General features: G+C 38.3%; 1 protein-coding gene and 1 long non-coding RNA gene across 2 annotated transcripts; one reads left to right on the top strand and one right to left on the bottom strand.

Moving 5' to 3' along the window:
- Positions 1–39,182: 39,182 nt before the first annotated feature.
- On the bottom strand, positions 39,183–40,794 carry LOC132310209 (uncharacterized). Its single transcript, XR_009482576.1, has 2 exons — positions 40,443–40,794; positions 39,183–39,446 (listed from the first exon to the last, which is right to left on the bottom strand). It is a non-coding gene; the product is annotated as an uncharacterized LOC132310209 (long non-coding RNA).
- Positions 40,795–41,562: 768 nt separating this feature from the next.
- Positions 41,563–45,890, top strand: LOC132309447 (disease resistance protein RUN1-like). Its single transcript, XM_059807757.1, has 6 exons — positions 41,563–42,080; positions 42,419–43,535; positions 43,716–43,991; positions 44,079–44,927; positions 45,033–45,153; positions 45,199–45,890. Exons 1-6 carry the CDS (start codon positions 41,563–41,565, stop codon positions 45,888–45,890), a joined length of 3,573 nt encoding a protein of 1,190 aa, XP_059663740.1.
- The last annotated feature ends 26,199 nt before the right edge of the window (positions 45,891–72,089 follow it).

Raw genomic sequence — 72,089 nt, 5'->3', positions numbered from 1 at the left:
GGCCATCGCAGTCGGCTACAGTTTAGTCAGGTTTCAGACCACTGCCACCACTACAGCTTACCATGTATTTACAAGGATCACGACCAGCTAGGAGGGATACTCCTGCTGCATCGGTGTAGCAGTCAGGTGTTCAGGTTGGTAGTTCTCAGGCACAGGCACCACAGGGTCGTATCTTTGCTCTTGCACCGGCTGATTCATCTTCTGGACTATCAGTTCTCCAAGGTATCTTTCCAGTATTTGGTTCTTGGGCTCGTGTTCTCTTTGACTCTAGTGTATCTCATTCTTTCATTTCATCATCATTTGTATTTGTATCAGGGTTAAAGGTCAGTATCATGGATCGGGCGTTATGTATTGATACGCCAGTTGGGGTTTCAATGTCTTTGGGCCAAGTTGTGAGATTGTTCCATTGTGATAGCCAGGCAGAATTTTTTGTTTGACCTTATCTTCCTGGAGATGACTAGCTTTGACATTATTCTCAGGATGGATTGGTTAGCCTCATTCCGTGCTACAATCGACTGTTTCAGAGGAAGAGTCACGGTTTGCACTTCTGAGGGAGATTGCTTCTTTTTTATGGGAGATCAGAGTGATTCCTAACCTTTATCATTGTATGGAATTCGTGGAAGGAGTCGTAGGGATTTCTTTTTGGTTAGTCTTTTAACTAAAGAAGATGGTGTTGCAGAAAGGGATTATCCAACAGTTGTTCGTGATTTCTTGGATGTTTGTTTGGAAGACTTGACAAAGTTGCCTCCATACCGAGAAGTAGAGTTCACTATTGATTTGATGCCTGGTACCACGCCGATTTCTATGGCACTATATCATATGACACCAGTTGAATTGGAAGAATTGAAGAAGTAGCTTAATGACTTGAGGATGAAAGGTTTCATTTGACCGAGTGTGTCACCGTGGGGCGCACTGGTCTTGTTTGCTAAGAAGAAAGATGGTTCTTTGAGGTTGTGAATTGATTATCAGAAGTTGAATCATGTCACCATCAAGAACAAGTATCCTTTGCCATGGATAGATGATTTGTTTGATCAGTTGAGAGGAGCCAGTTGTTTCTCGAAGGTTAACTTAAGGTCTGGCTACTATCAGTTATGGGTTAGGGATGAGGATATCCTGAAGGCAACATTCCATACATGGTATGGACACTATGAGTTCCTTATTATGCCTTTTGGCTTGACTAATGTGCCAGCGACATTCATGGATTTGATGAACCGCGTCTTTCACGATTACTTGGACCAGTTTGTGGTAGTTTTAATGATGTCATTCTTGTGTACTCACGGACTCGGGAGGAGCACGAGATCTATTTGAGTATTGTATTACAAATCTTGCGGGAGCACCGATTGTATACTAAATATGAGAAGTGTGAGTTTTGGCTACAGGAGGTGAAGTTTTTGGGGCACATTGTCTCAGAAGGTGGAGTGTCAGTAGATATATCAAAGATAGAAGTGGTTTTGACTTTGGAGTTACCCAAGAATGTTTTTGACATCTGGAGTTTTTAGGGCACATTGTCTCAGAAGATGGAGTGTCAGTAGATATATCAAAGATAGAAGTGGTTTTAACTTTGGAGTAACCCAAGAATGTTTTTGATATCTGGAGTTTTCGTAGCCTAGCAGTTACTATCGGAGATTTGTGAAAGATTTCTCCCGTTTGATAGTGCCTATGACTCGCTTGACCCAGAAGGGGATCAAGTTTGTGTAGAATTAAGCCTGTGAGTCATCCTTTCAGGAATTGAAGACAAGGTTGACTACGGCTCCAGTGTTGGTGATACCCGAGTATGGCTTGGGTTATGTGATCTATTGTGATGTTTCATGTGATGGTTTGGGATGTGTGCTAATACAGGATAGTAGAGTAGTGGCTTATGGGTCTCGATAGTTGAAGACTTATAAGTACAACTACCCTACTCATGATCTAGAATTGGCTTTGAAATGCTGGAGACACTACTTGTATGGTGAAAGATTCAAGGTGTTCTCGGATCACAAGAGTCTCAAGTACCTTTTATCCTAAAAGGACTTGAACAACAAACAGAGGCGATGGGTTAAGTTCTTATAGGATTATAATTTTGATTTGCAGCATCTTTCGGGCAAGAAAAATGTGGTAGCTGATGTTTTAAGCAGGAAATCTCGTGGAACTTTAGCCAGTTTAGCCATTCGGAAATAGAAGATCCTTGAGGATCTGCCAGAGATGGGATCGTAGTGTTTTGATGACGATGTTTGTAGTGAGTCGGCATTCTTGTTTAGTCTTGTGGCTCAGCCTACTCTTGTCGGACGGGTGATTAAGTCACAGAGCCAAGATCCAGATTTGGATGCCATTTATACTTTGATTTCGAATGGTGAGACAGTGAAGGATTGGACCTTGCATGTAGATGGAGGTCTCTGATTCAGAAATTTGTTGGTAGTTCCCACAGTTTGTTGTGAGGACGTTCTACGGGGAGTTTCACACTTCCCGTTTTGCAGTTCATCCAGGTGGTACAAAAATGTATCACAATCTGAGATGCTAATATTGGTGGAATAGAATGAAGAAAGATGTTGCACAGTTTGTGGCTAAGTGCCTTACCTGTTAATAGGTGAAGGCCAAGCATCAGAGACCAGCCGATTTGTTACAACCATTGCCTGTGGCGTAGTGGAAATGGGAGCAGATTACTATGGATTTTGTGACAGGTCTTCCTAAGTCTCGGAGAGGCAATAAAGCTGTGTGCATCATCATTGACAGACTGACCAAGACGGCTCAAGGGCATTTTTTTATTTTTTCGGAAGTTTTGTCGTTGCAAGGGCATTTTCATCTTTTGTCGTTTTGCGTGCTGAACACTGTGGAGTGTGCCAGTTGTTTTCGAGAGGACTCTTTGAAATGTAAGGGCGATCATATGGGCATTTTTCATTTTTTCGGGCCAGACAGTTCTGTGTGGAACCCACTATCGGAATTGTTGCATTCGAGAATTTTAGTTGGATCCATTTGCATCATATTTATTTTATTTAATGTGTTTAATGTGATTATGAATTAAATGTATATTTATATGTGGTGTAAAATGAAAACAAAAGAAAAAGGAAAAAATAAAAGAAATTAGTGGGACCCACATGTTTCTTTTTAGAAAAAGGCCAAGAGGCTAAATTGTGGCCTCACTCTTTCTTTTTTCCTCTCTCTTCCTGATGGTCTCTCTCACCCCTCTAAATTCTTGTTTTTCTTTCTCTTTTTATCAAGGCTTTAAAGCTTGATTTCTCTCTTAATATTTGGTATTTTTAAGTGCCGTTTGCGGCAAATTGAAGCTCACGGCGAGATCTACAAGTTGATCAGAGCAATTTCTAGTTTGGTGCACTCTAGGAAATTTGAAATCTAGGGCACACATTTGGGGGTTTTGTATAATTTTGTGGTAGGGGTCTCTAATTCATGTTTTCTTGTTCCTTTGTGAGTCAATTTCTTGTTAATTCATGCTAACATGTTTAATTGAAGTTAATTATCCCTAGAATGATTTTATTGTGGGTATAAAGTTCATAATCATATATGCATATTTTGATTTGTTTGAAAAATATGACTAAGTATTGATTTTCTATGTTTATTATGTTGTTAATTTGCTAGAAATAATGTTTGTAAACATGTATTATTTTCCTCAAAATTTTTGGTAAAGAATGCCTAATTGTGCTATATGAAAATCTCTTATTTACGTAGTAATGAAGGCATGAGACATACATGCATGTCATTGGGCATGAAAAAGGGTAAAGTGATTTGAAGTGAATGAAAAATGGGTTTTTGGGAAAAATATTTTGAGAAAATGATTTTGTGAAAACCCGGACGCTAAGGGGGCACCGAGGGTCCGTGGCGTTAGTGTAGCCTAAAGGGAACTAGGGAGAATTACCTAGCGTAGTTGAGTTATCTGGCCCCAAATGACGCCGCAGGGTTACCAAGGGTCAGGGACAGTAACCAATCATTCTCTCGTGTCGCCAAGGGGGGTACCGAGGGATGGTTTACATTAATGGTTTGAAAATTGAAAAATGGAAGTGATTTTAAACATGGGGAGCGACATACACGGCATCATACTTCATGGCGTGGCATTGTTTATTTTTTAGTTGGAATTAAATGTCGTAATCTCTCTCTCTCTCTCTCTAAAGCATGAGCCCTAATTCTCTATCCCTATTCATTATTTGGATTCACGGGGCCACAAGAGGTGTGTCTTAGGCACCACCTACTGAGCAAATCGCTCACCCCATTATTTAACATTTCTCAGGGCTGGACAAACAAGTAATGGATGCCGACCTTCCACAAGTATGAAGAGGATTAGAAATTTATCTTGATACCTTTTGTATATTTCCCATTCTTTTGTAAAGTCTCAAGTTCTAGAAAAGAGTATTTATTTTGCAAATCATGGCCATGTAATATAAGATACTTGACTATATTTTGATGAAAATTGAGACTATGTAATTGCTTGTGTTGAATGGGAGGACGATGACGAATTTTGGCGAATTAATATCATCTATTCCTGTGTAATGTTGTATATTTTTGCTGTGAATTCAGAAATTGGTTGTAAGATAGGTCCAGGGTGAGTTGGGATTTATTGAGCACAGATAGGGATTCTTCTAGTGAGTTTTGGGGTTAAGGGCCTAGTTTCGATCGGCTGATCTTCACCATCAGCTGACCGAAACCCTAGGTTCGACCGACCGAACCCCCTCCTTCAGCCGACCGACAAGTTTACAGTAGAAGTCCTAAGAACTTGTATTTTTCCCCACCGTTTCAACTGGTTGACACTGTAGGTCAGCCGACTGAACTTGCTTTGTCAGTCGGTCAATGAAGGGCCATCAGCTGGCTGATCTTTCCTTTTCCACCTGTACCACTTAGAATTCCCTGTAGGGCTGTTTCCTAAAGTATTCAGAGACTAGGATTGGCTAGTAGGACGGCCATAGACACAGGAAATGGAGGTTATGACCTAGTTGACCTCGGGTCAGGACAAGGACCCGGTTAACGGTCCAGACCCACGGGTTTGGGTCGTTACAAAGTTGGTATCAGAGCGATGGTTTGAAAACCATTAGGACAATGGGTAGAGGCCTACATAGGGTTGCATGGGAAGTTGTTGTATTATTTATGTGATTATTTGCTACCTGTTTTATTACTTGAAGAAGCATGCTTAACTGTTTAATTGTTGACGTGCCTACATATTAATGCTAAAGTGTTTCTTGCATAGTTTTGCATGCTAAGTGTTGGTGTGGCATCATTTCATGTTGAGTCATCCACAGTGGACTTTAGTGTCATGTCATTGAACCGTTTTCTCATTTTATAGCACGATGCCACCACGAAGGGAACCGAGGGGTGTTGACTCTAGGCCGACAAGAAGAGATGTTGGTGAAAGCTCTAGCTTTAATCCGGCAAAGCAAAATGAGAAAGATACACTTCTTAGGGATTTGGTTTCCCCTAGAGGTATTTCCACCAGAAAGGATGATGTTGAAGCACCCGTTGAGGAGGGTAAAGGTTCCGCGGAACTGGCATTGAACCGCTTGTTGCAGAATGCCTTGAGGGCAACAATTGTTACTCTTCTATAACTGGTACCACAACCGGTAGTTCAAGTTGAGGAGACGCTAGCACAGAAGCATCCTAAGTTGATTTCAGGGTTTTCTAAGTTAATACAGGTGATGTGTGAAAGTGGTGCAAATCCCATGGTAGCGGATAACTAAATGGATCAAGTAAAAACTCAAATGACCTCTATGGATGGGATAGATGATTATGTAAAAATCATCCTAGGCACTTATAAGTTTTCTAAGCATGCCAAGCTTTGGTGGAAGTCAGTCACCAACCGGCATAAAGTGGAAGAGATGAGTTGGGATATGTTCAAGGAGCTATCTACGAGAAGTATTTTCCGATCACCAAAAGATGGGAGCTAAGGGATCGGTTCAATGGCCTTATCCAAGGCAATATGTCAGTTACCGAGTATGAGAACAAGTTCACCTCACTTTCCCGCTTTGCTCCAGAGATGGTAAGCAACGAAGTTGACAAGACTCAGAAGTTTGTCTCCGGGCTTAACTACAAAATGAGGCCATTGATAACGGCATAGTACATAAAAGTTTATTCGAAGGCAATGGAAAGGGCATTGATGCTTAAGGCGGTAGCCAAAGATATGAATACAGGAAAGGAATTGTAGAGACAAAAAAGGAATATAAGGTCATCTTCCGAGGGACCTTCATGGAAGAGGAATATGGGTGGTTCATTTCAGTTTTAGGGGCAGCATTCTGCACGATCTGCTCCTACCACTCCTATGCCAACTGGGCCTAATAAGAGTGGAGTTGTTTGTTATCAGTGTCAGCAGCCTGGACATTACAAGTCCAGATGTCCTATGAATTCGATCACAGTTTCTGCGCCATCGAGAGCTTATTATGGGTATGGCCAATAAGGTCATTTGATTTGAGATTGTCCGAATCAGGGAGCAGGTGCCAGTAGTGGTAGGGAGTCATGGTAGAGGCCGTCATAGTCGGCTACAGTTTAGTCTGGTTTCAGACCACTGCCACCACCACAGCCTGCCATGTCTTCATAGAGTTCACGACCAGCTAGGAGGGATATTCCCACTGTGTCGGCGCAGCAATCCAGTGTTCAAGTTGGTAATTCTCAGGCACAGGCACCGTAGAGACGTGTCTTTGCACTAGCACCGACTGATGCATCTTCTGAACCATCAGTTCTCTGAGGTATCTTTCTAGTGTTTGGTTCTTGGGCTCGTATTCTCTTTGACTCTGGTGCATCTCATTCATTCATTTCATCATCATTTGCACTTACATCGGGGTTAGAGGTCAGTTTCATGGATCGGGCGTTATGTGTTAATACGCCAGTTGGGGTTTCAATGTTATTGAAGAGAGTTATGAGGGATTATTCCATTGTGATAGCCGAGCGGACTTTTGTGTTTGACCTTATCCTCCTAGGGATAACTAGTTTTGATGTCATTCTAGGGATGGATTAGTTAGTTTCATTCCGTTCTACGATCGACTGTTTTAGAGGTAGAGTTACAGTTTGCACTCCCGAGGGAGATTGTTTCTTTTTCATGGGAGATCAAAGTGATTCCCAGCCTTCATCATTGTATGGAATTCACGGAAGAGGTCGTGGTGATTATTTCTTGGCTAGTCTTTTAGCCGAAGAAGATGATGTTATGGAAGAGGATTATCTGGCAGTTGTTCGTGATTTTCTGAATGTGTTTCCGAAAGATTTGACGGAGTTGCCTCCATACCGAGAAATCGAGTTCACTATTGATTTGATGCCCGGTACTGTACTGATTTCTATGGCACCAGTTGAATTGGAAGAATTGAAGAAGCAGCTTAATGATTTGAGGATGAAAAGTTTCATCCGACCGAGTGTGTCACCGTGGGGTGCACTGGTCTTATTTGCTAAGAAGAAATATGGTTCTTTGAGGTTATGCATTGATTACCAGAAGTTGAATCCGGCTACCATCATGAACAATTGTCCATTGCTAAGGACAGATGATTTGTTTAATCAATTGAGAGGAACCAGTTGTTTCCCAAAGATTGACTTGAGGTCTGACTATTATCAGTTGCGGGTTAGGGATGAGGATATCCCAAAGACAGCGTTCTGTACATGGTATGGACACTATGAGTTCCTTGTTATACCTTTTAGGTTGACTAATGCGCCAGCGGCATCATAGACTTGATGAACTGTGTCTTTCACGATTACTTGGACTAGTTTGTGGTAGTTTTCGTGGATGACATTCTTGTGTATTCACGGACTCGGGAGTAGCACGAGGTCCATTTGAGTATTGTATTGCAGATCTTGCGGGAGTACCAATTGTATGCCAAATATGAGAAGTGTGAATTTTAGCTACAAGAGGTGAAGTTTCTGGGACACATTGTCTCGGAAGGTGGAGTGTTAATGGATCTATCGAAGATTGAAGTGGTTTTGACTTGGGAGTAACCCAAGAATGTTTTTGAGATTCAGAGTTTTCTTGGCCTAGCAGGTTACTATCAGAGAATTGTGAAAGATTTCTCCCATTTGGCAGCGCCTATGACCCGTTTGACTCAGAAAGGGATCAAGTTTATGTAGAACGAAGCATGTGAGTCATCCTTTCAAGAATTGAAGATAAGGTTGACTACGGCTCCAGTGTTGGTGATACCTGAGCATGGCTTAGGTTATGTGATCTATTGTGATGCTTCACGTGATAGTTTAGGATGTATACTGATGCAGGATGGTAGAGTAGTGGCTTATGGGTCTTGACAGTTAAAGACTCATGAGTATAACTACCCTACCCGTGATTTGGAATTAGCGGCAGTTGTGTTTACTTTGAAGTATTGGAGACACTACTTATATGGTGAAAGATTTGAGGTGTTCTCGGATCACAAGAGTCTCAAGTACCTTTTCTCCCAAAAGGACTTGAATAACAGACAGAGGCGATGGGTTGAATTCTTGGAGGACTACAACTTTGATTTGTAGTATCATCTGGGCAAGGCAAACGTGGTAGCAGATGCCTTAAGCCAGAAATCTCGTGGAACTTTGGCCAGTTTAGCCATTCGAAAGTGGAAGATGCTTGAGGATCTAGCAGAAATAGGATTGCAGTGTTTTAATGATGAGGTTTGCAGTGAATCGGCATTCTTATTTAGTCTAATGGGTCAGCCTAATCTTATCGGATGAGTGATTGAGTTACAGAGACAGGATTTGGATTTAGATGCCATTCACACTTTGATCTCCAGTGGTGAGACCGTTAAGGATTGGACCTTGCATGCAGATGGAGGTCTACGGTTCAGAGATTTGTTGGTTGTTCCTACAGGTTGTCGTGAGGACGTTTTACAAGAATTTCACATTTCCCATTTTGCAGTTCATCCAGGTGGTACAAAAATGTATCACAATTAGAGACATCAGTATTGGTAGAACGGGATGAAGAATGATGTTGCACAGTTTGTGGCTAAGTGCCTTACCTGTCAACAAGTGAAGGCCGAGCATCATAGACCAGTAGGTTTGTTGCAACCATTGCCTATAACGCAGTAGAAATAGGAGCAGATTGCTATGGATTTTGGGACTGGTCTTCCAAGGTCCCGAAGGGGCAATGAGGCCGTATAGGTCATCATTGATAGGCTGACCAAGGCGGCTCACTTTTTGCCTATTAAGGCAACAGATGATGCAGAGGAACTTGGTATGCTATATGTGAAGGAAATTGTAAGGTTGCATGGAGTTCCAGTAACCGTTGTTTCAGATAGGGATGCCAAGTTCACTTCGAAGTTCTGGGAAGGACTTCAAGCAGTGTTTGGCTCAGTGTTGCACCTTAATACGACATTCCATCCACAGACAGATGGCCAGTCGAAGCGTACCATCTAGATCTTGGAAGATATGCTTCGGGCATGCGTGCTTGACTTGGGTGGTAGCTGGGAAAATCATCTACCACTTATTAAGTTTGCCTACAACAACAGTTACCAAACGAGTATTGAGATGGCTCCATTTGAGGCGTTGTATGGCAGACCTTGTAGGTCTCCAGTCTGCTGGATTGAGGTGGGCAAGACAGCCGCCTTAGGACCCAACATAGTACTAGAGACTACCGAGAAGATTAAGTTGATCATACAGAGGTTGGTCACAGCTTAGAGCCGACAGAAGAGCTATATGGATAGGCAGAGACGACCGCTATCTTTTAAGGTGGGAGACCACGTTTTTCTACGGGTTTCTCCACGGAAATGATTGATGAGATTCGGGAAAAGTGGCAAGTTATCGCCAAGATTCATTGGATCATTTGAGATCTAGGACTGCGTATGAGAGGTTGCCTACAGACTTGCTCTGCCACCATAGATGGACAGAGTTCATAATGTGTTTCATGTATCGATGTTACAGAAGTATGAGCCGGATCCATCTCACGTTTTTGGTTGGGTTAATGTGGACATTCATGAGGATGTCTCTTACGAAGAGGGACCAGTTTAGATCCTTGACAAACGGCAGAAGGTGTTAAGAGATAAGATGATTCCATTAGTAAAGGTTCTTTAGAGACACCACGGAGTCGAGGAAGCTACTTGGGAGCTTGAGCAGGAGGTTCGCTTCAAGTATCCAACGTTGTTTTCTTCCCCAGGCATTGCTTGATTTCAGGGACAAAATCCTTTTAAGTTGGGGAGATTGTGATGTTTCCGCTTTTTATCATTTTTTCATTGTTTCGGAAGTTTTGTTGTTACAAGGGCAATTTCGTCTTTTGTCGTTTTGTGTACAGGATACTGCAAAGTGTGCCAGTTGTGTTCAAGAATTGTTTAGACCATTTCATTAAGTTCGGGACTCATTGAAATGCAATGACGATCATTTAGGCATTTTTTCAGTTTTTCGGGCCGGACAATGCTGTGTGGGACCTACTACCAAAATTATTGCATACAAGGATTCTACTTGAATCCATTTGTATTATATTTATTTCATTTAATGTGTTTAAAGTGATTGTGAATTAAATGTATATTTATATATGATGTAAAATGAAAACAAAAGAAAAAGGAAAAAATAAAAGAAATTGGTGGGACCTACATGTTTTTTTTTTAGAAAAAGGCCAAGAGGCCAAATTGTGGCCTCACTCTTTCTTCTTTCCTCTCTCTCCCCGCTGGACTCTCTCACCCCTCTAAATTCTTTTTTTTTTCTTTCTCTTTTTATCAAGGCTTTAAACCTTGTTTTCTTTCTCAATACGTGGTGTTTTTAAGTGCCGTTTGCGGCAAATTGAAGCTCACGGTGAGATCTACAAGTTGATCAGAGCAATTTCTAGTTTGGTGCACTCTAGGAAATTTGAAATCTAGGGCACACATTTGGGGGTTATGCATAATTTTGAGGTAGAGGTCTCTAATTCATATTTTCTTGTTCCTTTGTGAGTCAATTTCTTGTTAATTGATGCTAACATGTTTAATTGAAGTTAATTATCCCTAGAATGATTTTATTGTGGGTATAAAGTTCATGATCATACATATATATATTGATTTGTTTGAAAAGTATGCCTAAGTGTTGATTTTCTATGTTTATTATGTTGTTAATTTGCTAAAAAATGATATATGTAAACATGTATTATTTTCCTTGAAATTTTTGGTAAAGAATTCCTAATTGTGTTATATGAAAATCTCTTATTTCCATAGTAATGAAGGCATGAGATATACACCCATGTCATTAGGCATGAAAAAGGGTAAAGTGATTTAAATTGAATGAAAAATGGGTTTTTGGGAAAAATATTTTGAGAAAAGGATTTTGTGAAAACCCAGACTCCAAAAGGGTACTGAGGGTCCATGGCGTTAGTGTAGCCTAGAGGGAACTATGGAGATCGCCCTAGTGTGGTTGAGCTATCTGGCCCCAAATGATGCCGCGGAGTTACCAAGGGTCAGGGACAGTAGCCAATCCTTCTCTCGTGTTGTCAAGAGGGTACCGAGGGACGGGTTACATTAACAATTTGAAAATTGAAGAATGGAAGTGAGTTTAAGCATGGGGAGCGACATACATGGCATCATACTTCATGGCATGGTATTGTTTATTTTTGAGTTGGAATTAAATATCGTACTTTTTCTCTCTCGGTAAAGTATGACCCCTAATTCTTCATCCCTATTCATTATTTGGATTCACGAGGCCACAAGAGGTGTGTCTTAGGCACCACCTACTGAGCAAATCGCTCACCCCATTATTTAACATTTTTCAGGGCCGGGAAAAGAAATAGTGGATGCTGACCTTCCACAAGCATGAAGAGGATTAAAAATCTATCTTGATACCTTTTGTATATTTCCCATTCTTTTGTAAAGTCTTAAGTTCTAGAAAAGAGTATTTATTTTGCAAATCATGGCCATGTAATATAACTAAGATACTTGACTATATTTTGATATAAATTAAGACTATGTAATTGCTTGTGTTTAATGGGAGGATGATGATGAATTTTGGCAAATTAATATCATCAATTCCTGTGTAATGTTGTATATTTTTGCCGTGAATTCAGAAATTGGTTGCAAGACAGGTCCTAGGTGAGTTGGGATTATAATGAGCACATACAGGGATCCTTCCAGTGAGTTTTGGGGTCAGGGGCTTAGTTTCGACCGGCTGATCCTCACCATCAACCGACCAAAACCCCAGGTTCGGTCGACCGAACCCCCTCTTTAGCTGACCGAAAAGTCTATAGTAGAAGTCCCGAGAGCTTGCATTTTTCTCCATCATTTCAGCAGGGTGACCCTGTAGGTCAACCGACTAAACTTGCTTTGTCAACCGGCCGATGGAGGGCCATTAGCCGGCTTATCCTTCCTTTTCCACCTGTACCACTTAGACCTCCTTATAGGGCTATTTCCTAAAGTATTCGGAGACTAGGATTGGCTAGTAGGACGGCCATAGACACAAGAAATGGAGGTTATGACCTAGTTGACCTCGGGTTAGGGCAAGGACCCGGTTAATGGTCCGGACCTATGGGTTCGGGTCGTTACACAAGGTAACAGATGACGCAGAAGCACTTGTTGAACTACATGTGAAGGAGATTATAAGGTTGCATGGAGTCCCAGTAACCATTGTTTCAGATAGGGATGCCAAGTTCACTTTGAAGTTCTGGGAAGGACTTTAAGCAGCGTTTGGCTCAGCATTGCATCTTAGCACGGCATTCCATCCATAGACCGACGGCCATTTGGAGCGTACCATCCAGATTTTGGATGATATGCTTCAAGCATGTGTGCTTGACTTGGGTGGTAGTTGGGAAGATCATCTACCACTTATTGAGTTTGCCTACAACAACAGTTATCAGGCGAGCATTGAAATGGTTCAATTTGAGGCATTGTACGAAAGACCTTGTAGGTCTCCCGTTTATTGGATTAAGGTAGGCGAGATAGCCGCCTTAGGACCCGACATAGTACTAGAGACTACCGACGAGATTAAACTGATCAGACAGAGGTTGCTTACAGCTCAGAGCCGATAGAAGAGTTATGCGGATAGGCGGAGACGATCGCTACATTTTGAGGTAGGAGACCACGTTTTCCTACAGGTTTCTCCACGGAATGGATTGATGAGATTTCTGGAAAAGTGACAAGTTGTCGCCATAATTCATTGGACCGTATGATAACTCAGATTTTTAAGAGTTTAATTTATTTTTATTTTTATTAGTTTTAGTCATCAAGATTGACAGTTTGGAAATTTTGGGTTTTGTATTTGGAGGATTTGTAAATCTTTATTTAGTGGAAGTATATAATTTTTATTATATATATATATATATATATATATATATATATATATATATATATAGTATGTTGTCATCTAATGAGATAAGAAGGGAGCAGCTGAAATGGTGATAGGAAGAAAATGGGTGGTTGGCCGAAGGAAAAGAGAGAAAAATTGGAAATGGTGATGATGGAATTTTTGCAGGTCCCATTTGATATTTTAATTGGTTGGTTGATTTTATTACATTATATATGTATAGATATTAAGTCTCATATGGGATAGGTGAGGTAGCGAAGTGATGAGGAATAAAAGAACAAAGAAATTAAAATGGTATAAGTGGCAGGTCCTAGAGGTTTAATAGGCTTTTGTTTTTGTTTCATTTATATATATATATATATATATATATATATATATATATATATATTGTCATATGAGGAAGCAAGTGGTGGCAACCCAAAGTGGAATGGAGTGGGTTGGTTACGTGGGCTAATTTATTCTATAATGATTATGTTGATATTTTGATATTTGTTTGGTGAGCAGTTGGTGGGTTGGGTCGGTGAAATTGCTTATTTAAATGAGTGTTTATGCTTTGAGTTTATAAAGCAAACAGAGAGGGAAGTCAAATAAATTGAGAACAGAGAAAAGAAATTAGAGGACAGAAAGAGTGAGTGAGCTAAGAGAAGAAAGCGAGAGGTGAGAGTTGCAGTGGAGGCTAAGAGTTGCAGTGGAGGTCGGAAGCTTGGTGACTTGGTGATCCAGTGAGAAAATAATTCTTTTTTAGTGTAGGGTTCTCTATACCTTGAATGGCTTGGAGTGGTTTTGCTTCAATGGTTTTTATTAAATGTTTTAATTAAATGCATATGTATTTTGTTTATAAACTCACATGAATACGTATATTTTGTGAAGCTGTTTTGCTAAACCTCCATGAAATTCTTGTTATGCTTTTTCCTACTGGGACTTTTTGTCTCACCAGCCTCTAGTTTCAGGTACCGAAGATGAACGGGGATTGCTAGATTCGGGCTTAGGTTGAAGAGTCGGTGTTGCAGGATTTATTTATTTTTTATTTGGAGAATTTTGTTTATTTGAGGAAATTGACTTTGTATAAAAAAGGGCATTTTTTTTTTATAATCATAGGTGTATTTTGATGTTTTTGGATTTGTATAAATCGAGAATTTTATTGGAATTTTCGGGGCGTGACAGACCGTTTGAGATCTTGGACCGTGTAGGAGAGGTTGCCTACAGACTTACTTTGCCACCGCAGATAGACAGAGTTCATAATATTTTTCATGTGTCGATGCTACGGAAGTATGAACCTAATCCATCTCATGTTTTGGATTGGGTTGATGTGGAAATTGATGAGGATGTCTCTTATGAAGAAGGGCCAGTTTAGATCCTTGACATACGGTAGAAGGTGTTAAGGGACAAGACGAAACCGCTAGTGAAGGTTCTTTGGAGACACCATGGAGTCGAGGAGGCTACTTGGGAGCTCGAGCAGGAGGTTCGCTCCAAATACCCTGCATTGTTTTCTTCCCTAGGTATGGTTTGATTTGGGTGACGAAATCCTTTTAAGTTGGGGAGATTGTGATGTTTCCAATTTTCGTCATTTTTCATTTTTTTTCATAATTTTTATCGCTGCAAGGGCATTTTCGTCTTCGTACTGGACACCGTGAAGTGTGCCGATTGTGTCCGAGAGTTGTTTGGGGCATTTCATTGAGTTCAGAACTCTTCGAAATGCAAGGGTGGTCATTTTGGCAGTTTTCAATTTTTCGGGCTAGGCAGTCCTGTTTGTGACCCGCTACCGGAATTTTGGCATACGAGTATTTTAGTTGGATCCATTTGCATTATATTTATTTTATTTTATGTGTTTTAGATGATTGTGAATTAAATGTGTATAAATATATATATATATATATGTGTGTGGTGTAAAAAGGAAATGAAAATAAAAGAAAAAGAAAATTATTTTGGGGGGGACCCACATTTTGATAAAAAATGGTCAAAGAGACATTTTTGGGCCTCATTTCCTCCTCCCTTTTCTCTCACTCCCGCTGCACTCTCTCTCTCCCATTCTAGATTTTTCTTTTTCCTTTCTTTTGGGTTTTAAACTTCAAATCTTAATTTATCCCACAACTTTTGGTATTTTTAGATGCCGTTTACAGCAATTCAAAGATCACGACGAGATCTACAAGTTGATCGGAGCAATTTCTAGTTTGGTGCACTCTAGGAGATTCAAGATCTAGGGCAAATTTGAGGGTTTTGCATAATTTTGGGGTAGGGGTTCCTAATTCATGTTTTTCTTATTCCTTTGTGAGTTATCTCTCATTAATTGTTGTAAAACATGTTTAATTTTGAGTTATTTGCCTCGAGGATGATGTAAATGTTGTATGTGAGGTTGATGATCATATGTGTTACGTGAATTATATGAAAAACATGCTTCTGTGCTAATTTCCTTGTCTAAGTGTTGATTATCTAAGCCTATTATGTTGTAAACTTGCTAGAAGTGATATATGGAAGCATGTGTAATTTTCTTAGAATTCTTGTAAAACATGCTTATTTGTGTTGTATAAAATCCCTTATTGCCATAGCATTGAAAGCATGAGACATACATGCATACTAAGGGGCATGAATGGAGGAAAATGATTTAGAATAAATGAAAATGGATTTTTGGGGAAATTTTTTGATTAAAGTGATTTTATGAAAACTCGGTTGCCGCGGAGTCTGTAACGACCCGAAAAGATACCAAAATAATAATAAAATCTATAAAAATTTTGGCATGACTTCCGCAGAAAATGTCCCTTTACAACCTGTTGAAATAACTAAGTAGATGCAATAACCTCCCTGGGCCTCAAAAATAACTTATCATGTCCCAACGCACAATACAAATATTATATCACATTTCCAAAATGACTACATACGTACAAAATCCCGTTCCTCCATATCATCCAAACAAGGAACATACTTTGGTTACATCAAGTTACAATCCAAAAAGTGTAGCTAAAATTTAAAAGTCCATAACTTACAACATTATACTAATTAAACTAAAGTTTCACAAGTTAGTTAATATTACATTTATAAAATATTAGAGTTCTAATACAAAAGATAGCAAAAATAAAATAGATCTTCGTGCTCGTCTAAAATCATGGCGGATCGTCGTCTGCCACATCTTTTTCGTGTCCTGAAAAATGTTAAAAAATAATGGGCTGAGCATAAGCTCAGTAGGAAGTGTCTAAAACACACTTCTTATGACCCTATGAATTCACATAAGGAAGAGGTAAAAAGAAATGGGGTCATACCATGAGGAATACATATTCTCAACCACAACAACAAATATGTAACAAATGTCAGCCAATTACAGTTTTACTAAAATTCCATGAAGTGCAATGTCATGCATATGTCGCTCCCTATTTCCGAAACAATTCTGTTTTAACTACCAAACCGTTAATGTAATCTGACCCCAGACACCTCCAAGGCATCACGAATGGAGAGTTAACTAACTATCCACGACCACAAGGCACCTCCAAGGCGTCGCATCCGGCCTAGTTAGTTCAACCATACTCCCCTTTAGACTACACTAACAACACGGACCACTAGGCGCCTCCTAGGCGTCCGGTTTTCTCAAACTCTTTTTTGTAACAAAAAATATTTTTCCCAAGAACAATTTCATTTATTTTAAAACATTTTTCCCCCTATTTTCCTTCCCAATGGATGCATGAATGCTTCATGCTTCATTTCATCAATTCAACCATAAAGTTTCCACATATTTTTTTTCAAACAAATTAATAAATTACTAAAAATACACAACTCATATTCTCATCCCATATTTTGATAGCAATTTAAATATACAACTCACAAATTCATTTCCATAATTATAACATAAATTTTCCTAGTAATTGAAATCATGAAAACAAACCAACACTAAGCATGCTTCTTTACAAGTTAACAATTTTCATACTAATGAGCCCAATTAACACATAACACATATTTATCACCATCAATATAAATAACCCTAACAAACATAATCACAAAAATTTAAGATTGAGCATGTTTAAGGTCAAATTAAAGAGGAAATTCACAAGAAATCCAAGAATTAGTGGATTAGAGCACCCCTACCTCAAATGAGTGAAAAAAAAAAACCCCAAAATGGGTCTCAAATTCGAAATCCCTAGAAAGCACTAAAGCTGAAATTACTGGTACCGACGCGTAGATCTCGCCGTGCTCTCCAACTTTGCTTCACAAGTTTCTACCAAATTCCAATTGGTGAGAATGAGATCAAAGCTTGAAATTGTAAAAAGAGAAAAAAAAAAAAAAAATGGAAATGCCGAGAGAAGGCTGGACGCAACAGAGAGAGGAATAAAGGGGTGTGGTGGTTAAAATATTGGTGGGGCCCACTGGCTTTTAAAAATCTAATAACTTAACATATATACATATATATATATATATATGTATATATATATATATGTAAAAACTCAAAACATTATAGAGTCACCAAAGGGCCGGTGTGTTAATGTAACCTAGAGGGAACTAGGGAGATCGCCCTAGCGTGGTTGAGCTATCTGGGCCCTAAATGACGCCGCGAGGGTACCAAGGGTTAGGGACAGTAGCCAATCCTTCTCTCATATCTCTGCAGAGTCACCAAAGGATGGGTTATATTATTAGTTTGTGAAGCAATGGATGTTTTTGGAAAATGGGAAGTGACATACATGGCACTACATTCATGGCACGACATGTAACGACCTGAACCCGAAGGTCCGAATCGCTAACCAGATCCTTACGCGAACCCGAGGTCAACAAAAGAAGTTACCATTCATTCCTATGGCAATACATAATATACGTGTCATCCCAGGGTTTATAAATAATAATAATAATAATATGGATCATAGCTATAAAATAGGTCAAAGTGTCCACGAACCCATCAAAACCTGTGGAGGAATGTCATCCGCCACTTCATTTCCCAAACCTGAAAAATGTTAAAATAATGGGGTGAGCTTAAGCTCAGTAGAAGGTGTCTAAGACACACCTCTTATGACGCCGTGAATCCACATATAGAATAAAAATTAAGAGAACGGGATCATACTATACCGGGGAAGTAATCCATATCCACAACGTCAAATATAAACACAATGTTATCCAAGTCACAAATACACCATATATACCAGTGAAGTGCAATGCCATGCCCAAGTCGCTCACCATTTCCGAAACAATTTCGTTTCAACTTCCAAACCGTTAGTATAATCCGACCTAAGGCACCTCTAAGGCGTCTGATGTGTTTCTCCCACAATCGTACGATATCGTGTAGGATATAGCTCTATGCAAAGAAGATGTCAAACCCACAGAGAGATGGAATTTGTATTAGCCTTTAAATTAGTTTAATGGTTTACAGAAAACTGGGTTATAGAGTTTGTCGGTTGTCACGATTTAACAAACTTGAATTAAACAAATTATGAAATAAAAGCAAATTAAACTAAAGTGAATGATCAGAGAGGGAAAATCTTAGGGCTTTAACTGCACAACAATCATTATACTATGGTCCATTGAATTAACTCTGGGATTTTAACTAATTTTGTTTTCAAATGAGCTGAACTCAATAACATTTGTTCAGTTCGAAGTTTAAAGAAAGATGTTTTACAAATTTAGCTAACTATAACCTATATACGGTTAGCATGGACTATTCACCTACCTACTCTACCTACTTTAACTATTGTGTGAATGAACCACCTTTCCTAAGCATAGATTATGAAAACGTTCTTTTGCAAAATATGTTGGAACACCATTATATGACCTCTATCCTTGTGTCCGGCAGTGCTCCGCCAAATACCGTACAACAAGGTAGGTTTAGAATAGAACATAAATTATTATATCTAAGACAAGGTAATAACAATTTTTATTCTACTAAAGCATGAAAAACCAATTTAGTTGTCTCAAGTGCTCATAGTCATATAATCAAGAAAACATTGTGTATTAAAATAAACCCAGAGCCAAAACAATTAAACCACAATATAACGTTGGGTTACATCAGTGCCCTAAGAAAGGGATTTGCTACTCATGACAAGATTGGATAGCATCTGTGTTGAGTTCACCTCCATCGTCACGGACTATACCTTTCTTCTCAGGATCTACACTTCTAAGTAGGAACCCTAAAAGCCACCACACCTTCAGCCTTCTGAATAGCACCATAAAAGAGATTGAAATTTTGGACCTCTTCTATCAAGGCTTACGCCTTCTTTTATAGAAGAAAATATGTATTTGGTAGGCTTTTAGGTCTTCTGGCCCAACTGGGATGAGATACAGCTGGTAAAGAGAGGAATCCCACAGCTTTTAGTCGGACATGACATGCATTACTTGAGCTTCAGGAAGGAATGCTCGAGCTTTAAGGCTTATGCTCAAGCTTCAGGAACAAATGCTCGAGCATCTCTAAATGGATGCTTGAGCTTCAGTGAATGGTGCTCGATCATCATATTAACACTTAGCCAAATTTCTTTAACTATTTTCTGGAGCGTCTTTTTCCTTTAATATTGCTCGATCCAAGCTTTACAAGCTTGAGCACTAGGTACCTTGCTCGAGCATCTGGGGCTCATTGCTCGAGCATCAAGAGATGATGCTCGATCCACTGTTGATAGTGCTCGATCATGGAAGTGATGCACGAGACTAGAAGTATAGCCTTCAATTCAAAATCAACTCATTAATTTCTAACGCATCATGCTCAAGCTTCAGGGTCAAGGCTCGAGCACCTTTGGTTAAGGCTCGAGCACCCTTGCAGTATGGCTCGAGCATCTTTGCAGTAAGGCTCGAACATCAAGGTACTGATGCTCGAGCATTTTGGCCTTGTTGACTTTTCTTTTTTCGTTGTTATAGTGCTCGAATCTTAACACTTGGGCTCGAGCTCTAAGGCTTCAATTGCTTCAAACTTCACTAATGTAGCTCTCGGCTTGCTCTGAATGACCGGCAACGACTCGGTAAGCTTTGATATCAGCATAAAATCCCGGTTTTAATCATTTATCTAGGAAAGTACCTGAAATACACATTAAGCATAAATTAGTCTAATAATGGATAGAAGTATCCCTTTACGCCTTAAAATATACATACTTAGGGGCTCGAATATGCATATATTCAGCGCTCATCACACCCCCAAACTTACATATTGCTAGTCCCTTAGCAATACAGAACTAAAAAGCCGTTTTCGTGGGAATCACGGTTGCATTTAGCCTATGCAACAAGCCTTTAAACCCCTAGGTTACCCCTAGTGGACGAGTTATAGTCTCGTAAGGGTTTCCAGTGAAAATACCCATAAACTTCTCACATCAGTGCCTTTAATGCACAGTAGGCTTACTCAAGTCTGTTTTCAAATCATATCATCCCTGTAATTCATTCATCAATCAAATACAACAAGCTTACCAATCATGTAATCAGAAGAACTTTCAACTTCCAATCTCAATTAAACAACCATAATCTCCACATATCAATTCAATCATTTATTCAACAATTTCAATCTTTAAAGATGTTTTTTGAAAGTGATCCTGCAATTTATCGTGTGGCTTACTGTCCATACTTGCATTTATTCCTTATCATTCCTCAATTCACAAGCAGACTCTTCAAATTCCAACTCCCAAGGCATTTTTATTATTTTTTTCTTTTTGGTATGCATTTTTTCAAAAAGGATACTTATGCAATGTCCAAGTTTATTAAGCTTTCTAAATTACCCTTGTAGCGAACTTTTAGCCAATGACTCCCAGACCAGATGATCTTAGGGCATTAAGTGTGAAAACACCCCTAATGACTTAATTGTTCAAGTAATCTAGGCAACCTAAACCCTTTATGTAACAAGCTTTCAACCAATGACTCCCAGACCAGACGATCTTAGGGCATTAGGTGTCAGAACACACCTCTAAGGACTTAATCACTCAAGCAATTGAAGTACAAACCTGAACTTGATCCTTTTCTACTTTTCTTTCCTTTTCTTTTTTTTCATATATTTTTTGTTTTTCATTCACATTGGTGAACATTTTTTTTTTTCTTTTTGGTGCATACATACCAAATTTTCCTTATTTTTTGTATTTTATGCCTTAGTTATCAAAACTATCAAATCTACCTGATCATTTCAGTCTAACTCAAAACAAAACAAGACTTTTAATTTCTACCCCACAGACTTCATGCAAGTGTGAATATTGTGCAAAGTGTAGCATCTCAGAGATCAACATCATTAAACAATAATTATTCTAACAGAGTGAACCACAAGCTACCAACTGATTTCAAAAAATTTCAATGACTCATTTTCACAATAATTTAGCATACAAACCATTTCTAACCAACTTCAGACTGCAAACAGATAACTATCAACAGACTCAAACACATGCTTATATCTTCAAATAGTAAACTATATCCTTGTGTAAATTTTTCCAAATTTTTCCAAGTTTTCCAAGCCAACCTTACCCCCAAACTTATCATGCACATTGTCCTCAATGTGTGAGAAGAAAAGAGAGATAGAAAGATATTACCATCCAAGCAGACGAGCAAAGGTATAACAATGTAATGCACAGAGGAGTAAAAATGAGTTCCTAATATTTTCTCCTTCAACATAGTGGTTTCTCTCAAAAGCACCCCCCAAACTTAATCTGTTGTATCTGGTAAAATCAATAAACTCTAACACACATCAGAGTATCAACTATATGGAGTAAGCATATAGAAATATAAACACAAGGGTAATAGAACAAAAAGCATGTGTATATATATCAGAATCCAATATAATGCTTGTAAAAAAAAAAAAAAAAACTTAGGGCAGATAAACATCATATGGAAATAAGTACAGCAAAAAGAACTGCCCTAGTCAACAAAACTACAGAAAAGTCCTAAAACTAATCCATAGGTGGTGGTGGTGGAATGGAAGAAATGGATGGGTCGGACGGAGTGCAGCGAAGTAACTCCTCCAGTATGCTCTATTGCGCAGTTAACATTTGACGCAGCACTGTCTGACCATCCTGCAGCTCGGCCACCCTGGCCTGTAAAGCTCTAATCTCAGCCTGAGAAGAACTCTCAGGCTATACTACAGAAGCAGGTCTCTTCCTAACCTGAGGTTGGCTATAAGAAAGATCCAACTCCTCTTCTGTAGCCTCATCATCAGCTCTCCTATTAATAACCGCTACATATCCCTCATTACCAAACTCTATCGCATCTCTCCGATGTGCCGGCATATGGGACCAAAATTTATTTCGTTCCCTCATTCCGAATTGTGGAGATTCTTCACATGATTCCTCTTTTGGACTTACCACAAACCCCTGCAGCTCTAATATCATGGCAATCATATACGGAAAAGGCAGTGCATGTGTAGGAATATCCTTATGCGGTCCAATTTTAGACCAAAATGCCAGTAGCTGACAGAAAATCATCCTAAGGAATGAATACGAGTGCTCAAACTGAATAGCATAAAGTGCTTGGAGAAAATCAGTATTCCTAATAGTCTTATGTCCAAGAGGATGGACATTAGCAGATATGATAGAATTTATAATCCACAACCTTTTAGGAATTTTGGCTTTGCTAAGTTTAATGTCGATTGCTTGACAGCATGCTAAGTTTAATGTTGATAGCTCGACGAAAACCTGACCTCTCTAGTCTAAGTAAATAGGATCATGAAGTTCCACTACCTCAACTGTATCTCTCTGTACACTACCCTCTATATAGGGTTTAAGTTTTTGTCCGTTGACCTTGGACAATTGTCCAGTCTTGTAATCTTGTATCTCTATTGTACCATAAGGTGTAACAGAAATAACCATGTATGGACCTTCCCAACCTGACTTTAACTTTCCAGGAAAAAGTTTCAGTCGTGTATTAAACAACCAAACCTTCTTCCCAGGCTCAAAAGTCTTACACAAGATATGCTTGTCATGAAATGACTTAGTCTTTACTTTGTAAACCTTAGCACTCTCATAAGTATCATTATGTAATTCTTCAAGCTCAATTATTTGAAGCTTCCTATTAGAACCAGCAAATGTTATATCAAAGTTAAGCCTTTTATGGCCCAGAAAGCTCTATGTTCTAACTCTACAGGAAGATGACACCCTTTACCATAGATAAGATGGTAAGGTGACATACCAATCGGAGTCTTATAGGTAGTACGGTAAGCCCACAAAGCATTGTTTAGTCTATAAGACCAATCTTTATGATCTGGCTTAACCATTTTCTCAAGAATTCTCTTAATTTCACGATTGGATATTTTTACTTGGCCACTTGTTTAGGGATGATAGGCAAAAGCAACTTTATGGGTGACGGAGTATCTTTGCATTAGGGTATGGAAATACCTATTATAGAAATGAGCACCCCCATCACTAATAATAGCTCGTGGCATACCAAACGACTAAAAATGTTCGTTTGAATGAACTCAATCACGACTGCATAATCGGTGGTTTTAGCAGCTACTGCTTCAACCCATTTAGACACATAGTCAACAGCCACAAGAATGTACTCATTTTTATTGGACAGAACAAAAGGACCCATGAAATCAATACCCCAAACATCAAAAACCTCAATAACTAAGATTGGAGTTAAGGGCATCATATTTCTTCTAAAAATTGATCCTAGCTATTGACATCTAAGGCATGATTTACAGAATAAATATGCATCCTGAAAAATTGAAGGCCAAAAGAAACCGTACTGAAGAATTTTAGCTGCAGTTTTCTTTGCACTAAAATGACCTCCACATGTCAAACTGTGACAGAAGGTCAGAATACTATGAAACTCACTCTCAGGAACACATCTATGAATGATTTGATCAGCACAGTATTTGAATAGCTGAGGATCTTCCCAATAGTACATCCTCATTTGGGAAAAGATCGATCTTTTTCCTGTTTTGACAAAGACAAATAAATTTCGCCTATTGCGAGGTAATTCACAATATCAGTAAACCAAGGCAAATCCTTATAAGAAACCTCAAATAGTTGTTCATCCAGGAAGGAATCACAGACTGGAAGTGAAGTTGAGGTATCCTCAATCAGAATTCTAGAAAGATGGTCAGCTACAACATTCTCTGATCCTTCCTTATCTCGGATTTTGTAATCAAACTCTTAAAGCAAGAGGATCCATCAAATCAAACGGGGTTTGGTTTCCTTTTTATAAAAATGATGTTTCAAAGCAGAATGATCATAATAGACTACAACTTTGGAACCCAATAGATATGATATGAATTTATCCAAAGCAAAGACAACTACAAGTAACTCTTTTTCAATAGTGGTATAATTCAATTGGCATCTGAAAGAGTTTTACTAGCATAGTAGATAACATGAGAAAGTTTATCCACTCGTTGTCCTAAGACAACAATTATAGCATAATCAGATGTGTCACACATAATCTCAAATGGAAGAGCCCAATCCGGAAGATTCATGATAGGAGCTGAAGAAAGAAGAGAGTGAAGCTTTTGGAAAGCTTCAAGGCACGATTCATCAAAGATAAAAAGGAACATCCTTTGTAAGTAGATTACACAAAGGACGGGAAATTTTGCTAAAATCTTTAATGAGGCGTTGATAGAACCCGGCGTGCCCAAGAAATGATCGCATTCCCCTTACAGATGTAGGAGGAGGCAATTTGGAGATCAAATCTACTTTAGCCCTATCAACTTCAATACCTCTCTTTGAAATGATATGTCCTAAAACAATACCCTCTTGAACCATAAAATGGGTCTTCTCCCAACTAAGAATAAGATTCATTTCCCTACAACGTTGAAGTACTAGGGAAAGATTTTGAAGACATTTTTCGAATGTAGACCCGAAAACAAAGAAGTCATCCATAAAGACCTCGAGAAACTTTCTAACCATGTCTGAAAATATAGACATCATACACCTCTAGAATGTTGCTGGCGCATTACATAATCCGAAAGGCATTCGTCTATATGCAAACGTAGCGAATGGACAAGTGAAAGTAGTTTTCTCTTGATCCTTAGGATCAATGGCCACCTCATTATAGCCGGAATATCCATCTAAAAAGCAATAATAGCTTTGGCCAGCCAAACGCACTAAAATTTGATCAATGAATGGAAATGGAAAATGATCTTTTCTAGTAGCGGAGTTGAGTTTCCAGTAATGAATACACACATGCCCTCCGGTGGTAGTGCATTGTGGAACTAATTCACCCTCAGAATTCTCAACTACTATAATACCTATTTTTTTGGGTAGTACTTGAGTAGGACTCACCCACTTGTTATCAGAGATGGGGTAAATTATTCCCGTATCTAGCAACTTCACAACTTCCTTTATATTAGGATTCAATCTTCGTTGGAGCTCCCGAGATGTTCGAGAATCCTCCTCCAAATAAATCTGATGCATGCAAATTGTGGGACTAATTCATTTCAAATCAGCCACACTCCACCTAATAGCCTCTTTATTTTGCTCAAGAACTTTTAAGATACTACTTTCTTGGGAACTTGTAAGATTGGAAGCAATGATCACCAAGAGGGTGTTATTTAAACCCAAGAAAGCATACTTAAGCTTTTCCGGCAGTGGCTTAAGCTTAAGCTTAGGTGGAGACTCTAAAGAAGGAATAAGTGGAGTACTAGAAAGTAGTGGAAGTGGCTCTAACCTAGATTTCTATAGACAAAAATCTGTGATAGGAGTGGAATCTAGCAAAGAATTCACTTTAGTTATTGAAGAATCAATATCAAAATCTTCATAATTGAAGTGATTCAGACAAGCTTCTAAAGGATCCTTGGATAAAATAGTTAGGAGTGATTCCTTAACCAAGTCATCAATAACATCAAGGAAGAAGCATTCATTATCATCGTCGGGATGGTAAATAGTATTGAAGATGTTGTGCTTGACTTTCATATTTCCAAAAGATAAATCCATGGCTCTAGTCCTATAGTTAATGCAAGCATTTGTTGTGGCTAGAAAAGGTCGACCAAGAATAACTGGAATATACTTTTTGGAATCGTAGACCGGTTCTGTATCAAGAACTAGAAAATTGACCAAAAAATAAAACCTATCCACTTTTATAAGTACATCTTCAACAATACCTCGTGGTTGTCTGACAGAATAGTCAGCAAGCTGTAGAACAACCGACGTAGGTTTCAATTCTCCTAAACCTAACTTCTCATACACCGAGGAAGGAATAAGATTAACACTTGCTCCAAGGTCAAGAAGTGCTCACTTTACCACATTGTTTCCAATGGTGCAAGAAATTCTAGGAGCTCCAGGATCTTTTATCTTTAAAGGAGTGTTGTACTTAAGAATAGCACTAACATACTCGGTGAGACAAACTTTCTTAGGAACTTGACTACTAGATTTTCTCTTAAGAGTGCACAAGTCTTTTAGAAATTTGGAATAGGCTGAAATTTGCTTTATAGCATCAAACAAAGGAAGATTGATTTTAACCTGTTTAAAGACCTCCATCATATATTGAATTTTCTCCCCTTGTTTACCAAAGTGGGAGGGTTCCTTGAGACGTTCAGGATAAGGCGCTTTTGGCTCATAAGCTGTCTCAAGGTTAGGAGTAGATGAGGAAGTGACTTCATCTTCAACTCCTTTTGTGGATTACAGAATAGCACTTGAGGAAACATCCTTAGGATGTGGATTATGAATGATAAGAATTATAGGAATCCTAAGCCTTTCTTTTTCCTCCTATCCTTTCTCAACTTGGTTATCAACCACTCTACCACTCCTCAATGTAGTGATAGCCTAAACTTGCTCACGATGAATACTTGCAGAATTGGTTCCATCAATCATCTAAGTCTGCTCTTTTGGGTTATCGATTAGCTGACTAGATAGCTTTCCATCCTCTCTTCGAGATACAGTACTCGCTATTTGCCTAACTTGAGTCTCTATCTTTGCTATGGCTTGAGAATGAGAATTAAGAAGTTGGGTGTTGGCTTTAATTTCACCAAGAGCATTGAGTACTTGTTCCTCAAAAGCAGAATTTTTAGGAGGAGTTGGAAGATTAGGAGCTTAAGTGGGTTGATTCCTAAATTGAGGTGGACGGTAAACACCAGATTGGTTGAAAGAATTATTTTGTGGCATAGGATTGGATGAATTTTGATACTGCCCTTGAGATTTGGGAACAGTATTTCCTTGATTTGGATTATGCCATAACAGATTGGGATGATCTCTCTAGCCAGGATTATATGTAGCAGAATATGGATTATAAGCTGGCCTAGAGAATGCAGCATTCACTTGCTCCTGTGGGATCTCAGATGATTGTCCCAGCATAGGGCAAGTGTTAGCAAAATGGTTCGAATTAACACAGATGGAACAAACTTCCTTTGGCAAGGCAGTTTGTGGATTAGCAAAAAGAGCAACCCTAGATGATAGGATTTGATCAAACCTACGATTCAAGGCTATTATTTGAGCGGCTAACTCACTAGATTTATCTACCTCATAAAGTATTTCAACCTTATGCATTCCAGGTGAAGACCTAGACCTAGAGGAAGAAGCATGTTGCATTGAGTTTTCACTTAGGGCCTCAAACAGTTCCCAAGCATCAGCCGGACTCTTACGCAGTAAAGCTCTATTGCTGGAAGCATCAACCATGTTTCTATATGAGTCTGTAAGACTATCATAGAAGATCTGTATTAAGTGTCATTGAGCAATAACATGGTGTGGACACTTTCTCAAAAGATCATTATATCTCTCCCATGCATCATGGAGTTGTTCTCCCGGGATTTAGGAAAATGTAATGATTTCTCTCCTCATTTATGTGGTTTTACCCACAGTGTAATATTTTTTCAAGAACACCTGTTACAACATGTCCCATGAAGATATAGAATTTGTTGGAAGGGACTGCAACCAAGTTTTTGCTTTATCTTTGAGAGAGAACTGGAAAAGACGTTTTCTGAATGAATCATTGGATAGAGTGGTCAACTTGGTAGTTGAACACAATTCCAAAAACACATCCAAGTGCTTATAAGGATCCTCTGTTGCATACCCATAGAAGGTAGGAAGTATTTGGATCATAGCAGGCTTGATCTCAAAATGGGTTGTATTAGCATCTGGAAAAACAAAGCATGAAGGGGAAGTATATGTGGTAGGAATGAAATGATCCCTCAATTGTGGTTGTTGTAGAGGAACAGGTGGAACCCGTTCTCCATTACCATTACCATTATAACCCGGTGCATTATGTTGCTCAGCCAAACTTTCAGAGGAACTATCAATATTATTCAAGTGTTTTTTAAGCTTTCTTAATTGACTTAAAGTTCTCTCTATTTCAGGATCATGTACTAAGGTTTTGACCTAGTTTGGCGAGTTAACATGCACTGGTTCCACTAATCCTAACAGTAGCAAAAATAAGATATTCCAAGCAATAGAAAAATAATAAGAACTCACAAAAGGGTTTAATAAACTGAAGCTTTTTCTCCCTTAAGCGTCTTTGTCCTCACCGCTAATTTGTACCTGAAAAGAAAAAGAAGCAAGATGAGATATCAGAAAGTCCGAAGACCGGTAAACCAAAATAACTAATTAAAAACTAAACAAAAACAATCTCCCCTACAACGGCGCTAAAAATTTGATGTGTTTCTCTCGCAATCGTACGATATCGTGTAGGATATAGCTCTATGCAAAGAGAATGTCAAACCCACAGAGAGATGGAATTTTTATTAGCCTTTAAATTAGTTTCATAGTTTACAGAAAATTGGGTTATCGAGTTTGTTAGTTGTCACAATTTAACAAACTTGAATTAAACAAAATATGAAATAAAAGCAAATTAAACTAAAGTGAATGATCAGAGGGGGAATATCTTAGGGCTTTGACTTCACCACAATCGTTATACTATAGTCAATTGAATCAACTCTGGGATTTTAACTAATTTTGTTTTCAAATGAACTTAACTCAATAACATTTGTTCAGTTTGGAGTTTAAGAAAGATGTTTTACAAATTTAGCTAACTATAACCTATTTGTAGTTAGCATGGACTTTTCACCTACCTACTCTACCTACTTTAACTATTGTGTGAATGAACCACCTTTCCTAAGCATAGATTATGAAAACATTCTTTTGCAAAATACGTTGGAACACCATTATATAACCTCTATCCTTGTGTCCGGCAGGGCTCCGCCAGATGCCGTATAACAAGGTAGGTTGAGAATAAAACATAAATTATTATATCTATGACAAGGTAATAACAATTTATATTCTACTAAAGCATGAAAAACCAATTGAGTTGTCTCAAGTGCTCATAGTCATATAATCAAGAAAACATTGTATATTAAAATAAACCCAGAGTCAAAACAATCAAACCATAATATAACATTAGGTTACATCAGTGCCCTAAGAAAGGGATTAGCTACTCATGACAAGGTTGGATAGCATCTATGTTGAGTTCATCTTAGTCGTCACGGACGCACCTCTCTTCTCAGGATCTGCACTACTAAGGTTGTAGGAACCCTAAAAGCCACCGCACCTTCAGCCTTCTGAATAACACCGTAAAAGAGATTGAAACTTCGGACCTTTTCTATCCAGGCTTACGCCTACTTTTATAGAAGAAAATATGTATTTGGTGGGCTTTTAGATCTTCTAGCCCAACTGGGATATGAGATATGGCTAGTAAAGAGAGGAATCCCGCAACTTTTATTATGACATGACATTCATTGCTCGAGCTTCAGGAACGGATGCTTGAGCTTTAAGGCTTATGCTCGAGCTTCAGGAACAAATGCTCAAGCATCTCTAGATGGATGCTCGAGCTTCAGTGAATGGTGCTCGATCATCACATTGACACTTAGCCAATTTTCTTCAACTATTTTCCGAAGCATCTTTTTCCTTTACCATTGCTCGATCCAAGCTTCATAGGCTCGAGCACTAGGTACCCTGCTCGAGCATCTGGGGCTTTTTGCTCGAGCATTAAGAGATGATGCTCGATCCACTGTTGATAGTGCTGGATTATGGTAGTGATGCACGAGACCCGGGAGCATAACCTTCAATTCAAAATCAACTCATTAATTTCCGACGCCTCATGCTCGAGCTTCAGGGTCAAGGCTCAAGCACCTTTGGTTAAGGCTCGAGCACCCTTGCAATAAGGCTCGAGCATATTTGTAGTAAGGCTCGAGCATCAAGTTACTGATGCTCGAGCATTTGGCCTTGTTGACTTTTCTTCTTTTCTTTGTTATAATGCTCGAGCATCAAGTTACTGATGCTCGAGCATTTGGCCTTGTTGACTTTTCTTCCTTTCTTTGTTATAATGCTCGAACCTCAACACTTGGGCTCGAGCTCTAAGGCTTTAATTGCTTCAAACATTTAGCTCTCGGCTTGCTCTGAATGACCAACAACGACTCAGTAAGCTTCGATATCAGCATAAAATCTAGGTTTTAATCATTTATCTGGGAAAGTACCAGAAACACACATTAAGCACAAATTAGTCTAATAATGGATAAAAGTATCACTTTAGGCCCTAACATATACGTGCTTAGCGGCTCGAATATGCATATATTCAACGCTCATCAGCGTCACGAAAGAGGAATTGACTAACTATCCACGACCATAAGGCACCTCTAAGGCGTCACATCCGGCCTAGTTAGCCTAATCCCTAGTCCTCTCTAGACTACACTAACACCACGAACCACTAGGCACCTCCTAGGCGTTCGGGTTTTTCACAAACACTATTCCAAAAACTTTTTTCCCAAAAACAATTTCTTTTGTTTTTAAAACAAACCTTTTCCTTTTACTTTTCCCAATGAATGCATGAATGCTTCATACTTCCGAATGCCAAATTCAATAATAAAATTTTACATGATCTTCTACATCATCATCATTTTGTTATTATTATTATTATTATATATATATATTTTTTTTTTAGAAATTTCCAAACAATTATTTCACAACCGCAACATCAATTTCCATAAAATTGGGAATTCACAAGTCACACAATATATCAAAATTAGACATGCTCTTTCACAATAATGTATATAGCCATGTATATAACCCAATTAGCAATGGACAAGATAATTAAAATTAAGCATGCTGAAGGTCAAATTAAAGAGAAAAATTCACAATAATCCAAGAAGCCATAGATTAGAACACCCCTACCTCAATTTTGTAGAAAACCCTCAAATTTGCCGAATCCAAACCCTAGAATTCGAAATTCTTAGGGTGCACCAAAACCACCTTTGCTCCGATCAAATCGAAGATCTCGACGCGCTCTTTAATTTGCCGTAAACGACATCTAAAAACTCCAAATGGTGAGGGAGATATCAAGGTTTGAATTTTTGAAGCAAAAGGAAAAAGAAAAATCTAGAAAGAGAATGAGAGGGAGATAGTTACGGGAAAGGAAGAGAACTGAAAGGCCTAAATGGCTTCTTAGCCTTTAAAAGAGGTGGTGGGTCCCACCACCAAAAACATTTTCTTTTTCTTTATTCCTTTTCCTTTTATTTTCATCACACAATTATACATATATAAATAAATTACAACCATTACAATCTACCCTCCTTAAAAGATTTCATCCTCGAAATCTACCTTCCTTAAAGGAGGAGACCCACAACCACACACCTTCCCAAGAACACCTCACAAAACCCCAAAACCATGAACTCACCAACATTATTACCTTTGACATCAGACATCACTAGGCAATCACACACCATTGTCACAAAAACATAATGCTCACCACCCTATGAGGATACTCATTACTCATGACATCAGAACACGAGACCAGCTAGGCCCTACATCCGACTCTCAACGGACATCATTCTACTCTACACTACTATGTAAGACTCCAAAGCCCGAAAGAAGAACGGTCTCTAGACCACTGAACATGACTATCTTATCTTAGCCCATCCTTTAAAGGACACGCAAAATCCCAAACAAGGAACCCTGTTCATGACACAATCAAGCTCAACTCTAATCTATACATCTCTGTCAAACCGAACATTTACTACCTAACACTTAACTACACCATTACTTACCCATACAATGACTACCAACCACACCAAGCAGCAATCACTAAACTTATCATCCTCAAGATAGCTAAACAAAAAATCTCCCAACGACTGCATAATCATGAGTCACCAGAGCAATAAAACATACTATTCTGTACCTAGAACCCAAATCCTCAAAACAAGATTTTTGATAATCAATGATCATACTGGCAAACCCTTAAATAGACACTTGGTACTACCTAACACACTCCGTCACCCAAAACAAACCATCCGAATCCACACTGTCACACTGACACAATCCACCATACCGTACTCTCACTATTCATGACAACCCAAAGCAATCATAGACCTTTGACCCGACATCGTGCTAAAGAGGGATTAATTTAGGAGAAATGGTTAGCCGGGTCATTCTCATCCTCGATCCGGTCTCAACACAGATGTCGTCCCTGTTCTCAGGTCTAAACCTCAAACACACGATCCACAAAATAACCAAGAGATCCACTCACTATCCACCCATCATTCCACATAACCTCGACAACTATACAGTCACATATCAATATACTAAAAGCAACACGACAATTATTCCTCGATCACACAATCATAACAAGTTAAAAGCAACACGACACCAAATGTCACAATCATCGACCAACATTAAAGATCCCTAATTTCCTCATAACATCCACACCAGGTAAACAACTCATAACATTACTTGATTCAATTCCTACCCTGTCAAAACACACAATGCAATTATCTCATGCCTAAAACCTTAAAAACCAAGGTTAATCATTCCTACAGTTCTTCAACGGAATCCCATAATCACACTGTAGCTACAAAACATTCAAACAATACCAACACTTGTCCTCAAGAATTTGCTAGAATCAATCACCTTTAAAAACATCCAAATACATGAGTCACATCACATCACCTAATTATCCTCAAGCTGTGATTCGCGACACATTTCCTAGCCATCACCGCTAGTGCTAAACATCGAAAACACAACCTCTATTCAGCAACCCGTGCCTCACATCCTACCAGCTAAAACCACTCTCAAAATAAACACTACAAAAACCAAAGACTTCACCTCTCCCCGTGGGAGTGAGTCAACCCCTTCAATCAGGACCTCAATCGATGAACTCTAACAGCGTAACAAACTGCTCACAAATCCGTCTAGCCACGGACGCGCACAACTCCTAGATAGAGTACAAGTCTTGCGATAAACGACATCCTTGCCAGGACTAGAACTAATGGAAAGGGTAACAAACCCCACTCTCACAAGAGACTGACGACTCGCACCTGAATGCACCTGACAGCTTATCACATGCTACACACTAATTCTCCAACCATGGACACCCAATCTCACCTGATATGAACTAAACTCCTTACACATAAAGAGAAGAACCAAATGGATACCCCTATAGAATTACAAACTCAATTATAAGCGACCCCGCCACTAATAGCCCATCCTACACTATCAACACAGAAACTTCGCATATGATACCTCGCAACACCCATGCTAACCAAAACCAATCAAATCCCTACCACCCATTCGTCGAGTATTAAGATACAACTCACAACACAACCATCAGAGAAGAGCATCAATGCTCACAACACACCAACACTAGAAATAATCACAACCCATCGGATACCGCATCCCATCACTCCTAAATAATAACCCTTATGCCATAAAATGACACTTTATCACCCGTTCCATCACTATCTTCCCAGATGATATTACCTCGATCACCGTGCACACTCAACTCATGACCTCAGTCACAACAACCCATTGACTTGTCAAAAGAAAAGGGTGCCTATCTAGCAACATCGTCCTCACTGGCTTTAAAGACTAAGTTGTTCACCATCACCTCGACTGATGCACAACCCCCATCACCTACTTGAAAACATACAACAAACAACTCATAATCTCCAAACCACCCTCTGATCATACCCCAAGCCATTATGCTCATCAATACTAAACATCACGCCATAACGCCTCTATTACCATCATCCTCGAATGACAACTCCAACCTTTAATCTCACCACATCACCAAGTCACCACTAAGCAATTCAACCGATAACACCATCATAACAAAAAAATAAGCATTACTCTCAATACCTTCCGCAACAGCTACTATTTACCACTAGGAAAGAACCTCCAAACGACAATGCCATGCCGACAAATCCTCAAAACAAATTGAACACAAGTCTCAGAATGCTCAACACTCAACTGTCACCTCAAAACCATCAACGAGGCAATCAATCACAAACGCTTATTTGGCTACTCAAACCACTCATCCTAAGACAATCTACGTGCCTAAACAATAAAACTTCACACCCTAGGTTCAACGTCGCTACCTCCCCCTCTTCACCGTTCCTCAGAACACTCTTGGCCCAGATAAAAGTCAAATGAGGCTACCAACTAGACCTATGAGATCACCCTCGTTCCAATCATTTTAATCATCTGTCTATTTCTTCGGATCCTTAAACAACATGTACTACTTCCCCGTACCCCATACACAACATAAAATTCAACTCTAGTCCACAGCTTTCAATTTCAAAAACACAATCCATTAGATACACCGTACCTATCCTCTTTCACTTAGTCCTCAAATGACCCAGTACTCCAATGACCCCATACTACCTACCTTATCGTGTAATCCTACACTACACAGCTAAAATTATCCACTATACACCACCTCGAGACTCTCTCGACAACTGTGACAACCTATAATCCCGCTCATCCACCAAGCCATGCAATCAACTCACCGAGAGTCAATTACCCGCAACACGCTCTTATGGTTTCCCAAAATGGGAATCACCCTCGACTAACAAATCTCTAAGACATACTCTTACATGACCACGAAATAATCCACATCCCGCAACCAGTCATATGTCACCCTAGACCTACAGAGTCCAATAAGTCCCCTTAACAATCAAAACCAACATGCTTCTTTAGACTGTACCAAAATACCCAAAATACACGTCTACAACCCATAGACTACACTCGTGACTCAAGTAACCTCTGGCATACCCACCACAAACCGGTTCGAAGAGAACCTCAATACTAAATCGTGACCTAAGTCACAAACACTAAACCCCTACGGTCATACATTTCTCTTACGAAACCCTCACTTGTACACCTGACCTCCACGGTTACAAGAACCCACTGACCGATGCATGAAACTCACACACAACATAGACACCATGCCATAAAATGCGAGCCCATTCTAAAGTCGTGCTCTAAGCATTGTACAAAATGCAATAAGAAGATCAAAATGACTACACACCCAATAACTCAATCCATGAGCTAGAAGTCAACACCTATAGTTCGATAAGAACCAGTACTCATCAACCCTGGAGCAACCGAGCTCCTCTCCTACTTAGGTCAAAACTCACATAACCATCCTATGCTTGACCACATAAAGACATAAGAAAATAGGTATATACACAAGACATACTTATATATATACACAATAACCGAAGCATAACCCTTGACACAACTGTGTCCTATCACATAAGTTTAACCAATGAATCCATTAAATTATTATGTGAAATTAAATATTCCGTTCATCCTCATCATCACCTCATATAATACACACTTGCACAACCCGTGCTCAACTATCCGTCACATTACAATGCACCACTTACATGCCATAACCCATACTTACAGCTCGCCATCTTATCACCTATAACATGCTTTCAATCATTAATACATAAACATTCTAGCCATATAACACATATTTTAAAATTTAAGAACATAACCATGTCAACACTTAGCAAGGAAGCATGTCTCTTAAAACCGTAAACATAAAGGCAATAAAGCAAATAATCAGTTATACATGCTTTTCAACAATTAAGCACCTTAACACATAAGCATATAAACATGCAATTCAACTTCTCGTGCAATCCTAGGTAGGCCTCTACCCGTCGTCCTAATGGTATTCGAACCATTGCTCTGATACCAAATTTATAATGACCCGAACCTCAGTGTCCGAATCGTTAATCGGGTCCTTACCCGAACCCGAGGTCAACAAAAGACGTTACCATTCATTCCTATGGCAATACATAATGTACGTGTCATCCTAGGGTTTATAAATAATAATAATAATAATATGGATCATAGCTACAAAATAAGTCAAACAGTCCACTAACCCATCAAAACCTGTGGAGGAATGTCGTCCGCCACTTCCTTTCCCAAACTTGAAAAATGTTAAAATAATGGGGTGAGCTTAAGCTCAGTAGGAGGTATCTAAGACACACCTCTTATAACCCCGTGAATCCACGTATAGAATAAAAATCAAGAGAACGGGATCATACTATACCGGGGATGCAATCCATATCCACAATGTCAAATATAAACACAATGTTATCCAAGTCACAAATACACCATATATACCAATGAAGTGCAATGCCATGCCCATGTCGCTCACCATTTCCGAAATAATTCCGTTTCAACTTCCAAACCATTAATGTAATCTGACCCAAGGCACCTCCAAGGCATCACGAAAGGGGGATTGATTAACTATCCACAACCACAAGGCACCTCCAAGGCGTCGCATCCGGCCTAGTTAGCCCAATCCTTAGTCCTCTCTAAACTACACTAACACCACAGACCACTAGGCGCCTCCTAGGCATCCAGGTTTTTCACAAACACTATTCCAAAAACTTTTTTCCCAAAAACAAGTTCATTTGTTTTTAAAACAAACCTTTCCCTTTTACTTTTCCCAGTGAATGCATGAATGCTTCATACTTCCGAATGCCAAATTCAACAATAAAATTTTACATGCTCTTCTACATCATCATCATTTTATTATTATTATTATTATTATTATTATTATTATTATTATATATATATATTTTTTGATAGAAAATTCCAAACAATTATTTTACAACCACAACATCAATTTCCATAGCAATTGAGAATTCACAAGTCACACAATATACCAAAATTAGACATGCTTCTTCACAATAATGTAAATAGCCATGTGTATAACCCAATTATCATGTAAAACACATTCGTCATTTTGAGCACATACAACCACAATAGCAATGGATAAGATAATTAAAATTAAGTATGCTTAAGGTCAGATTAAAGAGAAAAATTCATAAAAATCCAAGAAGTCATGGATTAGAACACCCCTACCTCAATTTTGTAAAAAACCCTCAAATTTTCCGAATCCAAACCCTAGAATTTGAAATTCTTATGGTGTACCAAAACCACCTTTGCTCCGATCCAATCAAAAATCTCAACGCGCTCTTTAATTTGCCGCAAATGGCATATAAAAACTCCAAATGGTGAGGGAGATCAAGGTTTGAATTTTTGAAGCAAAAGGAAAAAGAAAAATTTAGAAAGAGAATGAGAGAGAGACAGTTACGGGAAAGGAAGAGAAGTGAGAGGCCTAAATGGCTTCTTAGCCTTTAAAAGAGGTGGTAGGTCCCACCACCAAAAACATTTTCTTTTTCTTTATTCCTTTTCCTTTTGTTTTCACCACACAATTATACATATATAAATAAATTACAACCATTACACGACATTTGCTTGTTTTGAACATGGAATTGACATTGTATTTTTTCCCAGCTTAGCATGACCCCGCCCCCCTAATGTTCTATTCATTGTTTGGATTCACGGGACTACAAGAGGTGTGTCTTAGGCACTACCTACTGAGCTTTATGCTCACCCTATCATTTAACATTTTTCAGGGCCGGGAAAGGAAGTAGTGGACGTCTAACCATCACAAGCTTAAAGAGAACTAGGAATTTGTTTTTGTTATCTTTTGTATCTTAGCCCATTCAGTTGTAAAGTCTCAAATTATAGAAAAGAGTATTTATTTTGCAAATCGTGGCCATGTAATATAACTAAGATACTTGACTATATTTTGATGTAAATTGATACGATGTAATTGTTTGTGTTGAATGGGAGGACGATAATGTATTTTGGGCAAATTAATAACATCTATTCCTATGTGATGTTGTATATTTTTGCTGTGAATTCAGAAATTGGTTACAAGACAGGTCCGATATGGGTTAAGCATGCATAAAGCACAGCCAGAATGCTTTTCCAGTGAGTTCAGGGTTCAGAGGCCTTGTTTCGGCCGGTTGACCCTCACCATCACCCGACCGAAACTCCAGGTTCGGCCGACCAAACCCTCCCCATCAGTCGACCGACACAGCTACAGTAGAAGTCCCGAGAGCATGCAAGTTCCACCATTGTTTCAGCCGGCTGAACCTGCCTTGTCAGCTAACCGACCCAAGGCCATCAGCCGGCTGACTCTTTCCTTATTGAATCTGCATATTGACTAACTTAGTAAGGTATTCATTTGGTGTAGTTTGAACCCCTAGACTGATTCGTGTAACATGTATTGACGTAGGAAATGATGGTGTTGACCTAGCTGACCTCGGGTCAGGGTAAGGACCCAGTTAACGGTTTGGACCCACAGGTTCGGGTCATTACAGTAGATCTCGCCGAGCTCTCCGTTTTGCCGCAAACGGCACAAAATATCTCCAAAAGGTTAGGCTTGAATCAAGCCTTGAAGATGAAAAAAAAAAAAAAAAAAAAAAAAAAAAAAAAAAAAAGAAGAAGAAGAAGGACTGATCTGTGTAATAGCCATAAGACCTTTATAATGAAGCATACTAGTGGGGCCCACAAACAAACAATAGTCTATTGGATGATTATAGTTAACATTATATATACACACACACACACACATATTAAACATGATCATTATAGTGGAGCCCATTGGATGAGGTGTGTAAAATAATATTTTTTAATATTTCAATATTTTAATAAGTTATTTTTGTTGGATTTTATTCTATTTTTTTTTCATAAATATTTTACAAGAACCAAACAGAAAATAATATATATATATATATATATATATATACTTTTAAAAAAATATTTTATATGGAAACAAACTGAGCTTAAAAGGAAACAAAACTAATCAAATTTAGGTCGTCAACCTTTGACTCCAAAAAAAGGGAAACAATTTCGAAATCTCTATGGAAAGAGGACACCACAACAACAAATGCTCAGTTGACTCATCCTCAAGGCCATACCACGGGCATACAACTTTCTCAATAAGCCCTCTGGATTTAAGCAATGATCGCACTGGGATACCACTTTTGCAACATTTTCGCAGTGTTTTTGTAACGACCCTAAACTGATGCCAATTTTAAAAAAATTAGGCATGATCTCTGCTAAAAATGATCCTACAATAACCTGCTCAAATAAAAAATGTAATGGCCATTCAAGACCTATCCAACCTGCCCCAACACACAATACAAAAACATATAATACATTCCTCAAGTTAGCCCATCATCGTCATCAAATTCAACTTAAGCATTACATAGTTTTGTTTTCCTTCAAAATACCAACAAGAGTTATGATTTATAATACATGATCTTAGCTTGCAAAAATGAATACACGACATTTTGGTTTTGAGACTATACAAAAATGGGCTAAGATACAAAAGATAACAAAATACAACTCTTAATCTTCTTCAAGCTTGCGGGGGATTGTCATCTGCCACTTCTTTTTCGAGCCCTGAAAAATGTTAAATGATAAGGTGAGCAAAATTGCTCAGTAGGTGGTGCCTAAGACGCACCTCTTGTGACCCCGTGAATCCAAATAATAAATAGGACAATAGGGAGAGGGGTCATGCTAAACCAGGGAAAATACAATATAAATCTGCAAGTTCAAAATAAATGAATATCGTGCCATGAACACAATGTCATGCATGTCACTCCCCATTTTCAGAAAACTTCATCACTTCACAAACTGTTAATATACCCCACCCTTTGGTGACACCGCAGTGACACGAGAGAATGATTGGCTACTGTCCCTGACCTTTGATACCTCCGCAGCGTCATTTGGGGCCTAGATAGCTCAACCACGCTAAGGCAATCTCCCTAGTTCCCTCTAGGCTATATTAACACACAGGCCCTTTCGTGACTCGGTGGCAACCGAGTTTTCTCAAAACCGTTTCATCAAATTCTCCCCAAAAATCTCCTTTTTCATTCTTATCAAATCATTGTACCCTTTTTTTTTCATGCCCATGCTATGAATGCATATCACATATCTTTTTAATATTATGAAAATGTAGAGAATTATTATCACACAATTAGCATACTTCCACATAAAATTTCCAATAAATTATTAAGCATCATAGGCATGAAAAAATTAACATATTAAGCATACTATAATTCTAAGAAAATTTCCATAAGTTTTTATGTATCATTTCTATCAATTTTGTCAACACAATAACATAAAGAAATCAATAATGAAGCATGACAATAATTCTAAGGAAATTTTCACAAGTTTCCATGTATCATTTCTAACAATTTTGTCAACACAATAATATAATGAAATTAATAATTAAGAATGTTTTTTATACGAATCAACAATTACACATATAATCATGAACTTTATACCCACAAGAAAATCATTCTAGAGGTAATTAATTTCAATTAAGCATGTGGACATCAATTAACAAGAATTAACTCACTAAGGAACAAGAAAATGCAAATTAAAGACCCTTACCTTAATTTTATGCAAAACCCCCAATTTCTTCACCTCAAACCCTAGGATTTCAAATTTCCTATGGTGCACCAACCAAGGAATTGCTCCTATCAACTTGTAGGCCTCGCCGTGAGCTTCGAATAGCCACAAACGGCACTTAAAAATACTACCTATTGAAGAAGGAATCAAGAATTGAAGCCTTGAAGTGGAAAAAGGAAAAAAAGAAAACTAAGAGGAAGAGAGAAGCAGGCAAATGGGAGAGAGAGTGAGATATCAGAGAGCAAAAAAAAAAAAAATGCGGTCTTATGACAGCTTAAAAACAATTGTGGGTCCCTTCACACCAAAACAAAAAAATCTCACCCAACCTTTTTAATACACACACACACATATATATATATATATATATATAAACATAAACATTACAATTTTTGTTTTAGATTTATAGTTCCAAATGCTCATTCCAAACCTATCGTCGATAATTTGACCGAGTAAAAGGGTAGGCATCAAAGCCCAGCTTAACAAAGCCACAATCTCCAAGGCATTATGGTAAAAAACAAATAATTGGAAACTCCATAACTCTATCTTATATTCTGTGACAGGATCATAATTTACTTGATGGAAATTAGTAGGCAGAAGTTTCCTGTGAGGGTCAATATTAGAATTTTGGGTCTTATTACTTTTGTATGAGTTTTGATATTAGTTTCTTTTTCAAAACATATTAGATATTTTGATCCTATTGTTAGATTTTGTCTTTCTGACTGTCGCAAACATCAGCGAACACAAATTTAAATAAACATTTTTACCCCTACAATGAATTTTAAAATAATAATATTATAAGTCAATTGTTTTTAGGCATTATAGTAAAATCAAACAAATCTCTAACATTGTTAAGGGGATGTTTCTATGACTTATGTGAGGTTCATCGATGACGGACTCTTTTACGCCGTAGGTGCCAAGGCAATTGCCACATGCCTTCCTAAATTTTCCCTTGCATGTTTAAGGGACATATTTATATATTAAATTTTAATAATTTAATTTATTGACTAAGGGCTCAAAATGAGCTTTAAAAATTACTTTATAAAGTACTCTCTTTCTCTTGGCTCACCAATCAGCTCTTCTATCTCTGTGATCAAATTTTTCCATGGCAAAGTCAAAGTTAAGCAGAGATCAAATTTCTTCCCCCGCTGAACCAGTTCAACAATGGAGGTATGATGTGTTTGTAAGTTATAGAGGCGACGACACTGGTAAGAACTTCACGGACCACCTCTATTCCAGACTTAACGATGCCGGAATCAATACATTCCGGGATAAAAATGATGTGCAAAGAGGCGAAGAAATCTCGCAGGAGCTTTTGAAAGCAATTCGTGGATCCAATATTTGCATTATTGTTTTCTCTAGAAATTACGCGACTTCCAAATGGTGTCTAGATGAACTTGTGGAGATAATGAAATGCTGGAAGCAACTTCGACGTCAATGGGTGCTACCCGTATTTTACAAAGTCAAACCATCAGAGGTTGCGGAACAAACCGGTGATTTTGAGAAAGCTTTTGTGAAACATGATGATCAAAAGGTGGACAAAGACAAGGTGTCAAGATGGAAGGCAGCTTTGACTGAGGCAGGGAAATTAGCCGGCCGGTGGGATTTAGATGACACTGACGGGTAATGTTAATAAATCTCTTATTTGTTAAAATATTAAAGTTTTCCGTTAATAAATTTCTTTTTCTTTTCGTTTTTTTTTTTTTCTTTTTTTTTTTTTTTTTTGTATTAATATTTTGTTGCCGACCAGGATCATAGATAATTGTGGGGATGGAATATGATTTTTTATGAAGATATTTATTTTTCTTACTCATTTTACTTTCCTCCCATTCTTTTTGTAGTTGAAGGTCCCGAAAATTGATTTGAGTTTCTTGAATAATTTATTCTTAATATTTTCACTCATTTTTATTGATTTTTGCCTAATATATATAAATTAATTTTATCTCGAAACATATGAACAGGCATGAAGGAGAATTCATCAAGAAATTTGTCAAATATATTTTGAGTGTATTGAATCACACATACTTACATGTAGCCACCCACCCCGTTGGAATTGATACTCGATTGGAATACATGAAAAACATGTTGAGTGTTGGAACTAATGATGTCCGTACGGTAGGGATATGTGGGATGCGAGGAATAGGTAAAACAACTATTGCCAAAGCTGTTTATAATTATTTCTTCTATGCTTTTGAATGCAAAAGTTTTCTTGCAAATGTTAGAGAGAATTTTAAGCAGCATAAGAATCAAATTTGTTTGCAAGAGCAGCTTCTCTCTGAGATACTAAAGACAGAAGTGAGAAATGTGGGAAATGTTGATCGAGGAATCGAGGTGATAAAAAAGAGGCTATGCAATAGAAAGGTTCTTCTTGTACTTAGTGATGTGGATCAACTAGACCAACTAATTGCATTTAGTTGTCACTCGGAGAGTGCTAGAAAAGCTTGCTTTGGTCCGGGAAGTAGAATTATCATAACAACGAGACACGAGCATTTGCTAAAACAAATTAAAGTAAATGACATATATATGGCTGAGGAATTGAATGAAACTGAATCTCTTGAGCTCTTTTGTTGGCATGCCTTCGAGAGAATTGATCCGAAGGAAGGTTATGCTCATCTCTCAAATGATGTAGTACGTTACTCCAAAGGTTTTCCCTTAGTACTTGAAGTTTTGGGTTCATGGCTGAGAGAGTTCGAAGGCATAGCCGAATGGGAAAGTACATTGGAGAAAATGAAAAAAACCCCTCATGATAAAATTCAAGAGAATCTTAAAATAAGCTTTGATGCACTGGATTCTTATGACAAAAAGATATTCCTTGACATTGCTTGTTTCTTTATTGGAATGGATAAAGACTATGTCACAAAAGTACTAGATGGCTGTGATTTATTCGCAACAAGCGGTATTGGTGTCCTCAATCGTAGGCACCTTGTAACAATAAACGAAGGCAACAAGCTAATGATGCATGATCTGCTCAGAGACATGGGAAGAGAAATAGTTTGTCAAGAATCTGCCAATGACCTTGGACAACGTAGCAGATTGTGGCACTATGAGGATGCTCTTGATGTACTGACAAATCGCACGGTAAGATCAAGTTCAATGAATGAATTTGTTTTCAAGAATAAAACTTGAAATGAAGAAACTAACGCAATTTGAATTATATAAACTTTAATGCTGATGCTTATTATATCAAACAACTTTCACTTGCACAAGCAAAAATGCTTATGCTTCTCAATTTTTACCAAGTGCTATGTTTTTTATCAGGGAACAAACAAAATTGAAGGCCTTGCCTTAAATATGGATGGACCAATAAAGGTAAGTTTTGGAGCTAAAGCATTTAAGAAGATGCACGATCTAAGATTGCTACAGCTCAATAATGTAAACATCACTGGAGGTTATGAATGTCTTTCCGAAAAATTGCGATGGCTATGCTGGCATGGATTTCCTCTGAATTCTGTGCCAAGTAACTTCAGTCAAGAGATGTTAGTGGCTATTGACATGAAGTATAGTAAACTGAGACAAGTTTGGAAGGGTAACAAGGTATAATTTACACTTCAAATTAAGTACTGGAGTACTTGTTTATATCTCACTTTGAACTAATTTGACTCTGAATCTTTCTTTCAATAGGTTCTTGAAAAGTTGAAAATCCTTGATCTAAGTCATTCTCATTTCGTGACTAGAATCACTACTCACTTTTCAACACTCCCAAACCTTGAGGAATTGATACTTGAAGATTGTAGAAGTTTGAAAATGATTGACGAATCCATTGGAAGCCTAGACAAACTCGTATTACTGAACCTGAAGGACTGTGCAAACCTTAGGAATCTCCCAAGGAGCATCGGCATGTTGAAATCTCTTGAAACTCTTGTGCTCTCTGGCTGCTTGAAATTTGACGAATTCCCGGAAGAGATAGGGGAGATCAAATCATTAACCGTGCTTCTTGCTGGGAGGACTGCTGTAAGACAAGTACCAGTTTCTATAGTGAATTTAAAGAACCTTCAATATTTATCTCTATCTCGCTACAAGGGATCACCATCAAAATCATTTCTTTCACTCTTTTCATCATGGGTATCCCCAAAAAAATCTCCTGATCCCACTACTTTATTGCCAAATTCATTGTTGGGGTTAACCTCTCTTACAAAATTGTCCCTCAGCCACTGCAATCTATCCGAAGGTGCAATACCTGAAGACATTGGAAGTCTATCCTCTTTACAATATTTGGCTTTGGGTGACAACAATTTTTTCAGTCTACCAACTAGCATCAGCAGACTTTCTAAGCTTGAAACCCTCCGTTTAGAACGGTGTACAAACCTTCGATCAGTTCCTAAGCTTCCATCAAGTCTGACCTTCTTTTCTGCTCCAAATACATCATTGGAAAAATTGCCGGATCTATCAAACTTCTCACACGCCCCATTGATACTTCTATCCGATAGCAGCAAACTAGCTGAATTCCCATTCACGGAGAACCTCCTACGGGTCTGTCTCTCTCTCTCTCTCTCTCTCCCCCAATGTATATATTCGTACACATGTGCGTGTGTCTATCTGCTGTCTAGCTCACAAATTATCCTTTTAATTGTACAGAGATGGTATGGAAGATATGGGGGTAATGAATTCGATGATGCTGTATTCCCCTGGTCCGAAATTCCTGATTGGTTCAGAAATCAGAGGATGGGTAATGTTTTGTCATTTCAGGTGCCTCCAGGTATGAATATGATGAAAGGCTTCGTTTTATGTGTTATATATGCAGCACATGATTTCGAAATGGGAAGCAGAGGATCATCAGACTATATTGTTTATGTTACAAATGTAACCAAAGATCTGTTTTTTACATGTATCCGTACTCCGGTTTATACTGCAGCACCCACCCCAAATGACCACCTATCACTGGGCTATGTACCCCTTCGAAGGTTTGAGGTGGATAGCGGAGACGAAGTGGAAATTGAAATAGACACATGTTGCGAGCTGATTGTGAAGAAGTGTGGAGTCATTCCCGTGTATATTGAAGATAAGAAGCGTACCAAGATGAACATTGTGGGAAAAGTGAACCAGTTCAGCTCTTCGTCTTGTAATGATAGTGTCATTGTTGTCGATGAAGGACGCCAACATGAATGGAACAAGGGAAAAAGAAAACGCGAACACAATGACGAGGCAGGACTCAGCCGTCTGGGAGAGAAGGGTAAAAGAAAATGTTATGATGAAGCTGCAGGATCAAGCCATTACTGGTCTTACGAGGAGGACACTCTTTCCACATATGAGATGGAGGTTTTTCCTCAATCATATTCTAGGAGATCTCAGTGGTTAAGAGATCTTGATGAAGACAAAGATGGAGATGATTTCATATGTGATGAAGACAATGACAATAAGCTGGATGGTGGTTGTTCCTCAATTTACACTCATTTATATTCTTTTTTCTGTTGGATTGCTAGATGCATTTACTGAATATATTTATGTGTGTGTGTGTGTGTAAATTGAATAAAATTCTTAGTATATGTGTGGTACAATTCGCCTCAAGAATTGCCTTTACTGAGTCACTAGGCAATCAAACAACACATGACAAGTTTGATTCATTTGCCACACATTACCTCTCATTTTTTTTCAAATTCAAGAGAACTGGCAGTCTCTCGTGATAGCTTTGCCAGAGGAAAGATTGTATTTCCCTCGAATATTTTGTCTTCCAAAACACTCAACCGCTATTTGGAATTTGGTGACATGCTTCATATTTTAAAGAATACGACTCGGTGAGATATTTAGCATAAGCAGTGCTATACATCTCAAATTAAAATTCAAGATTTAATCTGGATTTAAAATTCAAGATTTAATCTCGAATTCAATGTGACAATAATAAAAGATATTAATATCATTTATTGAAAGTGAAATTTTTTCTCTAATTCCATACGCCAAACACATTCTAGGTTTCTCCTGTATCTCCAATTTACTTCTTTACTAATATATATTTTTATTATATATAAAAGTATCAGTAGTATCTTCTTTACCTCTCAAAATAGTGGCTACGATTCGAGTTTTTAAAAGAGTAAAGTGAGTGTGTGAGCTTCTTGTCAATCACAATATATATATATATATATATATCATCTTCTGCGATATTTCAATTACCATTGGGTATTTATTTTAAATTTAACTTTAATAAAAATATATCAAATCAATATATAATTATACAAATATATAATTATACAATTTTATATATATATATATATATATATATATATATATATATATATCATCTTCTGCGATATTTCAATTACCATTGGGTATTTATTTTTAAATTTAACTTTAATAAAAATATATCAAATCAATATATAATTATACAAATATATAATTATACAATTTTTTAAATAATTATGTAAATTAAAATTCTTATTCATTAGAGACATGTAACCTAATTCATTAGAATCTTTCTTATTAGTTATGACAAGAATGCTATGATATTTTTATTAATGATGAATAGCATTGACTTGAAAGAAAGGACGACTAATAAGTAAGATTCGGATAAGGAGATACTATGGGGAGGTAATATCCACATGCCATTGATGATAAATTGATAATGCACTCCTTTCTTTTATGTCTTTTTCTTAATTCACAATAAGTTAGGGATATTAATATTATTTCATTTTTGTTATTCAAAAAAAGTTATTTGATTTAATAGTTTAGTAAGGGTATCACACTATCACCAATATATATATATATTGGGTAAATGTTAAGTGCTAGGGTTGGGGAGGTTGGTGATAGTGTGATACCCTTACGTAAGACCTTTGACGCTTTTAAAAAATCCACACAACTCCACCGTTTATTAGTAATTAGGCATGCATCTAAATCCCCCCCCGGATTGGTCCCCTGCCTCAGCCAAAGCTGCCCTCTAACTATATATATATATATATATATATATATATATATATTGTAAGGTTAAAGTGTAATTGTTGCAGGAATATTCAAGTGAACAAGATTCTTAGTTGAGTTTGTAGCTTACACTTATTTTTTCATCAAATAAATTTTCATAGAGGTTCATTCGATATCAAACCGAGATTAACTGCACGAACAAGCACACTAAACATGAAGCAAGACAACCCTATAAGACTATATGCTTATATTGATTAATCATTAATTTAGTAGAAGAATTGGAAATTTTGTAATTAACCTTGTGAAATTGGTTTATAATTAATTACAAAATTCAAAAGCCAAAAAAAAAAAAAAAAAACAAAAAACACCCCTCCTTTTTATTCATATTGTGCATATAAGGCTGTTTAGCTTTCTTTTTAATTTTTTTTTGTAGGGGCGAGACTCAAGTGGTTGGATAGTCAAACTATTATTGGCGCTGACCGAATCTGAAATTGGCCCTTAGTGGATTAGACGATTGTTGGAAGGCACGAATGACCCCTTCCTTCAGGTTCTTCGACGCCTCAATAAAGGGAACTTTCAACACTAAAAGTGGAATGGATGAAGGGAGTAAAACAAACTACACAAGCATTTATCTTTTCCAAGAGACTTATAAAATAAAAGTAGAGGGGACTGAAGCCAAGCGTCTGACTTTTATTTCATAAGTAGGATTCTCATACAAAGTACAAGATATGTTGGATTTTATACTAATCCTAAGAAAAGAAATACAATGCAAAGGAAAAACTAAGTAAAATGACTAAGTAAATTGCAAAGAATGAAATCTTGTTGTGGTCGTGGACCTCTTGTGCAAATCCCTCCCAGCACTATTTATAGAGAAACCTTACAACGGTTGAAAGTAGTTTGCAACTCCATTTGAATTCAAATTTTTTTATTTGAATTCAAACACCCCTTGTCTGAAGTACAGCGGGAGGTACCCAAAGTCCGACAAATTAGTACATTTTCGGCATGGGTATGTGGATATGCGAGGGTGTGTGCGTAGTATGCGGTTGCATTGTGCATGCCATGCATTGTATTGCTTGAGATTGTTAATGATGATTTGATGATATAAATGGCATATGTGAGACCCCTAGCATGATCCCGTTATCACTTTTCTATTCTTTGTGTGCAAAACATGCGGTTATTTACTTTGCTTGAGGAGATACCACTTAGGCAATCTCTATTGGGCCGTTATGCTTATTCCTCTACCATATATATTTTTCAGGTCACGGAAATGAGGTGGGGTATGATATTCCTCCACAAGCTTAGACGAGATTAAAGGGATCATTTTGATTTCTTTTGTAATCAGTAGTATTTTGTAAAGTTTGTTCATGAACATGTAAACAAATTTGTAATCGATTACGAAGGCATTGTAACCATATTCTTTTGGTTATCTTACCACCACTTTGGGCATGTATCTACTAAGCTCGTTATTGTTTGTACACAAATAAATGTTTCCAGCTAAGAATGAAGTTTATGTTTTCAAAGAAGTAGTCGGTTATGAGCCTTCAAATGTTGGGTTTATGTTGATTTATTCACGTACGCGGTTATATGCCACTATACTCCATCAATGCGTGTTTCGGGGTAGGTTTGTGGCCAATTAAGGACTGTAACGACCCGAAAAGATACCAAAATAATAATAATAAAATCTATAAAAATTTTAGCATGACCTCCGCAGAAAAAGTCCCTCTACAACCTGTTGAAATACAATAATAGATGCAATAACCTCACTGGGCCTCAAAAATAACATATCCTGTCCCAACGCACAATACAGATATTATATCACATTTTTAAAATGACTACATACATACAAAAATCCCGTTCCTCCATCTCATCCGAACATGGAACCCACTTAAGTTACATCAAATTACAGTCCATAAAATGTAGCTAGAATTAAAAGTCCATAACTTACAACATTATACTAATTAAACTAAAGTTTTACGAGTTAGTTAATATTACATTGTATAAAATATTAGAGAGTTTTAATACAAAAGATAGCAAAAATAAAATAGGTCTCCGTGCTCGTCTAAAATCGTGGTGGATCGTCGTCCGCCACCTCTTTTCCATGTCCTGAAAGAAGTTAAAAATAATGGGGTGAGCATAACCTCAGTAGGAAGTGTCTAAGACACACTTCTTACGACCCCGTGAATTCACATAAGGAAGAGGTAAAAAGAAATGGAGTCATACCATGAGGAATACATATTCTCAACCACAACAATAAATATGTAGCAAATATCAACCAATCACCGTTTTACTAAAATTCCATGAAGTGCAATATTATGCATATGTCGCTCCCCATTTCCGAAACAATTCCGTTTCAACAAACAAACCGTTAGTGTAATCCGACCCAAGGCACCTCCAAGGCGTCGCATCCGGCCTAGTTAGCTCAACCATACTCCATTCTAGACTATACTAACAACACGGACCACTAGGAGCCTCCTAGGCGTCCGGTTTTTCGCAAACTCCTTTAAAAAATATTTTTTTCCAAGAACAATTCATTTATTTTAAAACATTTTTCCCCTTATTTCTTCCCCAATAGATGCATGAATGCTCCATGCTTCATTTCATCAATTCCACTATAATGCTCCCACATACTTGTTCAAATAAATTAATAAATTAGTAAAAGTACACAATTCATTTTCTCATCCCACATTTTGATAGCAATTTAAATATACAATTCACAAATTTATTTCCATATTTATAGCAATTGAGATCATGAAAACAAACCAACACTAAGCATACTTCTTTACAAGTTAAAAATTATCATACTAATAAGCCATTTAACACACAACGCACATTTATCACCATCAATATAAATAACCCTAACAAATATAATCACAAAAAATTAAAATTAATCATGCTTAGAGCCAATTTAAAGGGGAAATTCACAAGAAATCCAAGAATTAGTGGATTAGAGCACCCCTACCTCAAATTGATGAAAACCCCCAATTTGATCCCAAGAACCCTAGAATTTCGAACTCCCTAGAGAGCACTAAAGTTGAAATTACTGATACCCACACGTAGATCTCACCGTGCTCTCCGACTTTGCTTCACAAGGTTCTACCAAATTCCAATTGAGTGAAGCTAGATCAAGTCTTGAACTTGCAAACAGAAAGAAAAAAAAAAAAGAAACTGCTGAGGTGAGAATGATATAGCAGAGAGATAGAGAGAAGCTAATGATCTGCGAAATGGCCTTATGGCCTTTGTTATGTTTTAATTTATTGGTGGGGCCCACCAACTTTTGAAAAAAAACTTCTAACTTTAATATATATATATATATATATACATTACAAGGACCATGGGAGGTTTGGGAACCATTTCATAGCTCTTAGGCTTTAAGCGCTTAAAAACTTGAAAATTTTGAGTTAGGGCTCGAGCACTAATGATAGCACTCAAGCATAGTTGGTCAGCGCTCGAGCACTATTCTATTTTTCAACCTCATTTTTACCCAAACTTCAAAGGATCATAACTTCTTCATTTTTAACCCAAATTAAGTCTGTAATGTTTTTGATTTTTGCCATTTTCTATTTTTTAGAATTTTCTAGATTTTCGAGGATATTTTTGTCCTTTCTCGTTTTATGTGCCGGACACCGTGGGATGTGCCGGGTGTGTCAGAGTGTTAATTGGGATATTTCCTTGAGTTTAGGGCTCATGGAAATGTGATAAGTGCTGAATATTGTATATTTAAGTGCCCTAAATTGCATTAGTAAAGTCCGTTGTATGTTAATTTATGTAGATTATCTTCATTTCTATGTTTTTATGCATTTTCAGGTTCCTTGGCCCAAAAGGAGCAAAAATAAGGTGTTGTGGATTTTTGATCAACAATGTGCTCAAAAGCTGAATTTCAGGCAGCAGTGGAACATGATTTTGATTGCCACTTTTGACCCAGAAAGCTCGAGATCTGGACTTCCATTATAAAATGGAATATTTAGAGCTCTGAAATAAATTTCTAAATCTTCAAACAGTTTGTCATTCGGAGCTCGGACCAGAGAGTTATGGCCTTGTTACCAGAGGTACGCAGAACTGCCTGGCAGCAATGAAATTCTGCCTTGATCTTCATTTTCGACCAACCATTCTTGAGAATTGGATCTCCACAAAAACATGAAGTATTTAAAACTCTGAATTATATTTCTAAATCTTCAAACGGTTCATCATTCAGAGTTTAGAGTACAAAGTTATGGCTGTTTAACCAAAGTAGGTCTGGGCGGAGCAAGTGAAGCATGGAGCTTTTAACACCAAATTCGAGTGCTCGAGGCCTTGCTTCAAGTGCTCGAATTTTGGGCAGATTGTTGTTCGGGAATAGCCCATTTCAGCCACTTGCACTCTACATTTACCAACTTTGGATTTCCCTATTGATGAGGTGGTTGAGGATGTCTTTTGGGGGAGAGAGAGAGGCTTTATCTATAAAAGAGAAGAGAAGGGAGGCCACACAAATTCATTAAGATTTTTTCTAGCAAGAAAGAGGAGAGAGAGGAGAAAAAAGAGAGGAGTTCTTCAAGCAAAGGAAGGAGCACGAAAATGGAGTCTTGGATGGAGCTTCTTCCTTCTTCTAGCTTAGCAATGGGTAACTAACACTTTCTCTAGGGAGGTGATGAAGTCCCTCCCTTGTAAGCATGTCCTAGGGTAGTCTATATTGGGGGATTGCAATGTATATTTATGGTCTTTTTCATAGCTAAGAGCACTTCATTTGGTGTAATGAATGTTTATATATGTATGGATGATTTCTTCAAGCTCATTATCTTATGTTAGGTGATGTCTTGTATTAATCTTTTTGCTTGAGTTTACATGGTGAGAATGGAAACAAGGTTATGAAATGATTTAATGGCATGTTGATAGGTGACTTTGATAGACCATTGCTTAGGAAATCCTTTGATGGTGTATGCTTAATCTCTAGCTCCATGTGCTTTATCATTTTGTTAAGAATTTGATAGTCTTTCATTTAAGTAAACGTGTATAAGCTACACCTTAGTTAGGTAGTCTAAACATGTTTACCCTTTTGATGGATTATACTTGTTTGAGACCTAATGTACCTCTTGATTACTTACATGGCAACTATGTGTTGCTATGTAGTTCTTGACCATCATATGTTGTTTTTCCCCTAATTTAGGTCTAATCTAGCATGTGTATAGGGATGGAGGCGGATTCACTTCCTTAGTCTTCTTTACTCGTCTTTCATCTCTTAAATTCTTGCAAGTTTTTCATTAATGCATATTTCAATTCATAGTATAAGTGACAAACAATCAACAACTCTTTATTACACCTCATCATCCTAAGAATGATTCTAGACATTTAGGTTGCTTTAGACTAGCGTAGTCCCAGTGGTTCGACTTACCCGACCAATAGCCCTATTTTACAATGATTCGTGCTATTGCGAAGGTTGATGTATAATTGACCAACCGATCAATTTTTGGCGTCGTTGCAGGGGACTTGCATACGGTTTAGCAACCAAAGTTTTAGGGTTAAACTTAGTGTGATTGTTAATATTGTGTTTTGTGCGTATTTCTCGTGTGGTTTAACCATTTTTATGTTGTAAGATTCTAGGGACTCGACTCTCGCCGTGGGAACGCTAGCAAAGTGTAAGTCTAGAGGACCCTAGGTAAGCTTCTTGACCTTCTAGTTTCGAATTGTGGATATTGTGCATGTGTTAAGCTTAGAAGTAGATAAATTGTAAGCCCTTATTAAGGCTAATCTTTATTATGTATTTTCAATTCCAAGCATCGGTCCTTGTCGTGGCCAATTTAATTTTTGTCTTGATAATTGAGGAGAAAGGGAATATCATATGTGGAGGTTATGGTGATGAAGTGTTGTGTTGATTGCTTTGTGTGTTGTTGAATTACTCCTAGATGGAGAATAATTATCTCCTAACTCAATTCTACACACCACATGCGTTTTGTGCTTTTTGCTCTAGTAATACACATCATACAAGAGATTGTCTTCCAACGAGACAATTCTCGGATTTTTATCTAGAGCAACCAAATGCAAATTTCTCTGAACCGGGTAGTGATCCATACTTCAATGGCTATAACTCGGGTTCAGGAGATCATCAAAACTTCTTGTGGCTTGACATAGGAAATTCAGCCCCACAATCTCTTGGGCAACATTTTCACTCCAATTTTCAACCCAATGATCATTATTTCCAGTCCTCTTCTTCTCCTTTTCTACCATCTCCATTGGATGAGTTAATAGCTGCCAATGAACAAATGATAGAGTCTATGCATACGCAAATGATGGAGTCCAACAAGCAAATGTTGGATGACATTGTTAGCATGCAATCCACTGCCTATTCTCATTCCCAATCTAGAGTTGATTTAAATGACCAAATAGCCCAAATTCAATAAATGGTTGATGTTCTAAATCAGGAAAAGGAAGAAGAATTTCCAATTGAACTTGTGGTCAATCCAAAAGAGAATTCTATGAATGATGAGTTTACTTCTAGTAATTTTCATCACGAGAATGTTCAAGTGGTTACCGCATGTGAAAATGAAGAAATAGTGAGTGAAGATTAAATTGTAGCCACACAAAAAATTGAAGAATTTGTGGTTCAAAATGAGGAAATTAATGATGATGAGATTGTATCCTATAAAAATCCAGCATAGCCCCTACATAATCCCTTGCTTGATGCACCTCCTTTAATGGAGGATCCTCTAAAAGCTTGCTTAGCTCATTTCAATTATGAGGATTTTGATGTTGACAATTCTATTCTGGAGGTAAATTCTTTGTTTGAAATTCCTCCACCTATTCATTCTCTTCCTTGGGCAACATCAAATGCACCCCTCTCTTGGGAGCTTGTGTCTCATCCCATTCCCTCACTTGAGTTATCTCAGGCTGTTGAGCCCGAACTGCCGGATAAGTGTGAGAAGGATGTTGAAAGTCTGAAGGATAACTTGTCGAGCATTCCCGTGCTCAATATGACACTTCATCAGTCTTTGCTAGGTGCACCCTCACCTACTCCATCTTCCTATAATCCAAATAAGCCCCATAATCCAAAGTTATTCATTGAGGATGAAAAGTGGGTTGAGGTCTTTCCGTTACCTCTTTTCCACTTTTGTCTTCAAAGTCTTCCTCCGCTTTTAAAAGAACTATCCTATTTGGGGACCTATGACTCTTTAGAGAGACATGGTATAGGGTAAGGAGGACTAACCTGATCTCGGTGCGTCTAGCTATCGACGTTAAATTTAGCACCCATGGGGAGCAATTCTTTCTACTTCAAGGCTTCCCTATCTTTTCAATTGCTCGTGCCTTGAAATTTTCTGGAAAACGGTTTAGAAAAGCCAAAAGTTTAATTTTTCTGGCAAGCTCTTTAATTGTGTTCCACAATTTTTGCATGGCTTCTTAAACCTTCTCAATTCTAATTTCCATTCCCGGAAGTTTCCATTGCCTTCAAGCAATTTCATTGGCTTTGGAATGCTACTTGTGTGCATAAACTCTCATTTTTATTGCATTCTTAAAAATTTTATCAAAAATTTTTAATGAATTGTGTAAGGTTGCAAAAGCTTGAAGTGATGTGGAAAGGTTTGAAAAATTTCCCAAATTGTTGCAAAGTTTGAAAATTTTTCATGCATTGGAGTGATTGTTGCACAATTCTTGCAACAAGTTGAAAATTTTCTCAAAATTTCCCATACATTGGAATGAGGTTGACAAGTTTGCAAAATTATCCAAGCATTAGAGAAAAGTTGCCAAGTTTAAAATTTTTTCTAAATTCATCCAAGCATTGGCGCACAATTGCAAAGTTTGAAAAAAAAATTGCAAAGTTTAAAAACAAAATTTTCAAAATTTTCCATGGAATGGAATGAAGTTCATTGGAGGAAAATTACACAATCTGAAAAATTTTCAAAATTTTCCTTGCATTGCAATAAAGTGTAGAGTTTGATAATTATCCATCCATGCATTAGATTGTATTAATATGCAAAGTTTCATAATTTTCCATGCATGCAAGGTGAAAATAATCCATCCATGCATTGATTTGGAAGCATGTTGCAAGGTTTTATCAATTCTTCAGCTCTCAGTTGATCATGTATACATTCACAATGCATAAGAATGAGGCACCTAATGGAATGACATGCAAAGTTCATCTCTCAACCTCACTGCATAATGTTACAATGCATGCAAAAATTCATCTCTCAACCTTAATGCTATGCCTTCATTTCGAGCACTCTATTTCCTCTTTGGAGTGCTCAAAAGCTCTATGAAGCTTGCACAAAAACCATTCCGAGGCTACTGCTTGTATTTCGAGTGCTCTAAGTCCATTTTCGAGTGCTCTAAATGTGAACCAATCTCATTCCAAGCTCATTGCCCAATTTTGGAGCACTCTAAATTCCATTTGGATTGCTACAAATTTTCAGCCCAACTTCCACAGCTACTGCCTCAAAATCGAGCACTTGAAGGCCAAGCTTCGAGTGATCGAAGCTTCACCATTTCCTTAGCCTACTCGCTGCCTAATTGTTGAGAACTCTAGATCCCCTGTGGAGTGCTCGAAAATTGCCATTCCTCTCCTCTCCAACCAAAGCTCCCACAACCAAAACCAACCAAAGCTCCCACAACCAAAACCAACTCCCATCTCTCGGCATATCTCTCAACCCCCATCAACACCCCTCTCTATCATCTCTCAACCTCACAACCATCTCACCCATCCATCTCTGCCAACCATGCAAACTATAAACCATAAACCATACCTCACAACCATCTCTCTCTCAAAAACTAACCAACCTTCCTCAACTTGCATGCACCTCACAACCAACATACAACACCACACATCCCTCTCATCGACCCACATCTCTCTCAAACCAACAAGCTCTCGGCATTCATCTTCCACCACCATCAACCCTCACACCATGCAACCAATTTCCTCTCTCTACCCAAGCCCACAACCATCCAACCTCACCACTCCAACTTCCTATCTCGACTTCCTTCCACCTCCAAACCAACCTCATCTTAAACCCACCTCAACTCCTCAAGAACAACCATCTCGGCAACCCCTCTCCATGCAAACCAACCCACCCCATGCATTCACAAACCCACCTGCTCGAGCTTGCTCAACCCTCACCCAAGCAAACCTCACCTTACAACCCTCTCCCAAATCCACTACACCTCTTTCAGCAACCATGCACACCATCCTCCAAACTCAACCTCTCAGCACCACACCACCATCGAGCCTCACCCACCATCACAAACAACCAACCTCCACAACTCCTCATGCATGCCATCTAAGTAAAAAAATTTAATTTAAAAAAAAAAAAAAAAAAAAAAGGTGAAAGTATAATACCTTGTGTATAGAAGTAATTGACATTTTTGAAAATAAAGAAAAATTTGAGTTGAAATGATCATGTGGATTCAAATCAGTCTATATAAATGTCTCAATTAGATTCTCGCTGGATTTGACACTCTTTTAAGCTTCACAATGCACAGATGCACATTGGAAACTTAACTGTGAGGCATGCAACTTGATTGACCTTGACCTTGGCCTAGTTAATTTGATTTGATGAACCTGATAGATGAATATCTTTGGCATGATTTAAGTTGTCTAAAAAAAAAAAAAAAAAAAAAAAAAAAAAAAAAAAAAAAACTGAGAAAGAAAGAAAAAAAATGACCAGTTGACGTTCGTAGCCTTTCCAACTCGAGCTATTAAGCCCTAGGAGTGTCTCTACACTTAGCACCCTAAAGCCGTCTGGTTTGGGAGTTGTTGGCCTAACGCTTGCTACAAGGGTTGGTTAGAAAGCTTAAAGGACTTAAACATTGCACGGTCATTCAAAAAAATTGTAATAAACATGGTTCGCTAGAGTTCGTAGCCTTTCCAACTTGAGCTATTAAGCCCTTTGGAGTGTCTCTACACTTAACACCCTAAAGCCATCTGGTTTGGGAGTTGTTGGCCTAACGCTTGCTACATAGGTTGGTTAGAAAGCTTAAGGGACTTCAGCATTGCACAACCATTCTATGTTTCGCTTATGAGTTGCAATAAATTGTCAACAAGCAACAAAAGTTGTCTTGTAAATAAAATCATTCCTTAGGGACCTCATTTAAAGGGGAATTCAATGATTTGAAAACTTGTGCTTGAAAATTGGAAAAGAAAGTAAAAGCCGCATGTTGAGAATCCAATCCACTTTCACTGAAGTTAGAGTTGATTTCCATTTAAGAGATGACAATTGAGTTATTTATATGGACTATGATGTTGATACATGCATGTTGAAATGTGTTTAGTAACAATGCTTCATATATGCAAGGTAGTCTTCCCAATGACCCCATCTCCAGCTCTTTTTCTGTTTCAAGTTATTTTTGAGCTATGTATATATCTCATTTTACCATGGATGATATTTTTGTAGTAGCATGCCCATGGTTGTCATTTCATTAAGTTTTTCATTGTAGTTTTGCTAAGGGACGAGCAAAATGTAAGTTTGGGGGTGTGATAAGCGCCGAATATTGTATATTCAAGGGCCCTAAATTGCATTAGTAAAGTCTGTTGTATGTTAATTTATGTAGATTATCTTCATTTCTATGTTTTTATGCATTTTCAGGTTCCTTGGCCCAAAAGGAGCAAAAATAAGGTGTTGTGGATTTTTGATCAACAATGTGCTCAAAAGCTGAATTTCAGGCAATAGTGGAACTCAATTTTGATTGCCACTTTTGACCAAGAAAAATTGAGATATGGACTTCCATTATAAAATGGAATATTTAGAGCTCTGAATTAGCTTTCTAAATCTTCAAACATTTTGTCATTCGGAACTCGGAGTAGAGAGTTATGGCCTTGTTACCAGAGGTGCGCAAAACTGCCTGGCAGCAATGAAATTCTGCCTTGATCTTCATTTTTCGACCGACCATCCTTGAAAATTGGATCTCCACCAAAACATGAAGTATTTAAAGCTCTGAATTATCTTTCCAAATCTTCAAACGGTTCATCATTCGGAGTTTGGAACGCAAAGTTATGGCTGTTTAACCAAAGTAGGTCTGGGCGGAGCAAGTGAAGCATGGAGCTTTTTACACTAAATTCGAGTGCTCGAAGCCTTGCTTCGAGTGCTCGAATTTTGGGCAAATTATTGTTCGGGAATAGCCCATTTTAGCCACTTGCACTCTACATTTATCAACTTTGGATTTCCCTATTGATGAGGTGGTTGAGGATGTCTTTTGGGGGAGAAAGAGAGGCCTTATCTATAAAAGAGAAGAGAAGGGAGGCCACACAAATTCATTAAGATTTTTTCTAGCAAGATAGAGGAGAGAGAGGAGAAAAAAGAGAGGAGTTCTTCAAGCAAAGGAAGGAGCACGAAAATGGAGTCTTGGATGGAGCTTCTTCCTTTTTCTAGCTTAGCAATGGGTAACTAACTCTTTCTCTAGGGAGGTGATGAAGTCCCTCCCTTGTAAGCATGTCCTAGGGTAGTCTATATTGGGGATTGCAATGTATATTTATGGTCTTTTTCATAGCTAAGAGCACTTCATTTGGTGTAATGAATGTTTATATATGTATGGATGATTTCTTCAAGCTCATTATCTTATGTTAGGTGATGTCTTGTATTAATCTTTTTGCTTGAGTTTACATGGTGAGAATAGAAACAAGGTTATGAAATGATTTAATGGCATGTTGATAGGTGACTTTGATAGACCATTGCTTAGGAAATCCTTTGATGGTGTACGCTTAATCTCTAGCTCCATGTGCTTCATCATTTTGTTAAGAATTTGATAGTCTTTCATTTAAGTAAACGTGTATAAGCTACACCTTAGTTAGGTAGTCTAAACATGTTTACCTTTTTGATGGATTATACTTGTTTGAGACCTAATGTACCTCTTGATTACTTACATGGCAACTATGTGTTGCTATGTAGTTCTTGACCATCATATGTTGTTTTTTCCCTAATTTAGGTCTAATCTAGCATGTGTATAGGGATGGAGGCGGATTCACTTCCTTAGTCTTCTTTACTCATCTTTCATCTCTTAGATTCTTGTAAGTTTTTCATTAATGCATATTTCAATTCATAGTATAAGTGACAAACAATCAACAACTCTTTATTACACCTCATCATCCTAAGAATGATTCTAGACATTTAGGTTGCTTTAGACTAGCGTAGTCCCAGTGGTTCGACTTACCCGACCAATAGTCCTATTTTACAATGATTCGTGCTATTGCGAAGGTTGATGTATAATTGACCAACCGATCAAAATGCAATGGTTGTCATTTTGGTATTTTTTTTGTTTTTCGGGTCAGAAAGTCCCACGCGGGACCCGCTATCGGTTTAATTGTGTAGGGGGATTTTATTTTAGGTCTATTGCGTTTAATACATTTTTATTTGATGCATTTTGTATGGTGACATGTTTGTTTGGTGGTTTATTATGAGTTAGTGCATATATATAAGTGTAAAGGTTGTAATGTTAATGTTTAATTAGTGGCCATTGGGACCCCCCACTATACCATCCATTACTTATGGCCACAAGACCATTAACGGACCCATTTCTTCCCCATCATTTCCCTCTCACGTTTTTCTCTCTCTCACTCTGTTACACTTTCCTTTTTTTTTTTTTTGCTTCAGTTTCAAGCTTTGATTCCTCTTCAACCATTGAGAATTAAGCTTTGCCACTAAAGGCAAAGTCGAATAGCACGAGGAGAGCTCTGTTTTGATTAGAGCCAATTTCAAATTGGAGCACCTTATCAATTTCGAATTCTAGGGTTCTGGGGCTGAATTTGGGGCTTTGCTTGGTTTAATCTTCTTGTGAGGTAGGGGTCTCCCTAATACATCAAGTTTTGCCTTTTATTTGAGCAATTCCTATTTCTTTTTATTTTATCTTGAGAATTGTGAATTTTGATATGAAAATTATTGTTATTATGAAAGTCTTTATGTGTTAAAGCATAATTTATATAAACTTTGTGTCAAATGACTGATTTATTTTGTTGTATGAAGATTGTGTCAATATTTAATTGATGGCATGTTATTGTGTATATAATTTTATGTTGAGCATGCTTAAAGAGGTTTCTTGTATATGCCTTACTTGAGATAATGGTGTCCTTATTGTATTGAATTTTTTAAACATGCCTTGATCTTAATTGATTTTTTATATATAGAATATCTTATTCATACTTGTTGGATTAGAAAGGTTATGTTAATGTTTTTATTACCAAATTGGTGAGCTTGATGGTTGAGATCATGTAAAACATTACATTGCATGACATGGCATAAAAAGAGGATTTTGAAAAGGATTTGGGAAAAGAAGTTTTAAGAAAAGGAAAGTTTTATTTAAAAGGGGAAGGTTTTTTTTTTAAATGAACTGGATTCACGAGTCCAGGGCTAGCTCAACCTAGAAGGAGCGCAACCCAGTGTAGGGCATGAAAAAGTTGATACTAGGCCCTTTAGCGATTACCGAATTTAGAACCGAGGATAGCTATCAATCTCGCATCGGTAAAGTTGGTTAGCAGGTTTTCGAAAGGTGTATATTAGGTCGGTATAGACCAAGTTAGTGAAGGGATGCATCTCATATCATATCATGCACTTCGAATATAAAATTGTGCTTATGACTATGGATACCGCTTATTTTTTGTAAAATGTTGATTAAATTCCCATGATATAACCCCAGCTTCATTTCTATACTCTAATGTGTTATGTGGCTCAAAAGAGTCCAAAACTGATGCCTTAGCCGACTTCTACTGAGCTTTATGCTCATCCCATTACTTAAACATTTTTTTTTTAAGGACACGAGAAAGAAGTGGCGGACGACGTTCCACCACAAGCTTAGTTTGGATTTGAAAACTGTTTTGTTAGTTTTTGCAACCAAAGTTTTACGCTGTAATGATGTAATATATGTTCTGTATAATTTTGTGCTTAGAAGCCTTGTAATTTTAATGATAAGCATGGAGTAACTCTATGTTAGGACTCTTAATCATGTTTTTGGGACTGTAATTATGATACATTTGGATTAAATGGTATGTGATTGTTGCACCATGTAATGTTGTGAATTGTTTTATATATATATATAATTAAAAGGTTAGATACTTCAATTGTGGTGGGACCCACCATTCCAACCTTTAGTGGCCAAGGGGCCAATTCAGCCCCATTCTCTCTCTTCCCGTAATCTGCTTTCTCTCTCACTTGTTCTTCATTTTTCTTTTTTCTTTTGCTACAAAAATTCAAGTTTCAATTAATCTCTCTTCTCTCGGAGTTTTTGGGAGCCGTTTACGGCAAAATAGAGAGCACAGCGAGATCTACGTGTGAGTACAAACAATTTTAGCTTTTGGCTTCCTCTAGGACTTCGAATTTGAGACCCATTTTGAGGGTTTTTTTACAAATTTGAGGTAGGGGTGTTCTAATGCATGAATTATTGTATTTTTGTGAGTTTCTAGCTTAAAGTAATGCCTAGCATGCTTAATTAGTGCTAATTCTTGCAAAGAATTGTTTTAAATGATGAGCATGGAATGTATGTGACTACTTGTTAATTGTGTTAAGGTGATTTCGCATGCTTACAAATCATGCCAAAGGTATCCATCCAATAGGTTCATTAACTCAGATTAACTAGGTCAAGGTCAAGGTCAATCAAGTTGAATGTCTCACAGTTAAGTTTCCGATGTGCATCTGTGTATTATGAAGCATAAAAGAGTGTAAAATCCAGTGAGAATCTAATTGAGACATTTATATAGACTAATTTGAATCCACATGATCATTTTAAATTCAAATTTTTATTTATTTTCAAAAATTCACAGTTGTTTCTATATACAAGGTATTAAATATATGCTTCATCTCCGACAAGTTTCAAATTATACTATCATTGCTTAGCAAAAATATGGAACCAAAAATGCAATATTGCACCCCCAAACTTGAATTACACATTGTCCTCAATATGAGACAACAACTAATAGCGATGACCAAAAATGAAAAAGAATAAGAGGAACAAAAATACCCAAGAGGAGGAAAGTGCATGGTGAGGTGAGGAAAACTCCCAAGCAAAATCTAACAAAGAGAGGCCCCTAAACTTGAAATGTGCCACCTGAAATGGGACACGAAGAAAAGGCAGAAACAACTAAAAAAATATTAATAATCACTAAACCATGGAAGGAAAAATACTGAACAGAAGATAACAGAAAACCTAGAAAATTTGCATTCAAAATGAAGTGGACATGATTACAAAAGGAACTGAAGGTCAATTATGTCTAACTAGAGCAACTCGTGCATAGCACAGTCCTAAAGTTTAAAAGTAAAACAAAAACAGAAAAGAGAAATATACACATGTGAAACAAAAAGATAAAGTCCAACACGGGCAACTAGCTACGAGGCTGGGGGAATGGGTGAAGATGGCATTGAGGAGAGATTGAATCTCATGCCGTTCCTCCTGCGCCACGCGACGGTCCTCCGCCGTAACACGTCGGTCGTCTGCAGCAAGACGACGGTCTTCTTCTGCACGGTAGTAGTCCTCACGCACGGTCTGAGTGTAGTCTACCAAAGAATTCTCAAAACGATCCATTCGCTCATGAATACTGGCAAGGCTAACCCGGATGAAGGCCTGGTCTGGCAGAAGATCAACGGGAGGCTCATCCCATTCAGCGTCCTCTGCCATGGGATCATCCTCGGAAGGAGGAGAAGATGGAGATCGTGGGGACTGAGGAGCAACGGGCGGTGGATTTCGAGAGTGGCTAAGAACATTGATCCACCGGCTCTCGGTAATAATCTGAATCTTTTTGCCTATTGGTTCATGGGGAGGAACAATGAAGCCTTTATGCTTCAAAAGCTTGGTGATGAAGAACGGCAATGGCAATTTTTAATTTTTAGCTCGCTGATGCCGTGCATTAATACAGTCGTTCCAGAACTTCATAAATGTGTTCCAAATGAGCTCCGGGATAGAGAACCATTGGCCTTGGTCCATGGCATACAAGGCTTGTAAAAGCAGGCCCCGATGCTCGGTCCTATGCACCAAAGGGCAGATATTGTGCTTGAAAACAGTGTCAATGAACCACACACATTCCGGAAGAGTGGATTTGAGAGTAAAGCTCTTGGGCCTATGAGGATCAACGACATTGCAAATGGCAGGCACAACCTATTCGACGGTCAAGTCATCAACTGGTTCATACAAAGGGCGGCCCGTGCGGCCCAAAAGGTCATTAGGACACTCAATGGGGCAACTAGAGATCTGAATGATGTCAGTCATAGTGAAAGCATAAAGGACGCCATCAATGGATGAGGTGAGAGAGATAGATGGCTCTTCAGGGCAATAGAGATTCTGGTAGAAGAGGCGCACTACACGGGGATATGCTACCTTTGCAAGGAGCTCGAAAATGTGCTGCAGGCACCGGTTAGTCAATTTTGTGACAGCCCACGAAGTAGTGGTTAGAGTGTCAAAGGCACCCGTGAGTGGAAAGGAAAGCTCATAGTCAAGCTGTCTGTCGAGCCAAGGATCACGTGGTTGCTCACGATTGACAGCGGGGGCATCCGCAGAGGGTCTAGGACGGCGAGAAGGTCCGGCACGTGACATTTGAAGAGGTGGACGTGGATAAGGAATTTCAGCGAGCACCTCGCGTGCACCAAGAAAGAGAGAATGCGAGAATAAGAGGAATTGAGGATGAAACCCAAAAAAAATTAGAAGATAAATCAAGCTCTAGCCTAAAGCAACATCAACAACCACATTCAAACCTCCAAAAGTTGCATTCCCACACTCCTTAAAATGAAGGTAACGAAAATGAAATGAAAAGAAAAAGTTCATATACCTTGAGAGGAAGATAGGAAGAAGGATGGATGGAGTGAGGAAGGAGGATGGGGGAGATGGGTATTTATAGTGGTTGAATGCATGAATGAGGGAGTGAAAAGGTTAGGGAAGTTATGAATGGGAGGAAGAGGTGGGAGGTCATGGGGGTGTGGTGGACGAAGTGGAGGAGTTGGAGAGGTGAGATGAACCGAATAGAAGAGGGAACGTCGAGATTTAAAAGGAGTGGGGGAGTTCGAGCGCTCGAAGTAAGCCCTTCGAGCGCTCGAACTGAAGGCAGTAGGGAATGGGATGCTGCATGGATCTTTCGAGCACTCGAAGTGATGTCTTCGAGTGCTCGAACTTGAGGCAGTAGCCTTTTGAAGGAAGAATGAAAGCTTCGAGTGCTCGAAATTGGACCAGTGAGCTAATGCATGGGTGAAATGACTGGAAAAAATAAATAAATAAAAATAAATAAATAAAAATAAATAAAAAAATTACAAATTTTTGCAACATCTCTCCAATGCATGGATGGAATTTGGGGAACCATGATCCAACAATGCATTAAAAATAAGAGATTACACACACTTTTCTAAACCATTTTCCAGAAAATTTCAAGGCACGAGCAATTTAAACCGTTTTCCAGAAAATTTCAAGGCACGAGCAATTTAAAAAGTAGAGAAGCCTGGAAATAGAAAGAATTGCTTCCCTTGCTTTGCTAAATTTAAAGTCGATAGCTAGACGAAGCTAGAGCAAGCATTAATCCTCACAAATTGGGTCTGTCAAGAGGACTTTCTCAATTTTTCGGGTTGGGACTATGCCGTCAATGCAAGGCTTAAGCCGTTGGCCATTAACCTTGAAGAGCGATCCATTTGTTGGATCTTGGAGTTTGATTGCTCCATGAGGAAAGACAGTAGTGACGATGTATGGACCATCCCATCTTGACCGGAGTTTACCGGGAAAGAGTTTCAAGCAGGAATTGAAAAGCCAAACCTTTTGTCCCGGGGCAAAAGACTTGTTGACAATGTGTTTGTCATAAAAAGCTTTAGTCTTTGCCTTATAGATTTTTGCACTTTCATACGCATCATTACGCATTTCCTCAAGTTCATTTAATTGTAAAGCACGATTAGAGCCGGCCTGTTTGAGATCAAAATTGAGCCTTTTTATGGCCCAAAAAGCATGGTGCTCTAATTCTACCGGAAGATGACACGATTTGCCAAAGACAAGTCGATATGGCGACATGCCAATGGGTGTCTTGTAAGCCGTCTGGTAAGCCCAAAGTGCATCGTTTAGTCTTAGCGAACAATCTTTGCGGTCCGGTCGAACCGTTTTTTCCAAAATGTGCTTAATCTCCCGGTTAGAAACCTCTACTTGACCACTCGTTTGAGGATGGTAAGGTGTAGCAACCTTATGAATGACGGAATACTTAGAAAGGACGGATTTAAGATAACGATTTCTGAAATGTGATCCGCCATCGCTGATGATTGCTTGGGGCATACCAAAACGACTAAAGATATTAGATTGAATAAACTCAATCATGACTTTATGATCACTGGTTCTGGTAGCCGCGGCTTCCACCAATTTGGAAACATAATACACCGCTACAAGGATGTACTCATAGCCATAAGAAGGTGGAAATGGTCCCATGAAGTCGATTCCCCATACATCAAAATTTTAAATTATTAAGATGGGAGTGGGGGGCATCATGTCTCTTCGAGACATGGATCTGAGCCCTTGGCATCTTTCAAATAATTTACAGAAATTGTATGCATCTCGAAACAAGGAGGGCCAATAGAATCTGCTTTGAAGAACTTTGTGAGCGGTCTTTTTGGCACTGAAATGGCCTCCACAAGCAAGAGTATGACAGAAATTGAGGATGTTTGTGGTCTCAGTTTCAGGAATGCATCGCCAGATGATTTGGTTCGGGCAATACTTGTATAGTTCCGGATCTTCCCAAAAGAAATGCTTGACTTGGAAAAAGAACAGGTCCTTCTCCTATTTGGATCAATGAGTTAGAATTTTATCTACCGCAAGGTAGTTGACAATATCCGCAAACCAAAGAAGATTTGCATGAGAAATCTGGAAGAGTTGTTCATCCGGAAAGGAATCACGAACAGCGGCAAAATCTGAAGATTTTTCAATGAGTAAGCGAGAGAGATGATCGGAGACAACATTGTCTGCCCCTTTTTTGTCCCGGATTTCAATGTCAAACTCTTGAAGTAAGAGTATCCATCGAATCAAGTAGGGTTTGGTCTCTTTCTTTGCTAACAAGTGCCGAAGGGCGGCATGATCCGAGAAAACTATGACCTTGGGACCTAGAAGATAGGAGCGGAATTTATCCAAGGCATAAACTATAGCTAGCAACTCTTTTTCAGTAGTGGTGTAATTTAATTGAGCATCAAAAAGAGTTCGACTAGTGTAATAAATGACGTATGGGAGCTTGTCCACACGTTAGCCCAAAACTGCGCCTAATGCATAGTCGGATGCATCACACATGATCTCAAAAGGAAGAGACCAATTAGGCGGTTTCATTTGGTTAAGAGATTACACAAGGCCCGTGAGATTTTACTAAAGTCTTTGATGAAGCGACGATAGAATCCAGCATGGCCAAGAAAAAAACGGATTTGACGGACGGAATTTGGAGGAGGAAGATTAGAGATTAACTCAACTTTTGCCTTGTCTACCTCGATTCCCCGTTTAGAGATGACATGTCCTAGAACAATGCCTTCTTGGACCATTAAATGGCTTTTCTCCCAACTGAGAATTAGATTTGTCTCCTTGCATCTTTGGAGCACAAGAGATAAATTTTTGAGACAAGAATCAAAGGAGGAGCCAAAGACGGAAAAATCGTCCATGAAAACTTCCAAGAATTTTTCAACCATATCAGAAAATATAGACATCATACACCTTTGAAACGTTGCCGGAGCATTGCATAGCCCAAAAGGCATGCGTCGATATGCAAAGGTTCTAAAGCGACATGTGAATGTTGTTTTCTCTTGATCTTGGGGGGCGATTGCCACTTGGTTAAAGCCAGAATAACCGTCAAGAAAACAATAGTAGCTTTGGCTGGCTAGCCTTTCTAGGATTTGATTAATAAATGGGAGTGGAAAATGATCTTTCCTAGTTGACGAATTGAGCTTCCGGTAGTCAATGCACACACGCCACCCGGTGGTGGTTCGTTGTGGCACGAGCTCACCCGCTGAATTTTCAACAACGGTGAGACCGAATTTCTTGGGGATAACTTGTGTGGGGCTTACCCACTTGCTATCAGAGATGGGGTAGATGATTCCCGCATTTAGTAATTTTATCACTTCCTTCATTACCATTTCGTTCATGTTAGGATTTAACCGGCGCTGAACCTCTCTAGTAGGCTTTGCGTCCTCCTCCATATGAATGCGATACATACAAATGGAGGGGTCAATTCCTTTCAAGTCAACCACTGCCCAACCAATAGCTTCTTTGTGCTCTTGTAGCACCGCTAAAAGGTTGGTTTCTTGGTCCTTTAGAAGGTCCGATGCAATGACGACCGGGAGAGTTTGATTTGAACCAAGGAATACATACTTGAGATAGGCTGGGAGCGACTTAAGCTCAAGTTGTGGTGGAGATTTCAGAGATGGAACTGGAGGAGTAATGGAGAGCTGAGTAAACAGCTCTTTTGGAATTTTCCAAAGGGGAATATCCATGATAACATTAACATCAAGCAGAGAATTAACTTCTTGGATGGATTGATCAATGTCAAAGTTTGAGAGGTCGAAATGAGACATGCAAGTTTTAAGGGGGTCCTTACTTAGAATGAAGGGGAGAGATTCTTCGACCACTTCATCAATGACATCAACAAGAAAACAATCATCCTCATTGGAAGGATGTTGAGTTGCATGAAAGATGTGGAGTTTGACTTGCATGTTTCCAAAAGCAATGTCCATCACCCCGGTTCGGCAATTAATTGATGCATTAGCCGTAGCTAAGAATAGCCTACCAAGGATCACGGGAATGTGCTTTTTTGGATCATGGACCGGTTTCGTGTTAAGAACCACAAAGTCTACCGAGAAGTAAAATTTGTCCACTTTGATGATAACATCCTCAAGAATGCCTCGTGGATGCTTGACCGATCTATCGGCAAGTTGCAAAACCATAGAAGTCGGCTTTAGATCTCCCAAACCAAGCTGTAAGTAAACTGAGTATGGAATTAAATTCACACTAGCTCCTAAGTCAAGGAGGGCCCTCTCGATTTTGTTGTCACCAATGACACAAGAGATTGTGGGAGCACCCAGATCCTTATACTTTGGAGGAGTACTGTGCTGAATGATAGCACTAACATTTTCAGTTAACCTCACTTTCTTTGGCAAATGATTTTTAGAAGTGCGCTTTTGAGTGCACAAGTCTTTGAGAAATTTTGCATAGGGAGGGATTTGCTTGATAGCATCCAAGAGGGGCAAGTTAATCTTCACTTGCTTAAAAACTTCCCACATGTCTTGAATTTTACAATTCTTGTTCCCAATAGGTGTTGACTCTTGAAGACGTTGAGGAAACGGAGCTTTTGGCTCATAAGTAGTTTCCACATTTGGGTTAACATGTGTGGGATTTCCATGAATGGTATTTGGACGAGAAAAGCTTGGAATTTGATTGGGAGAGCTTGAATTTGGATTTTGCAAAGGAGGTTCTTTTTCATTTTTGTCTCCATCAACCTTGTTGTCAACCACTCTACCACTCCTAAGGGTAGTGATTTCTTGAACATGCTCATGACTCAGCCCACTCGATTGAGGGGTTTCATCAATCGAATGCATCCCTCTAGGATTTTCAAATGGTTGAGCGGGAAGCTTACCTTTGTCCTTTTGAAACAATTAGTTCACAGAGTTAGCTATTTGACCCACTTAATTTTCGAGCTTAGCTATAGATTGAGTATGAGAGTGAACCATTTGAAGAGGAAACTGCAAAGATGTCAAGAGTTGCTTGTTGGAATCCATAATTTGCTTTTTTGCAGCCACAATTTCATCAGTTGGGTACACCGGAGGTTGATTGGAGACATTTAGATTGTACAGAGGTCGGTAACTTGAAGAGGCTTGAAATGGTCTACCTTGATATTGAGAAGAGGGTTGATGTTGATGCCCTTGATGTTGGAATTGGGAATTTTGTGGGGCTTGTTGTCTCCACGAAAAATTTGGATGATCTCTCTAACCCGGATTGTAGGTATTGGAATATGGATTATTCCTGGATCTTGAGAACATGGCATTAGCTTGCTCTTGATTTGGATTGAAAAATTGCTCCGGTGTTGGGCAATCTTCCGTGAGATGGAATGGACTAGTACATGATGAGCATACCGAACTTACCGAATTTTGAGATAATGAAGGAGAGAGATGTGGTGCCATCAATTGATAGAATTTATGAGCTATGGCATCCACTTGAGATGATTCCTCCCTTATTGATTTTGGTTGACAAGGGTTGGTGTTCTTTGCATTTGTTGAGGTCGGAGCCCTACGAGAATTATGTTGAAGTGAATTTTCGCTTAAATTCTCTAGTAGGGTCCAAGCCTCATCCGCATTCTTGGACATGAACATCCCACCACAAGAAGAGTCAACCATAAATCTATGGGGTTCGGTCAAGCCAGCATAGAAAGCTTGCACTAATTGCCATTTTGGAATCAAATGATGTGGACATTTTCTAAGAAGATCTTGTAACCTTTCCCAAGTCTAGTGGAGTTGTTCTCCATCCGTTTGAGAAAAACTAAGAATGAAACGCCTTATTTGGTTGGTTTTACTCACCGGATAATACTTCTTAAGGAATTCTTGCTGTAATTGAGCCTAAGAAGTGATGGAATTTGGAGCGAGTGAGTTCAACCAATACTTTGCCCTATCTTTTAAAGAAAATGGTAAAATATGTAGATAGAGTGCATTCTCAGGGAAACCTCTCAACCGGATGGTCGAACAAATTTCAAGGAACTCATCAAGATGCTTATATGGATCTTCATTATCAAAGCCATGAAAGGATGGAAGCATTTGAATGGTACTGGATTTGATTTTATATTGAGCTGCATCAATGTTTGGCATCACTATGCAAGAAGAGGAAGCATAGGTGGTAAGGATGAAGTGATCTCTGAGCGTCATTGGTTCAACATTTAGAATTTCAACCCTTTCATTGTTAACCCCTTCATTCCCCGGATTTCCTACATTATCCCCCATTGTGTTAAATTCAGTTTCAAGATCTCTTATGAGAGTAAATTCCCTAAAGTTTTGTCTAAGAGTTCTTTCAAGTGAATTTATATCAACGGGCGAGTCAATTGTGGGGAGGGAAAGTGATCTACGGCCAAACATCAACAATTCACAACACAATCATCACAACAATTCATCATTCACAACTCCACATACGATGTTCCCATTCTCCTCAATTATCCAGACAGAATTTAAATGGCCTCAACAAGGACCGATGCTTGTACACAAAATTTAAACAAGATAATAGCCTCAACAAGGGCTTCAAAACTAAATTATCACTAAATTTAACACATGCACAATATTCACAATGTCGAAACTAGAAGGTCAAGACTCTTACCTAGGCCCTCTAGACTTACAAATTAGCTAGCTTTCCCTCGGCGAGCTTCGAGTCCCTAGAATCTCACTTATAACACAAGATGGTTAAACTACACAAGAAATATTCACTATTCATGATATTAACAATCACACTAAAATTAACCCTAAAACTTCGGTTGCTAAACCGTTTGTAGTCCCCGGCAACGGCGCCAAAAATTGATCGGTTGAGAATTTGATCTATAATAAATCAACCTTCGCAATAGCACGAATCATTATAAAATAGGGCTATTGGTCGGGTAAGTCGAACCACTGGGACTACGCTAATCTATGGCAACCTAAGTGTCTAGAGTCTTTTTAGAATGATACGGGGTGTTCATAGAGGATTTGTTGGTTGTCACTTAAGCTATGAAATTAAGATGCATAAAATAGAAGCTTGCAAGAATTTAAAGGAGATGAAATACAAGTAAAAAAAAGACTAGGGATGTGAATCCGCCTCCATCCCTATACACATGCTAGATTAGAGCTAAATTGGGGGGAAAACAATATATGATGGTCAAGAAATATATAGCAACACATAGTTGCCCTATAATCAACAAGATGTACATTAAATCTCAAGCAAGCATGATCCATCAAAGGTGAACATGTTTAGACTACCTAACTAAAGTGTAGCTTAACCATATTTACTTGAATGAAAGATTATCAAACCTTAGATAAAATGATGAAGCACATGAAGGTAAGAAATAAGCAAAAACCATCAAAGGCATCACCTAAGCAATGATCTATCAAAGTACTTATCAACATGGCATTAAACCATTTCATAACCTTGTCTCCATTCTCACCATGAAAACTCAAGCAATATGATTAATATAAGACGTCATCTAAAACAAGATAATCAACTTAAAGAAATCATCCATACAAATATCAACATTCATCACAACAAATGAAGTGCTCTTGGTTATGAAAAGACCATAGAATATACATTGTAATCCCCAAAATAGAGCTATACTAGATCATGCTTACAAGGGAAGGGCTTCATCACCTCCCTAGAGGAAGAATTAGTTACCTATGGAAGCTCTAGAAGAAAGAGAAAGCTTGGATTTCCCCTCCATTTTTGAGCTCCCTCTCCTTATCCACAAGAATCATCTTTTTTCCTCCTCTTTTTTTTTTCTCTAATCTTGCAATGTGCGATATCTTTTTTATTATGTGTGGTTCCCTTCACCTTGTAGACATCTTGTCCACCAAACCCTACCAAACAAGGCCCTTTTTCTCTTTTACCAAAAGACATCTCCAACCAATTCATAAAGATAGAAATTAGAATTGAGGGAATCAAGGTGCAAGTGGGCAGAAATGATGGTTCCCGGAGAGCATTCTGCCCAATTTTCGAGCGCTCGAAGTTTCATCAGCTTGCACTCTTCCACTTGATCTGTTTTGCACTACTTTGGTAAAACAGCCATAACTTTCTATTCCGAACTCCAAATGATGAACCGTTTGATGATTTGGGAAGCTATTGCAAAGCTCTAAATACGCCACATTTAATAGAAGTCCAATTCTTGAGTTTGTTAGGTCAAAAATGGTGAGCAAAGTCAAACTCCAC

The sequence above is a fragment of the Cornus florida genome, unplaced genomic scaffold (genome assembly GCF_030987335.1).
Source record: "Cornus florida cultivar Cherokee Brave unplaced genomic scaffold, ASM3098733v1 CherokeeBrave_3.0.0_Hap2_Chr05, whole genome shotgun sequence".
In the NCBI taxonomy this organism is placed as follows: domain Eukaryota; kingdom Viridiplantae; phylum Streptophyta; class Magnoliopsida; order Cornales; family Cornaceae; genus Cornus; species Cornus florida.
This window is presented reverse-complemented; position numbering and strand designations above follow the sequence as displayed.

What these genes read in the sequence shown, in the direction of transcription:
- LOC132309447 (XM_059807757.1), top strand. Translation starts at nt 41,563, where the DNA reads ATGGCAAAGTCAAAGTTAAGCAGAGATCAAATTTCTTCCCCCGCTGAA. An exon ending in ATGTACTGACAAATCGCACG is followed by an intron (nt 43,536 to 43,715) that starts GTAAGATCAAGT and finishes GTTTTTTATCAG; the next exon opens with GGAACAAACAAAATTGAAGG. An exon ending in TCACGGAGAACCTCCTACGG is followed by an intron (nt 44,928 to 45,032) that starts GTCTGTCTCTCT and finishes TTAATTGTACAG; the next exon opens with AGATGGTATGGAAGATATGG.